The 72,089-nt window shown below is 37.5% G+C and overlaps 1 protein-coding gene across 1 annotated transcript; it reads right to left on the reverse strand.

The window, feature by feature from the left end:
- Positions 1-5,665: 5,665 nt before the first annotated feature.
- Positions 5,666-51,863, reverse strand: LOC122800120 (protein kinase C epsilon type-like). Its single transcript, XM_044069642.1, has 5 exons — positions 51,673-51,863; positions 34,057-34,195; positions 20,890-21,078; positions 20,610-20,756; positions 5,666-5,909 (listed from the first exon to the last, which is right to left on the reverse strand). Exons 2-5 carry the CDS (start codon positions 34,066-34,068, stop codon positions 5,823-5,825), a joined length of 435 nt encoding a protein of 144 aa, XP_043925577.1. The 5' UTR covers positions 34,069-34,195; positions 51,673-51,863; the 3' UTR covers positions 5,666-5,822.
- Between the last annotated feature and the right edge of the window lie 20,226 nt (positions 51,864-72,089).

Consider the following 72,089-nt stretch of genomic DNA (forward strand, 5'->3'; position numbering starts at 1 on the left):
GGTAGACAGTAGTTTGTCCTTTGATAGTCACATCACTACAGTAGTCAGGAAGTAATTCTAGGTGGCACACCTCATCATAAAAGGGTTCTCATCCAGGAAAAAAGAGGTCATTGTTCCCCTCTACTAGACACTCATTAGACCCATTATAGAGTACAATGGCCCTTTTGGAATGTACTTCACAAGACATCTGCAGCAACTGGAAAGGCCACAGAAGTACTTCACAAAGAGGATTACTGGCCTCAAACAGATGCCCTACACTGACCGTCTCAAAAAGCTCCAGCTTTTTTCCATAGCATATCGCCTACTCCGAGGTGATCTCTGCCTAACATATAAAGCTATGTCAAACCCAGAGCTGTTGAACATGCTACACCTAAAGAAATCCCAATCCCTCTGAGCTACATGGTCTAGGGACCTAAACCTTGTCACCACAATACACAGGACATGCTGGAGGGATAGATTCCTGTCCCAGAGACTTCCCATACTCTGGAACAGGCTACCCATCTATGTCAAGCAAAGTTCTTCATTAGCACTCTTCAAGAAAAATCTTGATGAGTGGATGGGAAATAGGAAATACACCCCGGGGATCACTTCTGTGTCTCTGCTTGACAGTGGCACAGGAAAATAACTTTCTTGGGTGGCATAAGCCAGGGAACCTTGTTGGCTAGGCTTACATAGGCCCTCAGGCCAATAGCCTAGTACCTACCTATGAACCTATGAACAGGCAAAAGTGAGGGGTAGCCATGGGCACCTCCTACGCGAATAGTTATTCATATCTAGTGCTAGCCCATTGGAAAGCAATTTATGTTCTGAATGATGATAGCAAGTGGAAAGATAGCATCCAGTATTATGGATGTTTTGTGGATGACATATTTATGGTGTGGCAAGGACCTAAAGAGTCCCTGTTGGAATTTCTATCTTATCTTACTACCACCACTACTTTCCTAAAATTTGAAACCCCATGTCCACTACTATGATTGAATTTCTAGATGTCAGATTAACCCTAGATGATAATAGAGGTATAACCACGTCTATATTTAGAAAAGAAACATGGAGGAATCACTTACTCCATAAGAGTAGTATGCATCCCAGACATTTTTTTCTAACATCATGGAAAATCAGCTGGTAAGGATTTCCAGACTGTGCACCGAAGAAGAAGTTTTTAATCATAAACATCATGCTTTAGAACAACAACTCAAGGATAGAGGTTACATGAAGAGAGGTCTTAACATGAACATGGAGAAGATACATGAAATAAGAAGTCAAAAAGGACCCCTGCTATACTCGGAATGTAAGATTAATAAAACATTTCAAAAGCAGCAAAGGACTTTTGATAATTTACGATGTATGCTAACTTACAGCAATGACACCTCACAGATCTGTCAAATAGTGAGAAAATATTGGTTGTTTTTAACTGTGGATGAAAATATAAAAATATTGTAGGTGAAACACCTAAATGTGTCTTTAAAATATGAAAAATCTGAAAAGATTATTGTGTAATAAAGATGGAATAAGCCAGAAGAAGATTAGCTCCAAAAAAAGGTAGCTATATATGTGGCCATTGCAAAGCATGCAGTTGTATCAACACAACAAACTGTTTTCTGCATCCAGTTACTGGAAGGTCTTATAATTTTAAGGGGTATGCTGACTGTAACACCAAGAATCTTACATACTTAGCAGCTTGCCAAAATTGTTCAGCTTTCTATATAGGTAAAACCAACAGAAAATTTAAAGAATGGATTTTACATCACATGAGTGATATAAAGAACTGTGTGAAAATCAAAGCTCTAGCAAATCATGTTATGGAGCATGTTGGCCATTCATTTAACTTTATGGTTTTTGAGACTCTTTAAGAAAATATAAGGGAAGGTGATATATACAATAAAACAGAGATCAATGAAGTTAAATGGATAGCGGACTTGCAGGCTGATCAAAAGCCTGGTCTGAATGCAGTACTTCCAATAAAACTTGTGCTAAAGTGGTGGTGCCCCTATTAAGAAGTACTGAATAGTCAGAAAGAAGGAGTTGTCCCATTCTAAAGCTTCTGATTGTTTGATTGTTGTACTTAAGCAATTTGCTGAAGCAGAACAAACTGAGGATCTGAAGAAGGCTATTAGGCTGAAAGCGCTTATCTATTTTCTCTGCTGAAGCTGCAACTTATTTTTCTTTAGTTTTTATGCTTTTCAAGTTGTTTTATTGAAATGATTTTAGCTCTGTGGTGGTCCATTGTGGATATATTGTTTTTCCTACGTTTCCTAAAGACCTTTAGCAATACGCAGAGGCTTATTCTTATTTTGAATTAATTGATATGGTTGCTAGATATATGAAAGGAAGATCTTGCATATCAAGTGTAAGAAAATAGAGAGAGACATCGAATATTTTTCACAAAGGACAGGTCTTTGCATGGCCCAAAAGTCAAAAAATTCATTAACACCGATACTTTAATATTAGTATCTAAGCGGTCTCTTAATAGTAATGATTCTACAGTTAGTCATGAGTTTAATCAACAGAAAGAATCCTAAGGAACAGTTGGAACTGAACATGCAATGAATGGAGACTGTATCAGTGCATTGGGACTTCAGGCTTTTGTTGATAAGACACCTGATATTAACATTGGTAATGTCATTAGCAGAGTCTCAGATGACCTACCTGTTGTAAGGCTTAAAAATTCATCACAAATTCCTTCTTCTTCTAAGTACCAGGTTTTTATAAAACTTCCCTTACCAATCAATCGAAGAGAAAGGACAAATCGAAGTCGGTCTACCAGTCGGGACAGAAGCAAGAGGAAGTATACAGCAGACAACAAACAATATTAAACAAGCAAAAAAATGTGGTAAATAACAAATGATCATTAATCTGGAATATTTCTAGTATAGATCTAACAGAGTCGGAAACATCATTATTGGAAAGAGTTTTATCATTTATTCCTACTCAAGTTTCATGTCTTACAGACACTATTATAGACTTGAAACTTTCTTTGAAATGTTATACTGAAGGTCAGTAATACTCATACACAAGATACTGTTAATAAATATAAAAAGATGAGTTTAATTAATCCTGGTTTACATCCATTGTTAGATGCTTTTAGCAAAATTTGTTTTAATGAATTATATAATTTGTATAATAAGTGAAGCTTTAAAAGTTATCATAATCTATCTTTTGATGAAAAACAAGGGTTGAACAAATTAAAAACAATTTAAGTACTACAATCAAACCAGTGGATAAAGGTGGTCCAACAGTTATTATGGACACTGATTAATACAATCATACTATGATGGCCATGCTTTCAGATACGAATACTTACCAGCAGGTAGCTAATTTAGATATATGTAAAATACAAACTAGAACTAGGCAATTGTTAGCTGAATTGGTTTGCTGGGGCTATTACTATGGATTTACATGATTATCTTGTAGTTGAATATCCTGTAGTACCTATCATTTAAGGCATTCCTAAAATTCACAAGACTCAGCCTCCTTTAAGACCTATAGTGGCAGGAGCCGAATGACTGACTGAGCCATTCTCTGTTTTCATTGAGAAGTATCTCCACCCAATATTAGACAATGATCCATATATTTTAAAGGACACACAACAGTTCTTACAGAACTTGTATACTTTTATGTCATCCAGAGATGTTATATTGGATACCTATTTAGTTATGTTAGATATAAGATCTTTATTTACTATTATACCAAACAGTGAAGGCATTAATGCTATGAAAACTTACTTGAGAAGAGTGATTATGATAGTCAACTTATCCATGTGTTAATTGAGTTTATAAACATAGTGTTGACTAACAATTTCTTTGCATTTAATAGGAAATATTATTTACAATAAGATGGCGTAGCTATGGGAACAGCATGTGCCAATAGCCATGCCAGTATGGTAATGGCAAATTATGAGTCACATTATGTTTTAGATAATGAGGTATACAGCCTGTTGATTTCATTTTACCATTGTTTTGTGGATGACATTTTTATGTTGTGAACAGGTACATTAGAAGAGTTTGATCAATTTATTGAATTCTTACATAAAACTACATCATATCTTAAGTTTGACATCAAGAGTTCCAACACTTATATTGATTTTTTAGATGTTTGAGTGATGATATCACCACAAGAAACATTTGATATTCAAATTCATCGTAAGCCATGTTATTGGAATAAGCTGTTGCATAGGAAATGTATGGACTCTGGTCACATTTTTTCCAATATAGTGAGAGGCCAGGGGATTAGAGCATCTAGACTTAATGTGGATGATAATAACTTTCATGAAGAAGTGCATCACCTTACAGACTATTTTGTAGATGGGGGCTACGATAGAGCTAATGTCAAACATACAATGAACGAAGTAGTTATGTTAAGACCAGATAGGGCTAAACCATATTTTTCAACACCATCCATGAACATCAAAATATGAATCATCTCCATAATGATCATAATAAAATTTCTATGTATTATAGTAGCAATATTAGAGGCATTACTAACATTATATGTAAACACTAGAATATATTGACAGTAGATGAGAAAATCAAGAAAATTGTGGGTGAACATCCCTCCTTTAGGTATAAAAATAAGAAATCAATTAAGAGAATATTATGCCAATATAAAGAGCAAAAACAAAGTTATCGTGATTGTAGAACCAAAACCACACAACGTTACAGTGAATGCAATTATTGTAAATTCTTAGATACCAGTGGCCAATTTCAACATCCAGTAATGGGTAGATTATTTACCTTTCAGATTGAAGCAGATTGTAATAGCATACACTTCATTTATTTAGCTCAGTGCTGTCTGTGTAAGTCATTTTATGTTGGAAAGACAAATAGATGTTTTAAAGACAGAATAAGAAAACACCTTTATAACATCAGGATAAGATCTAATACAAACGCCTTTGCCAAACATATTATGGACACTTCTGATCAGCATACGTTTAAATTCATGGCGATGGAAGCCATTTCGCAAAGTGAATGGTTAGGAGATATTAAAAATATTACTGAACTGCTAGATATGAAATGGATTACAAGATTACATGCATTTGGTAGCAAAGGGCTTAATAGTAGTGTCCCGTTTAAACCAGTTTTATAAAACAGGTGTCTTTTTAAATAGATCCATGTTTTTGTACACTTCTGGTTTTCACCACTAATTAGATACTCTGAGCCATTTGCTAGTCTTTAATATATATATCTAGTTTCTTTAATATCTTATTGTTCAAACTATAGGTAGATAGATAGCTAGCTAGACAGATAGATAGATAACTTTTAATAACCCGAGTGCTGTGTTTATATGATATATATACTAGTTTATTGAGTTGATTTATTGGTGAAAATAATCATGGTTCTTTTTCCTAATTTTTTTCCTTACACAGTAATTACATATGGTGTATTTTTAAGTAGTCATACCTTAGATTATGATTATATGTTTCATATGAGATGAATGTTTTATATTGCAAAATAGTTGTTAGGTTAGAACATCGGAACCGGAAGTCGAATGTGATCACATGTGTAGTTTTATCAGTTGTTTTTCACTTGGCTGTTAGATTTATTTGATCAGTAAGCATTTGGCTTGATACTAGTATTTTTACAATCTTCTATAATAATTGTTATATTTCGCAGTCTAGTAATGTTCCGACATGTATTAGAGAAGTGCATCTAAGTTGGTAACTTTAAATGGAATAAATAAGGTACAAATCAGTTACAATGTTACAGAAGATGTCTGAATTGATACTCTTTTTTTACTGGATGATAGAATCATACCAGTTTTTTTTGTTAACATGATTCATCATCAGTGGTGTCTTCTACTTACGACAACTTTTTTGACTCTCCATTTTAAAAAGAACATTTCTTCATCTCGCAATTCTCTATTGTTGGCAAACTTAGCGCCTTTGGTAGGATATGGACATTCCTTTCTTCTTCCTGAGCAGAATAAAGAAACAGATTACAGTTTGGTATTTTCTCCTTTTGTGAATGCATATAGCAACTTTTTCATTTCTCACATAGTAGATGTCATTAGTTAACAAATGTACTATATTTCTAATATGAAGGAGAGTTCAGACATAATAAGATTTGTCACAACTAGATTTCTGACTTCAGTCTAGTCATAATTGTAACAACTTTAGATAATCAATTTTCAAATAAGACATTCTTAACCACCTTGTCAGTTGTTCTGCACAATTTGACTCATCTGTATATAGATACACATGAAAGGCTGTGGAGTCCGGCATCATCAAACCAGCAAAGGAACACATTCCAGTACTAACACTGTAAGTGAGGTGCAGCTTTCCAGAGGATCCTGTACACTTGAACTTGACATTTATTTAGTTTCTGTCTATTTATTCTGACAATCAGATTTGAAAGAGTGGGAGAATCATATAAGGTGCCAGAGATTTGGACATCACAAGTCAGGGTGACACATAAAAGATGCTAGTGTCCTTACATACAGATGTCAGATGTAAGATATATTTTTCACAGCACCAAATGAATGCAGGCTAGGATTTTACATTATTGTTGTGCTTCTCTCTCATACCAGTAAGACAGTGCTGCAATGCATACAGAGAGGTACAAGAGATTTGGACATTTATCAGTAAGAAATTAAACTAAAGGACAGCTCTTATCATCAGTTTCTAATCAGTCATTATGAAGAACAGCGTGCCTACTTCTGAAGCTGCTGGGTGGGGAAGGACTTGTGTAGAGCAGTATAGATTCACTGGAACATATTAAAATATACCTAAAGCCAGTAAGGCAGTACAGTAAATCCAATAAATGTGTACAAATACTGAGGAATACCTTTGGTTTAAATGTTGGGGGGACCTCCTCAATCTGTGCCAGACTATGATGACAAGTATTACTATGTTTCACAGGCACACTTTCTCAACAGTAGGTATTTATTTCTCTTTGTTTCTTGAACCTTATTTACCATTTTAGAGTAAGTAGCAGTGAATACTGTTTTCAAACCCCACCCAGGAGCTTATACTCAAGAAAGAAGTCTCAAACCGATGCAAACTGTTACAATACATTAATATACAGGGATACCAATATAAGTAGAAATGTATACATTAACACATTCAAGTTGACTGTAGTATTATAGAAGTAACATGTTTGGTAATCCAATGTAGTTTGTAAAATGTGAAATATTTACATTGTAGTTAGGATACTGTTTACAAACTGGAAGCATTAGTACTCTACAGACAAAACCTGTTGGATATTTTGACCATGAGTGTGTATACACACATACCTGTGTGAGCATGTGTCATGTGTGTGTGTGTGTGTGTTTGTGTATATATATATATATATATATATATATATATATATATATTTTACTCACATATATATATATATATATATATATATATATAATGTACACACACACACACACACACACACACACACACACACACAACACACACACACACACACATGCACTCACGCACTCACACATATCTATATATAGATGGATGCTAAGTACAGCGTTTTACACTCATAAGGTTGACCAGTAAGTTTTTTAGCAGGAAACAGTGGATGCACAAAATACTGAGAAAGAACAGGGAACTTGTAGTGGTACATTGTAGTTGGGTGATTAGACGGATCTACTTCAGTAGATTGAAACACCGTAAGAACGAAATTTAAAAAGCCGAGATGAAAAGACCACATATAAACAACAACAAATCTTAACAAAACCGAAACACATAAACATCGGAACACTTAATGCGCATGCCCGGAAGCAACATGAACATCGATCTGAACTCATAAAAACAACCTAAACATTAAAACACATAACTTAAATAAAAAGACATACCTTTTTCACCATTTTTTCACCCCCCCCCCCTCCCTGCAAATTCTATATACCAACTCCGAGATCGCACTACAGAGGGGAAAAGGGTAAATTTCCTGATCCTCACTGTACCATGATCTCCATTCATTCCAGCTATATTTTTCTCTTACATATTATGTTTAAATGAAGAAGATGTCTTTCTAAGTACTGCACGATCTCCATTCAAAACCTCTATGTGGTCTTTTCATCTCAGCTTTTTAAATTGCGTTCTTATTGTATTTTGATCTACTGAAGTAGATTGATTAGAAGTATGTGATGGTGTATGTTAGGGTGAGTAGTGTGCATGCATTGCTGGAAACTACTACTGGTGCATTAGACTGGCAGTGATAGTTGGCTAGAGTTGGTATATTTATATTTGGGGGCAGTGGGTTACCCACCCTATGGAAGGTGTAGGGAGGCTTGCCCCCCTGCAAATAAAAAAAAAAATGTTTGTTTTTAGGTGTCAGAGGTATTTTTTATATTTTGGTGCTATGTGTCTTGTTATTTTATTTGTTCAAGGTTTTGTGCATTCTGTTCAATATGTTGTCCTTTGAACTTTTGTGTGTTCGACCTTACATGATATAATTGTACATAATATATGTGTGTATACATATATATACATGCAGTAGGTGGATTGGACACTCTGAACTGGCCATATGAGTGAATGTGTGTGTGAGTGCATAGTGTGGAAGAACTACAACAGCAGGGCTAGCCACCCAGCAGTGTAAACTTTGGCTCAAGATGATTGTCACTCACGCAGTGACACGCTGTCCCCATGTGCAAAAAATGGAGAAAAAAGGGATTGTGGATGGATGGATATAATATGTGTATAGTGAGTGCGTGTGTGCGTGTGTATGTATGTATGTATGTGTGTGTGTGTGTGTGTATGTATGTATATAAAAGTGTACTGCAATTGGCTGAACTGTGCCTTCCTTTGAAACAGGAATAGGGTGTAATATTACATTAAGCCTTGTTTCATCAAAACACTGGCTCTGTATGTGAGATCAAAGTCATCTAATACCAAAGTAAAGGAAATTCTTATGTAGCCCACTGTTGCATGACCTCAGTGCTAGTGTACCGAGAAATGGGGACATGTGGGGGATACTAAACCCTGCAAAAACACTGCTTTTTAGGATTGTTTAATTTTTTCAGTAGCTCAGGCTTTCATATCTTTTTGTAAAAGTGAGGTCACTGAATTTTGACAAAAGGAAATGTCTCTTTATCCCAGTGTTGTGCTATCTAATACTTAGTATATTTACAGATGTGATGTTGGAGAACCAGTGTTGTGCTAGCTAATGCTTAGTATATTTACAGATGTGGGGTTGGAGACCCAGTGTTGTGCTACCTAATACTTAGTATATTTACAGATGGGGGGTTGGAGATGCAGAAGGGTTCACCTCCCCTGCAAAAATGTTGTTTTTATGTTTCTTTACAATTATCATTGTATCAGCTGTTCAATATGATTTATTCATCAGAATGGATTTCAACAAATGTTTCTTTCTATGAGCAGACACAAAGGTGTGTGTGTGCGTGTGTGTGTATAGATATGTGTATGTATATATATATATATATATATATATATATAGATAGAGAGAGAGAGAGAGAGAGAGAGATAGGGAGAAATTTGGTTGAGTCTAGGTCCATTGACTTTTGGCTTTAATGTTAGAAAGTTACTGAGTTCTTCTATCATCAAAAAACATTTTTAGGTCTATTCAAAAGCATTATTGCAGGAATTTGGTGTATGTGAGGTAAGGGTTTGTCTTCTTTTATCACAGTGATGCAACCATGGAGCTAATGTATATATAAAGGAAAGGAGGGTGACACCTATCCCAACCTGGAAGGTGCAGGGTGACTTAATCCCTGCAAACGTATGATTTTTATTTTACTGTTTCAGACACCACCAGAGTATTATGGTGTTTGGGAAATCAAAAATTGTATTTATAGTTGCTTAGCTGTTTTTGAGGTGCACGTTATTTAAGTATAGCAACAAAGTCTCAGCAAGGTGAAAAAAACTTTTATGTAGGACATCAGGGTAGTGCTGTACTGTTCCAGGGCTGTTTAATGTTGCAGTGTAGATAGTACAGTTGTGTAAGATGAGCTTGCTATAATAGTAGATGTTTGAATGATCACTGCTGTAGTAGCCTTAGCTATATGGGTTTTATCCTGCCAAGAATATTAACAGCCAGCCACCTTCCAAAGCTTCAGTACACCCTCCATGCACCCAAACAGTCAAATAGTTTGAGCTGAGCTGATTAAAAGACAAGTTTGAGCATGAAACCCTTCAGAGCTTTCCTGCCAGCAGAGAGAGGGAGGCTGAGCCTTGAAATAGGAGCAACAGAAAATAAATGTCCACACCCTGGCATGAAAAGCACACCAAAAAAAAACAAGAAGAATGGAAAGAGGAAGTGGTTACTGCAGTAGAGATCATTTGAACATCTACTGTTATGGTAAGTTCAACTTACATAACTGTGCTATGTTCACCATTTTGATCACTGCTGCAATAGCCTTAGTTATATTGGCAGATTACTTTAGGTAACTGCATTTGGGAGGTGGAAGGTGAGGTATCCAGGTCCTACTAAGCTTTGGACCTAAAAATGGAATCAAGCTTATAGTACTTTGTGAAAATATGTATAGAGGGCCAAGTAACAGCTTCTAGAATACTTCTAAAATCCATGCCTTACCAAAAAGCCATAGATGCGGTCAAGGCCCTGATAGCGTGGGCCTTGTCCCTGCCTGGAATAGTTTTGTTATAGTGAGAATAACAAAAGGTAATAGCCTTAGACAACCATTTGGAAATGGTCTGTTTTGAAACAATTTGTCCTTTCTTCTTACCTTCACAAGAAATGAACAATTGATCAGAAGATCTGAAAGATTTAGTTCTGTCAAGATAGTACCTGAGTTGTCTGTGGACATCCAGGGTATGGAGTATCCTTTCTCCCTCATTTTTAGGTGAAGGAAAGAAAAGGGGGAGATGGATACTTTGGCTTAAAGTAACCTTAGATACCAATTTAGGCAGAAAAGAAAGATTAGTTTTCAAAGAAACCCCATCCCCATGTGTGAAGATATGTGAAGGCTGCCAGCCTAGCCAGATAGAATTTTGTAGATAATTGTGTTTTGTAAATATTAATATAAGCCACAGGCTTGTTCTCTTAAATGGAAGAAAATGGTGTTAAATGTTGAACTTCAAAAGTGTAACCACATTGCACTTTGCTGGAAGAAAGCTGATAAGTCAAGCATTGTATAATTGTTGATCTCAAAACTCGGAGCCGAGATGTCTGAATGAAGGAATTCTTATTGTTTTGAGACCAGAGTTAATTGCTAGAATTTGCATGTATAATGTCTTTTATTGCTGTAGCTTCCTGACTAGGTGCAAGATCAAAAAGGCTGCTAAACTCTGAGTTTCTGTTAGCCTGGGAACCAGAGAAAAAATGATGTAATCTGAAATGAGTCATTAGTACTGTGTTATCAATTTAAGGAGAGAAAGAGAGAAAGACTCGGGGCATTTTGCATTTGTCTTCAAAACATCCAACATCACCAGCACTGCCTGTGCTCGATATGTATGTTTATTTTTAGAACTGTGATTGCTCTTAGAAATAGCTAGGAAATAGGAAGATTAGACTAGTTGTTTACTGTATTGATGTCAGAACTTTTCTACTGTATTATTTTTATTATTTTAAGCATTTTTCTGTGATCTCCAAATTCTTGATTAGCACAGTGTAGTAAGAAGTATTGTCTTGTGTCCTTATTATTTATTATTAAATCTTTTTAAACCTTTCAACTGTGGCTGTTTTATGTAGAGATAATTTATTTTTAAAGTACATTGCATGTATATAGTGATACTGTCCAAGCCACCCCAAATAAGCTTTGTTGTTCATCACACTTACCATTTGGATAATAATATTGCACATTAATAATTGGACACCCTTTGATAAGGGCCTTATTAGAAGCTGATATTACTGGGTGATGGCAAGTGGTACTACCGTATAGTCTGGGCAGAAGGGGCATAGCTGGAGAACCTGTGCCAGCCTTCCCCAGGAGTGTCTGTGTGTTTGTATATATCTCATATCTCAAAGTGTGTGTGTGTGTGTGTGTGTGTGTGTGTGTGTGTGTGTGTGTGTGTGTGTGTGTGTGTGTGTGTGTGTGTGTGTGTGTGTGTGTGTGTGTGTGTGCGAGTGTGTGTGTCAGTTACTTGGGCAAAGACATGAAGAAATGGTTGGACAGAGAGGGTGCTGGAGGTTTTAGCTTGACCACTAGGCTGAGATCTGGACCCTATAGCTGTGCCATTGGGGAGTCTTATTGGGGATCTGAAGAGAAAGGAAGAAATCAGCCCCAGACTGACTGTGATCTCTGTGTGCTCTTAAGGGAAGTTATACTTTACTGTGTGTGTATTTGTTATCCTTACCAATGTGGACACCCCTCACTGGTGTTAGTGGTGAGGATTGAGGGTCCTTGATTACTGGGCCAGTGCACCGGTGTCTCACCATGGAAAATGAGTTATGGTTGACTTATCATAACAGATTGCAACTAAGATAGCCTTCTTGTGGAGGTCAAAACAATCAATAATACTGTTTTCCATGTAAAGAACCTAAAGTTAGCCACATTATCTAATTCAAATGAAGCAAGTGTTAGCTTCTCTAATGGAAAATTAAGATCCCAAGGAGGGGCCACCAGTTTTCTTGGAGGCCTCTTATGCCAAACCACTTTCAAGAATATTTTGACATGACACTGTATGAAAAGAGATGGATCCATGGGCAGACATGCTGAAATGGCAGACAAATGAACATTGCTAGATGAATAACAAAGGCTATAGGATAGTAACTCACACAAATACTGTAAAAACAGAGAAGAACTAGCTCTGAATCAGTGCTGGTTATGTTGTTGACACCAACTACAAAACCTTTTCTATTTGCTAATATATGATTTTCTAGTAGCAGGCTTTCTTGCCTCCATTAGCACCTGCTGTATGTCCTCAGCAAATAAGTGTCTAAAAGGAATTTAAGACCCTATCATCCAGGCAGTAAATTGAAGATGATTGAGGTCAGCGTGTATTAAACACCTCTGTTGTTGTGAGTGTAGATCCAGTCTGGGATGAAGCTTGTGGTAATTGTTCCTGGTCATTTCCAAAAGAAGGGAGAACCACAGTTGCCTGGATCAGAAAGGAGTCACCACAGTAATCTTCAGAAGTACCCTGGATATTAATGGAAATGGTGGAAAAACATACAGGAGCATTCCTGTCCAGGGAAAAGAAAAGGCATTTGTCTTCCAGGCCTTCTTGCGTAGAATCCTGGAACAGAATTTTGCCAGATGATTGTTCAGAGGAGAGATAAAGTGGCCTACTTGAGGAGCTTCCCAATGATAGATCAAATCTTGGAAGATCCCCTATCACATTTCCATTTATGAGGGTCTGCCCTGGTCTTCCCCAGCATGTCTGCCACACAGTTGTGCTCTGATGGAATGTAGGATGCCTGTACAGTGAAACTGTGCTTTGAAGCTATATCCCAACCTAACATATCTAGTCTGCAAAAGGGGTGTGAGCTGGTTCCCCCTTATTTGTTGATGTACCACATGACTATAGTATTGTCTGCAACCACCTAAAGAGGTCCCAGGGACCAAAGATGGTTCCACTAATTAAGTGCCTTGATCAGGATAAGCATTTCCTTGATATTTATGTGCTTGCATTTGACCTTGGTGTTCCACATTCCCTGTACTTTTATCCCTCCTGAAACTGCTCCCCAAGCAAAATCTAAAACATTCATGGTAACTGACTGCTTTGGAGCAGGAAGGGAGAAGGAGGGACCTGGATTTAGGGATATCTGTTGTCTCCACCAAAATTGTCTTTTGACAAACCCCAGCACTGTTATTTGAAAAGATAAAGGGGGCTGATGCTGGGACCAAAGAGATTTCAGATACAACTGTGTCTTTTTCTTGTAAAACCTTGCTAGGGGTGTCATGAGAATCATAGTGGCCATGAGACCCAAAATCCTGAGGCTTTCCATCAGCATGACAGAAGTCTGAGTGGAAAACCTTGGAAATAGGTGTAAATAAAGATCTATTTTTTCCTGTGGAAGAAAAGCTCTTGGAACTGAGGTGTCCAGCTGACATCCCAGGAACACAATCCTGTGTGAGGGAGTTAAGAACGACTTTTGAATGTTCTCCTGGAATCATAGCTTATATAAGAGATATCTTAGCCAGTAGAGAGATTCATGATGTTTTGAAAAGAAAGAAAAACAAGTTGTCGAAATATGGAAAAATGTGGATACCCTGTAGGCTGCAATGAGCTATAACTAGAGCTAGTCACTGTAAACATTCTTGGTGCAGTGGATAGTCCCAAACGTAAGGCAGAGAACTGATAATGTAATCCAGACACAAAATATTAAATAAGAAATACCTGAAGCCTGGATGACTAGGGATGTGATAAGCATCTCTTAAGTCTAGCATCACCAGGAAACTTGAAAAAAGAAGAAGAGGTAACAGGGTGTGAAGTGAGAACATTTTGAATTTGCACACTATCACAAAATAACCGGTCTCCTAGCATTTTCTTTCTTTGGCATTAGGAATGGTTCTATCGCTTTTTCGGAGACCATGTGATATAGAACAAGTGGAAACAATAGAGTCTCATATGGAGGATGAAGAATGATCCCCTGGAAAGGAGGAATTTCCTCCCACTGCCATCTGTAACCCTAATAAACGATTTTCAGAACCCATTTGTCTGAAACAATCTGTTGCCAAAAAAAAACATGGAGATTCAGACTTCCTGGGAGAAAAAAGGGCCTAGGTTGGTAGGGGGTCACGAGATCTCTTGAATTCAGACTTGTCAGACAGTCCCCGGTTTTGGAAGGTTCAAGACATGTTTTTGAAACCCTTTTGTCATTTCTTCTTAAACATCTATTTACCTGAGTTTTGTTGAAACTGTTTATTGCTTTTTTTTTTGTTTGTTTTTTTTTTTTTTGCCAAAACTGGATGAGGAGATAAAAAAATGGAAAAGGAGGGATGAAAAATCTTAGATTCCCTGGGTCAGCTTGCCCCTTTCATCACACTTTTTGATCACCTCTGCAGCAGAAGGGCTACACACTAAATCTCTATCCAAGGGATAATTTAAAATCTCATTTTTAACATCATCTGGGAGGTTCTGAAAATGCAGTCAGTATCAGTAGCCATAGTGCTGGAAGAAGTATCAACAGAGTTATAGACACACTGTAAACAATGAGTAGTGACCTGTGCAACAGAAACAACTAAGTTATTTAAAGCAGATTTTTCCTCACAAGAAGAAACTGCCAATAAAACATTCCTAATTTTTTTCACAATTTGTCAAAACAATCTTTCATGAGCCTGACAATTCAAAATTGTGAAAATCAAAGTTGCAAAAGTATATAATTTTTCCCATACCTATTAATAGTTTTCCCCATACTGTGCTTAGCAGCAGTGGGATCAACTAATGCTATAGCTTTTGGGTTAGGTTTGGGAATAGTGTATAAAATTTAAAATACTGAGGAACTTTATACATCCTATCTGCCTTTATAGGGGCAGCTGACCGATTATCATGAAAATTATAGACAGTAGCGCACACATCCTTTAAAACTGGCAGAACTGTAAATGTGTGTATGTTCTGGAAAATCCTTCTGTAACAATTCATAGTATTTTCTGAGGGACTGAGAAAACTTAGCATTCACCCACTGAAAACACTGGCAAATTTCAGCAATAGTCTCAGAGAAAGAGAAACCCATACAGGGAGAATCAGAAAATGAGCTCTCCTCTGAGTCTGGATCAAAAATCTAAGGAGAAAAATCTGTATCCACCACTGCATCTTCAGATTCAGAATCTTTAATTTCTTCAGGAAAAGAGGAATCCCTCTTTCTTCTACCAAAACTACTTTTTAAGAAGGATCAATAGCCTGAATTAAACTCTGAGCCAGGCACAGTAAACTACTCCTATCCAAAGAAATTTGAGGAGGAGTAGATACATGTTTGGTTTTATGTTTCATTTTGACAAGAACAATGGGGTCAATCATGTTACTACTGGGCCGATTCCCCAGGGCTGGGCACAGTACTCTGACATAACAGGGAAACCTTCCCTGTTCCTTTTCCCAGGACAGACAAGAGAGTGACTTTACCTTGCCCAAAGAGAGGACCCCCAACACCCACAGAGGACGTGGCTAACTCCAGGCCCATAGTGACTGTAGGTGCTACACCAGAAGGATCCAAGATAAAAGATGAGTGATCTGATGTACAACAGATAGCCACAGCAAAATCACCCACTTGCAGCTGAGGCAAATTGCTAGCTTGCTATGGTGACAAAGGCTGTTTGCTTATTTTTTTCTCTTTGTGGCTAGAAGAAGGACTAACCTTGGGACCAGTAGCCTGTTCCGTGATCAAGCCGAAAATGGTGTCTTTTTCCCGGGGAAAACAAGCAGCAATTGCCAGCAAATACTACCAGTACACAAAAGTTACTTTTTTGACAGAAAAAAAGAACAGTAAAAAGCTCTTTAAAACACTATGCCAGCTCCACTAAACAAAATAAGCACACTATATCCAGAGAAAAAAATGTTTTACACTACTTTTAAAATGACAGGAAAAAACAAGTGATCTGGAGCATTTCTCCCCGGGCCTCCATTGAAAACAGGCTCTGTGGAACCTAGTCGGACATTCCCGGTCAACAAATGTTAAATAAATAAATACAAAATTTAAAAATACGTTATATTCTCCAGACAGTCCATTAAAACAAAACACACCTAGCTTTAAAGTAATTTTTCTGAAAAAGAAAGTTATAAACATCAACAAAATTAGGAAAATAGAAGTTTTTCTCCCCAAACGGGAACTTATCTGCCCAGCAAAGGAAAGCACAAACTGACCGTCGATCCTCAAAAGCCTCAGAGGAGCATAGTGTTAGACACCATTTAAGCTCTGAAGGTGTTTCCACCCAAATTTGTCTTTTAATCAGCTCAGCTCAAGCTGCTTGACAGCTTAGGTGTGCATTAGGTGCCCTGAAGCTTTAAAAAGCTGGCTAGTTGTTATATCCTGGGTAGGATATAACCCATATAGCTAAGGCTACTGCAGCAGTGATCAATATGTTGAATATACATTGTTTTGATTTTTCTTTTTTCTTTTTTTTTTTGAGTAATGGATTGTGATTTGGCTGCTTAATGTTTCTGAGTAGAAACATGTATTTCCCATGTGAGACTGGAATGTATGGTAGTTGCATTACAAACTGGTAACATGCAAGTTTTTTGATTTAGATAGTATGAACTGGAGAAGATGGTACTTGTTTCCAGAATGCAAATATGCTGTTTTGGCAAAGTGTAGCACTGTAAGGTGGTAGGTCTTGGTAGTTTAGTGGTATGTTATTATCGAAGTGTATATGTGCACGTGGTTAAGCAGTGTGATGGTAGTATTGCCTGGTATATGTTTGATAAGTATTTGGAATTTGTACCTGTGCAATTTCAGTGTAATTTCAATTGCATGTGGCTTGATGGCTATTTTAAACACTGTATTGATATATCTCCTATACACATCTATCTGTGTGTGTGTGTGTGTGTGTGTGTGTGTGTGTGTGTGTGTGTGTGTGTGTGTGTGTGTGTGTGTGGGTATACATACACACACACACACATATATATATATATATATATATATATATATATATATATATATATACGTGTGTGTGTGTGTGTGTGGGTGGGTATACACACACACACACACACACACATATATATATATATATAAATGTGTATGTGTGTGTGTGTGTGTGTGTGTGTGTGTGTGTGTGTGTGTGTGTGTGTGTGTGAAAGCTATATTAATAAAGAGTGGCTATGTATTACAGTGACAGCACATTTGTGCAAGTTGAGGAATATTGACTCAATATGAGACAGACTGCAAGGAGACTTTATAAAACAAGGGAAAGGTGACTGGTTTCGATGGAAATACGGAGGAATCTATGAGGCACATAGTGAACCATTAACATTCTGTAATTTGTATGAAATCATGGTACAGTGGGGACTGGGAATATACCCTTTCACCTCTTGAGCAATGTCAGAGTTGTTGTGTGTGTATATGATTGTGTGTGTGTGTGTGTGTGTGTGTATATATATATATTTACTATTTTATATATATATATATATATATATATATATATATATATATATATATCTATATATATATATATATATAAAAATATAAATATATATATATATATACATATATATATGTATAAATATATACACACACAAACACACATACAGACACACACACACACACACACACACACACACACACACACACACACACACACACAAATACACACACACAGACACACACACACACAGACACACAAACACACACACAACACACTTACACACATGCACACACACACACACACACACACACACACACACACACACACACACACACACACACTTCATGTCACTGCACCACTCTACTCATATTGTTAACATTACCTTAATCCCAACCCTGCACATTAGGTTACTAAACACTCATTCCCCTAACAGTGCCCCTAAACAGCTTCACAGACACACCACAAACATACCAGTACTGAGGCACACAAAATATCTGTCCCATTCCCTAGCCCTTATTCTAAACCTAACCTGCAAACACTTGCACATACCCACTTAGCCCTGATGCCAAACCCAGGTTTTTGCATTACTACCCCCTTTCATTTACTGTGTTCACATTCTCTACTGCCAATAGTGACCACACAGAAAGCAACATTCGATGTTACAAGTTTTGTTTCATTTCTGCACTGGACTAGAAGTGCATTCAACAAAACCGCATTTAACACCCTATGCACACAATAAAATGTATGTGCGTTTTATATAGATATATAATGCCTACTCATATACAACTATGCAATGTAATAACACAGCACTGGTGGCATAGATATCATAAGATACAGCACACTAAAGTTCCTGAGAACACCAACACTTTAGAATTGTATTGATAATAAAAAAGACAGGATATACATTGCCAACAATATAACATTATTTTACACTGATGATCCCTATTTGGAGTCTCAGGAGCTCAGATGTCAGGGAGATCATTTTGTGTTCTAATTTATAACACTAGAGAAGAAATGAAGAATATTTTAAAATAATTCCAAAGATAATATTTGGCATTGTATAATTTTTCTGACTGGAACTGCGGAACTGCTCAATATTTTGTCAAAATGACCATTATTGAAAGCACAACACTATTCTGTGGTAAAAAGCCTTTATCTGAAATGCCCAAACTGTACATCTCTGACTGGAGCTATGGGATTGGGATGGTCATGAAATTTTACATTGCACTTTGTAGCAGTTTTTCATATTCCTGTGGCTAACAGATGTGCCCGCGGGTAAGAATGAATGATGACAAGCTTATACTGTCAATACGGTCTTTGTTGTTTTATATATTTTTTCTTCTTCTTTCCAATCTTGCCTTGTGGCCTGCATTTATGGTCTCTCCTTGATACATTCTCACTACAACAACTAGCAGCTCAAATCAGAATTTTAACCAGTGTTGTGGAAGAGGATAAATGGCATGTACTGTGAGGCTGGGAGTCATGTACACCATCTCTCTGCCGTTAATCCTCTGCCCAAGTATATACTTGCTACAGGCTGCATATAAGAAAGCATCACAGAGATGCATGCTGCTAAAAGTTACATATGGGCTGCAGACAAAAGACAAACAGAAGGATGTAAAAATATGGTTAAATTCAAGACACATGAGAAAGTTTATTGATCATTCAGAACTATGCTAAAGTGGAAGAGATTAATGAAAAGAGGCAGAAAGATGTGGAAAATGTGTTCAAATACATGCAGGTCTGCAGTTTTTTAATAGAAAATGGTACAAGAGAGAAAGAGTATGGTGGTCTTATCCAGGTGTATGCCTTCATGCATGCTGGAGAGAAAGACTAGAGGAGACCTATCCAGATATCCTGATTTGTGCTGCCATGCATGCTGGAAAAAAAGACTAGAAGGGTCTTATCCAGATTCATGCTGCCATGCATGCTGGAAAGAAAGACTAGAAGTGTCCTATCCCAGTATAGTGATTCACACCCAGCCCTTGGACAAAGTCCTATACCCTTGACCTCCATTTACAGGGATATGCCTTATGATGTACCATGGTGAACCACATCTCCAGCTAGCCACCAAGAAGGTTGAGCAGGCAGTGACTGATTCACTACCGTCCCCCCATTAGCTTTTCTAGCACCCAGGCCACTAATTAAGCTCTGATCCTGTAGGTCATAGAGTTTCATTCCTCTGTTACTGAGCCAACTCTTATTGAAACAAGTTAATTGCTTTTTTTTTCATTGTGATGTCTGTAATGTCTAATCAGAATTAGTTATATCATTGTTTTGACCTTTTGCTGACGGTCTGGTGGGAACAAATATTTTAAGCATGGGCTATGTTAAATTCTATTCACCTGCTTCTGAGCAGCTTCACAGAACATGGAAAAAGCACAATGTTTCTAAAGCTTTTATGTTCTGTAGCTAACTGTTTGCCAAGAAATGTTTGCTGGTTTAGCTCTAGAAAAATGAATAAATCCTCCATCTTCTACAATAACATTACACCAGTCATTACAGGAAGTCAGATTCCCACTACTAGAGCATCTTGAAAAGTTGGACTGAAATTATAAAATTCCTGCAGCCTTTTAAAAGAAGAGAAACCATAGCTGACTGTACAACCGCATGTTCTTTTATTTCATAAGTTATACTGTGGCACCTGAACAGATTGCAGATGACCTTGTTACCATGAACGTGCTTCATTTAAAATATCCTACAAGTTTTGCATGTATTTCTTATACTTTGGCAGTACTTACAATGTAAGGTGTGAAGGGAGGCTCAGTTTGTCTTTGCTCCAGTAGAACCCAATCAATATCCCTGAAAAATGTATGCTGTTTTATTGCATCTTCTCCATCCTGGTATATTACAGAGCCTAGACGCTTTATAGGGTCCTGTTTCAGGAACTATGAAAAAAGAAATAGAGATCACGTGGATGAGATACTGGTGCAAACTATAAGAATAAGCTGGAATTCATTTGAGAAGCTTTCAGGGTGTGACCTGAAGAAAAATGACAAGAGATTGGTGTATAAGACTTACTTGTTCTATTATACTGACGGCTTCAAAGCTAAACCAATCAGGGAATTTAATTTCCGTGTCCAAAATGCATACGAGCAGCTCGTCTGGCTTGTCTGCATCATAGGGGGTGTATCCAGCCATCATCTCATAGATAAGGATACCCATGGCCCACCAGTCTATGGTATGGTCATACTCTGCTTTCTCTAGGATCTGTGGTGTAGACAAAAATGAAGGTCAAAGTCGAAACAAGGAAAGAAGTGACTGTTACCACTCAGACTACCTGCCACTATAATTTCTGAGCTACATAATCAAACAACTTGTTTTATCCAACTTTTACCCTTCATATTCACATGTTAAAGAAGGACTTGATAAAACTGATTTAGGACTAATTTTAAAGTCAGTTTGCCGTTAAACCAGGTATGTGTGTGTGTGTGTGTGTGTGTGTGTGTGTGTGTGTGTGTGTGTGTGTGTGTGTGTGTGTGTGTGTGTGTGTGTCTGTATGTGTGTCTGTGTCTGTGTATGGCTTGATTGTTTTTAGGCCAAATATCAGGAAAATTGATGTTCTAAATGTCAGCAGCAAAACACTCACAAGCTTCTCTACATACTCCAAGGAGCAACTTTGGTGCCATAAAATAACAAACATTATTCTCACGTGGGTGCAGGCCCCCTCACACCCATGCTAATATATATATATATATATATATATATATATATATATATATATATATATATATATATACTAACTGAACTCTTTAATCTCACAATCCCCAGAGTAAGGGCATATTCCCCTGCCCTGGTTATTGTTGACCATCTGTTCTGTAGTGTTGGCCAAAGTGTGTTGACAAAACAGATATCAACAATGTCAATATTAGAAAATTTTGTTCAAAACTGCTATATATATATATATATATATATATATATATATATATATATATATATATATATCTACTTCAGATGACTAAAAAAAACAAAAGACTGAATCCCAAAAAGCTGAAAATTAAAAATACTGAATTATGGAATTTGCCCCTTCTCCACTGTTGTGCGATCTTGCAGTTGGTATGTATAGTTAGCCCCCAACATGAAGGGTGCAGGGGGGCTTGCCCCCTGCATTACAAATGTGCTATTTTTAATTTTTAGTCTTTTGGGATTCAGCCCTTTGGTTTGTCAATCTTATGAAATTAGACCCATCATACCTCTCAACCTCTTACACCAAGAAATCTGGGCAAAGCCATAAATAAAAATGGGACAAATGCCCAAAAATGGGGACAGTTTTTAAGCATTGCTCTTACAAACTTAGGAAGTTGATAGAATATCAGCTTTTACATTAGTGTGGATTTTCTAAATGGTATGAAGTCTGAAACTCAAATGTCTGTCATTATATTTTAACTTTGATCTTTAATGATTTCCCACTAATTTGTCAGAAAACCACAATTTAATGTGAAACGGACCAAAAATATGACAGAAAAAATCTGGATATTTTGTGAAAATCTGTACAGTTGAGAGGTATGAGACCCAACCTGTGTGTGTGTGTGTGTGTGTGTGTGTATATATATATATATATATATATATATATATATATATATATATATATACATGGATGGATAAATGTATATATGTATATATATATATATATATATATATATATATATATATATATATATATATATATATATATGTCTTGTTTCACTAATGTTTGGACTCACACACATTAAACTATGTACCAAATTTAAACATACTAAGCATATGTCACAAATACTGGGCAAAGTGTAATAAAATGCATGTACCTAGGGCACAGTGGTCTCCAAAAAAGGCTTACAGAGTTTTTTTTTGTAATAGCTTAGGGATAGCAACTACATCTTTCTCAATGTCTTGTTACAGTGTTCTGTATAATGTAAATGTCTGACATTTTTAATTATTATAACAATATAAAATATCCTGAGAAGTAATTACAAATATTTGGAAATGAATACCTCATAATTTTTGCAGAATAATATAGAAAATTATAGGCAGCACTTTTGGCATAGCGAAATAAAGCCCTGTCATCCAGGCTACTCAAGTTAATGTATTGTCTCGGGCTGTTAATGGTGATGGCAGGGTAATATGGGCATGCCCATTTTTCATGGGAGAGTGGGTAGTTGTCAATGATATAATGGATTCGTCCCCCTAGATCAGGAAATGTGATGCAAATATGCAGCCTGGGGATGGGAGCCAGGCTTACCAAGCCACCGATGGGTAATAGTCTTCATAGTGCATGTGTATTTGTGCACGCATGTGAAAGGCATTGTGGGCCTCCACTGTGATGTGGATCTCCTGTCTGCCCACCCAGCGGGGGGAGTTAGGACGTAACATACACCCTCATTGTCAAGATACTAATATTGGCATAAAGCACCTTCACAGCTGCCTGAATGACAACCACCCCAACACAGCTCTTGTCCCGATATCAAGTAAAATCCACAGGTAAAGTAACCAAATGAGCATGTATGATTAGGTGGGCTGATGGGCAGCAGATAAGGTGGCAAAAACTACACAGAAAAAAATGATATAGAATAGCAAAAATAAAGTTGAATGTAACTCAGTTCTGTAAATTAAAGAGAAATATAATTAAGGTGCCAGGCAGTTCATTTTTGCCCTATAACAGAATGCTTTTGTTAAGCTAGAGCCTTTGGTGTAGAAGAATAAAGTAGTGTCTGTGCCCCAAGCAACCCAAGTTCAACTAGCAGTTCAGCTACCTGATGGAACTGATGGGAGAGTATCAAGGATTGATGAGGCCTTTTCTGCTCAACTTTCTGTGAGGGTGTCAGGATGATGCATTGGTGATGAGTGGTCATTCTGGAAATCATGATGGAAACCCTAAGTTAGGCTTGCTGGTGGTTTTGGGAGGCACTACCACCTTAGTGTAGGGGGAATGCTCCTAGTCCACACCTAATAGTAGCCAGTGACCTAGATAGAAAGTACCACACAGGGAATAGGACCACCATTCCAATTAATAAGTCTATACCTCTGCATGCAGCTATGTTGGAGCTCACATCATCACCTCTAATATAACCTCATTCAGAATCTTTTAGCACGGTGAACTGGTGGCCCTAGTGGATGGAATTTAGCTGGTTAATATGCATTGACTGAGGTAGCTAATGGACTCCTGAGGGATGCCATATGGCAGCAGAAGAATCAAGTCCACCTCAGCCTTAGGTAGGTATGGGGCTGCAAATAAATAAATAAGTCAACAAACAAAATAATACTTTACTACTTATTTGGAATTAGCACTCCCATAACTGTAGAGTGCACATGAGAAAGTACTGCAGCCGAGCTTTCATTTACATTTTTAGATACCTCTCAACTGTCCAGAATTTCGCAGAATGTTCAGATTTTTCCTCATATTTTTGGTGTGTTCCTCATAAAATTTGTGGTTTTCTTGCATATCTTTGCGTACTGAAATCACTAAGTAATGACAGATCTTCGAGTTTCAGATGCCATATTCTTCAGAAAATGCATACTAATGCAAAAGCTCTTATTCTAGCAAAATTTTAAGCTTGTACAAGCAATATTTAAAATCTGTCTCTATTTTTTCTCCTCCCCCACCATTATTTTTGGCTTTATCCAGAAATCTTGAGTTAGGAGATTGAGAGGTATGTTCTGGACAGATATGTCATGCCATGATATACCACGAGATTAGTAAGGTCATTAGAAGAAAATGGGATATATATGGAATACTGCACTCTAAAAGACCATGGCTACTGTTCCTCTGAAACTTGGAAATGCAAATGTCTGTATTCCAGTTGATAGATTTCACTTCTAGTATTTCCTTACTTTACACAAGTACCTCAGGGGCCACTGAACCTTGGGAAAATTAGTTGCCTAATAACCCAGTGTTCTGGTGTTTCAGCCAAATGAAATTAGATTCTATTTTATTAATTTGTTTATCCACTAAGCACAAAATGGAATAAAACAGATGAACACAGTGAAGACAAAACCTAAATAAAACAAATGAGGTTATTCTCTGGGAACATGGCAAGCGTTATAAGAGCAGTATAAACAGTATCTGTGTTTTCTCACACAGCAGTTTTCCTACCTTCTACTCTCTAAAGTCTATTCACAACAAATAAAACAAATAAATGCAGCCAGCTAATAGTCACTTGAGAAAGATGCAGTTTGTCCCATTGATTCTTTCTTGGGACCTTCTTTCTCAGGTTTGTCTAGATTTGGTGAAGTTATCTCTTTTCCTTTAAAAAGGTGAAGTGAACCAATATGATGAACATCTTACATTACAAAAACAAAAACAAACAAAATAAATAAAGGGAACTAAAACAACTTAAGCTACAATCACTTTGCTATCATTGCAGGCCACTATACTGAAATGTTAATGCATTTCATTACTTTAAGAATAACTGTGATTAAAGAAATAAGCTTCATGCCATTTATGGAAAATACATTGTCAGATATTTAACTATTATTTGAAAAGACCTGAATCTATTCTGTATTCAAAAACTTGGCAAGGAATGCAATTCAGTGGTGGTCTGCTCTTCTGGATTCCATATAGGATATTGTAAATCAACACTGATTTGCCAGTTTAGCTTCAACTTAGATTTTATTGTAGGGGATACATAAAACTGAAGCAGTACAATTTCAGTGATTAAAAACAGCAAATAACAGAGAGCATGTAAGGTTATTTACAATGGAAAATGAGAAAAGAGCTCTGTAGCAAGTAAGCAAGTAAACTGCAGGACTCACTAAATAACACAGCAACAGAACATTAACAAACAGCCACTTCTAAAATACACGTTTCACTATTAAAGCCAACAATGTCCCAGGTTGCAATGCAAAGGTCTCACATAGTAACCCAAGAATTTCCCATCAGTTCAACCACAAAGGCAAGATGTAAAAAATGTTCCAATCCAAAGGCCCAAAACATGCTCCTCCAGAATGCCCATGTGTACATCTAACTGCATCGTGATGACTTTCATTATCATCTGACCCCAAAACATGCCAAAAGTCGATGCTCTCTCACTTAGTAAGTTCAGTTACCAGTGACTGAGTACATTGCCTGGATGCCAGAAAGAAGAAACAAAGAGAGCCTGAAAGATAATCAACTAGTAAATGTAAAGAGAAAGCACTGACTGGAAAGAATCATGTAGCTGTTCAGCAAAAAGCAGTTCAAGCTCCAGCTTTGGTGCAAGACAAAGCTTCTGGTAATCTAAAGGAAAAGTAAGTAAAATGTGCTCAGAGCTGATTAAAATAAACAAAACCCTGAAAAAGTATAGCAATCAAATAAGAAAAAAGCAGGAAAAAATAGAATACGTTTTAAACAGATATTCAGATGAGATGATAAAACTGCAAAGGTCAGAGATCAAAATGAAGAAAATGCTGCCTGAGTATGAGTCTGTTTAAGAAGAGATGTTTAAAAACTGGCATAATTAGAGGACAGTGCACATAAGGAAAATCTGAGATTTTCTGCTGTATCAAAGAAACTAGAAGGAACAGATTGTATTAATTTTATGAAGGGACAAATAAGCAACTGAACTGGTATTCTACAGCGTAAACTCTTAATTTAAAGGGTAAACTGTGTGTATGCTCCAACCTGGCCATGAGGAGGTAGCCAAGACCTGTATTAGCAAAGATGCAAACCAACCAGCAGAAAGAGATGATCATGCCAAAACTGTGGCAAAAGGGCAAAGTATTAAAAGCTGCAGACAGTAAAAGTGTTTGTGGAAAATGATTATTCAATGTACACCAGGCAGAAGAGAAACAAATGTGTTCCAGCAATCAGGGAATGTCGAGAGGCAGGTGTGAGATTCAAGCTGCTGTATCCAGCTGTGTACAGAATATTTTTTCCTAGAGGATCAAAGTCATGTTTTGATGCAGAACAGGCTTAGGAGGAAATACAAAAGTTTGTCCAACAAAAAGTGAGCCATCAAGCAAAAGGTGACTCTGATCCTCATTCTTCTAATAGTAAGGCACACAGAGATACTTTGCTAGAGAAACCATTTTGATTGTTCCAAAGGAAAATGCTTGAGAGATACAGAAAAGCACAGAAGTTGAGCAGAAGAATCAGGAATAAGTTGGAATTTTACTATATTCTGGAGTTTGGAGATGGAGATAAACAGGAAGAAGACCACCAACAAGGAAAGTAGTCAACAGATGTGACACAGTAAATCATCAATCGCACTTGTGAAATAAGAAAAAGTTGAAAGAGTAGACTTTTGTTGACTTTGTTAAACTTGTGGGGAACTGAAAGGCATTTGCCTCACTTCATGTCATTAATGTTTAGAAGGACAGTTCATAATAGTGTTTCTATGAAACTTTTCATGATATAAATTGAATGTCTTATAGTAAACCATTTTAGTTGTTTTTGTATGTATTAAAGATGCTAAAGGAAACAGATGCCCCTTTCCCCTCTTTCTTTTTAGTATTGAGAAATTTAGGCATTACAATGCATTAAGAGAGAAAAGGCTAGACAAAAAGCATGTTTAAGTTAGGAGGCAGTGATCTTGGTTGTTGAGGTGGGGGTGGGGTGCAAAAGTACACAGATCGTAATATACAAAGAGCTGATATGTTTTCTCTTACTTTTGCATAAATTAATGTATGGATGAAGACCCTTAGCTTAATCTAATAACACGTTTTAAGTAGAAACAAGTAAATAAGAGAACACTGAATATATTGAAACATTTTCTGTTGGCAATAAATCTTTCTTATTGTCTTTAGAATCTTGCAGGTGAGGACTATCTTTTTTATCTGATGTTTCCATTGATGCAAGCCAATTATAGGGCAATAAAAAAGTCAAAACATTGTTTCTTAAAGATTAAAAGTTAATGTTTTCTGAAAACATGAAAGTTGTTTTTCACATCTGGGATGGGAATAAAGATAAAAAAGAACAGAATAGCATGTATCATAGCATGGATAACTTCAACTTTAGTTTAACTAAGGCATGCATTTGCTGCTGTTTATTTCAAGCAATTGTTCCTATCAGAAGTGTTGTTTCATTATTTGAAGATGTACATAGTTTTGTGTGTTTGTATTAAGCTAACAGGTTCTGGGGCTGTTCTGGGGGGTGTTCATTTTTTTGAGTTTTCATTAAAACAATTAGCCTTGAAAATGTGGCATAGGTTCCAATGTTGATGATAAGAAAAAAACTGTATAAAAGATCAACCTGCCAAACATTGGTGGGTACATGTATCACAAAAGATGGAAAAATACTTCTCATTGTAATAGTGACACTTTCTATATAGGTTCATGGGTTCATAGATTAGTACTAGGCTAACTACCCTTGCAAGCCATTTTAAGCCTAGCTAAGTATCCCATGTGAGAATTGAACCCTGCACCTTGTGCTCCTAAGGCAAACATCTTAACGATTAGGCCACCTATCTTAGAATTTGAATGGCCTCATAGGTACAGACAAAAAGGAAAAGAAAACTATATTAAGAAATTAGGGACAAAGGAAAAGATGAGTACTAATATTGCTAGAGGAGCTCCAATAGTGAGAGAGGAGGAAAAAAGATAATAATGGCAGATTTCTGGTAGTAAGGGGATACTGACAAAGGATGATGATTACACTGGTGTGTGTTTATATTCCACCTAAAACTGCTATTATGGAGCTTAAAATTTTGGGAGGAATAATCAGCTTTCAGCAGTGAATATTACTTATAGACTGAGACTGGAATTTGATTTGCAACAATAAGGAAGTATCTGGTGAAACTAGAATGGAAAATATAACAAAAGAAGAAATTTATGAAAATACTTGATATGAAAGACATGAAATCAGCAGTATGAACTCTTACATATCATTTCCTAAGGTACAATAACTGGGCTAGACTAAACAGAAAGTCTATTTCACAGGAACATGTGCATTTAGTTGAGAACTTTGACACACATCCAATAACTATTTCAGATTCATGTGCTAATAATTGTAAAGATAAAAATGCAGGATAAACAAGTAAAGATGAAACATTGGCACTTTCCCACCTACTTGTTAAAAAGAGAGGAATTAAAGAATAGGTAATGGAAATTATTTGTTTGTTATTCGCGATAAGGATCTGCAGGTGAGTCTCCACAAATAGATGGTATTCCTGTAGAAGTTTGGAAGTTTTTAAAGGGAGGGAAAGCACCAACATCCTACAAAAAAGGCTGTGATGGTTGCAATACCTAAAGACAGTAAAGACACATCAGATCCAGCCTCATACAGGCCCATTTCAATTTTAAACCATGATTATAAAGTGTTTATGTCTATAATGGCTAAAAGAATGGCACAGGTGTTACCAAAACTCATAGATATGGATCAATGTGGTTTTGTGGAAGGGAGGCAAACATTTGACAATATTAATAGAACAATGATGATCCAGAGTGAAGCAGAATGTAAGAAAATGCCACAGTTGTTAGTGAGCCTTGCTATACAGAAAGCATTCTACAGATTACAAGAATAATTAGGAAGATATGTGAGTGATCATAGGCATAAATCAAAGTGGGAGAGTTCATCTCTGATAAATTGAATGTAAACAGAGGAACTAGGCAGGGATGCCCTCTTTCCCCTTTATTTTTGCATTATATTTAGAGCTGTTGACAATGAAAATAAGGGACTCATGAATTCAAGGATATAATTGGTACAGTATTCAGGAAAAGTTTTCTTTATTTGCAGATGATATTATTTTATAACTGATAAAACCAGAGAAAGCACATCTCAGTGTTATAGAACATTCTGAGAGAATTCTGTTTTGTTGTTTTCGGGGAGGGGTATAAAATTAATGAAGATAAAACAAATGCTATAGCTGTAAACTATGTACCCCCAAATAAATCACTTCAGCAATACCCATATTTATAGGGACATGATAGAATGAGTCATTTAGGAGTATGAGTTAAAAAGGATGATATTATGGCAGTTAAAGGTATGTGGGGAGAGACTAAATAAAAGATAATGCAAAAACTAAGAAACTGGAGGTTCTTGCCTATGGATATGGATAGCAAGAATCAAGCAGAAAAATGTTTTAGTTACTTTAGTTCTATACACAGGTCAGGCTTATTTTTATCATCCTGAGGAGATGTTGTGGATAATAATTAATAAAGGGTTGACCAATTTTATCTATGAGTGGAAGAGGACAAGAGTCAAGTGGGATAAGCTGATCCTTCCAATAGAACAAGGTGGCTTATGATTTCCTGATTTGAAGGGATATTTTAGAGCTACACAGTTAAGGCTCTTATATATAACAAGAGCAGAAAGCTACAATTCAACAATTCAAAGCGGAAAGCAATGATGAAGCAGGGGGAAAATGCAAGAAAAATGGAAAGAGTGGGATTTTGGATGTTGATCCTTAAGGAGACTTAATACAGACTATTATATTCTTAAAGTAGAAGAAAGTATACTAAGAACTAAGCCAACACAGGAATGGAGGGAGGAGATTCTGCTGATCTGGATTATTGCAATTAGAGGTACAGAGAGTGCGCAAGAGGGGGCTGGAATCTACTGGAGGAAGCTGGCAAAACAACCAAGGTATTGGGAACAAATAATTAGAGAGAGAAAGGTAATGGAATGGGAAGAGGCCAATAAGACATTTTGACTGCAGATTAGAGATTGCCTTCCCTATCAGGGATTGATATAAGAGTATAGGAAAAGAAAAAGGGACAGGAGAATCCTAAGTGAAAGACCTGCACTGATTGAGTTTTTAGTTGAGTCTAGAATAGAAACTGCTGTTTAAAAAGGGATAACTAGTAAGACATATAAAATATTGCACGATAACAATATAAATTAGTCAGAGGAGGTCAGAAAAGATTGGGAAGAGATATTAGATAAGCAATTTACAAAGAAAAATGTGAGGACATCTGTATGGCTCCCAAATATGCAACAAGGTCTAAAAGATTTAGGATGTTTTGTCTGGAAGTGATTACATGGGTATATTTATACCCCAAACAGACTGCAAAGAATTTTTCCTCAGGTAGACGGCAAATGTTGGAGGTGTATTGGGGAAGAAAGTTGTACCCTGGAGAATATGCTTAAGAAATGTAATAAGTTGATAGACTTTAAAACTTCCCTGCAAAGTACTTTGTCAGGAATACTGGATGAGGAAATGAATGTAACTAAGGAAATTATTTTTTTTTAGCTGGGATACAGGATCTCAACTGCCTAGATACAGTAAGGCCTTGTTAAGGTTAATTCTGGTGGCTGCTAAAAAAGCAATTACTAGAAAATGGAACTCAAAGTCTAAACCAACAGTGCTTGAAGTAGTGAATATTGTAAAAGAGATAAAAGAAGAAGAAGCATGATCTTTAGACAAGGATAGGAGTAAATTACATAGAAAAAATGGAAATTGTGGGACCAATCGAATGCGTCTTGGTCGAACTTAAAACAACGAAAAGGCAAAATAGCAAAGCAGCTTTTAAGCGAATTCTTTCCCAGGGAAAGAATTTGCTTGGCAGCTTCCATTACTTTGCGTTTTCGGCACTGTAGTGCGATCTCGGAGTTGGTATATTTATGTACGGGGTGTTGGGGGGGGTAAAGTCCCCCACTTTATGCATTCTTTCAATTTTTTTTTTTTTTTTTTTTTTTTGGAACAGCGATTTTTTTTCCTTGGGAAAAAAAAAATCACTGTTCCGAGCATTCGAGATTGTAAGCTTTCGTTTACATGGGGTCGATTATTCATTATTCGCTTTTTTAAGTGTTAGATGATATAATATAGACTCAAATATCAGACTGCTATTGTAAGTCATTTCCTCTCTCCTAGTCAAGCTGATTTGCCATATATGTACTTTCAGTATGTTGGATACAATGTGTAATCTACTACAGACTCTTCTGTCCACTTATTACCATTTTGTGCTCTGAAGTGAACAGTTTCATGCTCGTAGTAAAGCAAAATGATGGCTTCAGCTCTTGTTTTCAATTTTTCGTTCTCAAATTTCTGCTTTATCTTGTTTAGGGTCACAAGGAAACTGGAGCCTTTGTTGCCACTGACTAGGTACACAGCAGAAGAAGTAATCCTCAACTAGGCACCAGTCCATTCCATAATATGCACACACTCATGTACATCCATGGAAATGTTAAAACACTGCCACCTCACCTCTGCCATGCCTTTGGGAATCTGGGAGAAAACTGCAGCATCTAGCTAAAATCCATGTGGATACAGGGAAGACATGCCAACTTTGCACAGAAGGTATGGCACTCCAGCCAGGAGACAACCTGGAGAACTGAGTGTTATGAGACAGCAACATGAACCACTGTGCCACCAAGTGTTATGAGACAGCAACATGAACCACAGTGCCACCGAGAGTTATGTGACAGCAACATGAAGCACTGTGCCACCGAGTGTTATGAGACGGCAACATGAACCACAGTGCCACCGAGTGTTATGAGACAAGAACTTGAACCACTGTGCCACCGAGTGTTGGAGACAGCAACATGAACCACTGTGCCACCGAGTGTTACGAGACAAGAACTTGAACCACTGTGCCACCGAGTGTTGGAGACAGCAACATGAACCACAGTGCCACCGAGTGTTACGAGACAAGAACTTGAACCACTGTGCCACCGAGTGTTGGAGACAGCAACATGAACCACTGTGCCACTGAGTGTTATGAGACAGCAACATGAACCACTGTGCCACTGAGTGCTATGAGACAGCAACATGAACCACAGTGCCACCGAGTGTTGGAGACAGCAACATGAACCACAGTGCCACCGAGTGTTACGAAACAAGAACTTGAACCACTGTGCCACCGAGTGTTGGAGACAGCAACATGAACCACTGTGCCACTGAATGTTATGAGACAGCAACATGAACCACTGTGCCACTGAGTGCTATGAGTCAGCAACATGAACCACAGTGCCACCGAGTGTTATGAGACCGCCACATGAACCACAGTGCCACCAAGTGCTAAGAGATAGCAACATGAACCACAGTGCCACCGAATGCTACAGTGCCACCCTGCTTCATTTCTTCACATGCAGAAATAGTTCCCCTAATTCTGTTATTATTTTGGGACTGAAAGGAATAGGAATATTTGTATCAGAGCATTTATCCAGTTAATAAATAAATAACTCTGAGCTAATCTGTATGCCAGTGGTTGTTTATCTGTTGCACTTTTGTACAGCCAATATTTTAATGTTGTGATTACAAAAATACAGTGAATTATGAACAGCTACTTTCAGATAACAGGTTAGAATTCAGTATTGTATATGGGAGGTTACATTCCCATCTTGAATAAATGCAGTCAAGGATTTGAACTTTAAAATAACTGTACTAGTATGGCAATGTGCTTTTATTTTCAGAACTTCAAAGCAAGGAACCAGATATCAAAGTAACAGAATACATGACCAACCAACCAACAAGCAAAAAAAGAGCCGAACTCCAAAGATAGTTTTTAGTGCTTTCGTTCGCTTTAATCAAACACGAACTTCATCAGAAAACATAAAACACACCTTAGAACCACCCATAAAATACGAAAATCAAAAATACACATGACATATATCCTTCAATAGCACATAAAGAAAAATAAATCATCACAAAAATCACAATTTCCTTAAAGACATATACACATATATTAGAAATATAAATGTATATGTATCTAAAATCTTTGTAATTTTAAAAAACATTTAATGCTTTTGGTCTCGTTGAGTAAGAGAAAGGCATATGACAGCACATATAGGTTAGCGGTATATATCTCACTTCTTAGTACAGAATTCAAAGTGCAAATGTCTATCATTATTTAATGACTGCAGTCCTCAATGATTTGTCATAAAACCACAAATTTTATGAGAGGCAGATGGAAAATGTTATGCAAAACTCTGGACAGTCTTTGAAATTCTAGACAGATGAGAGGTATGGTTACAGGACACTGATGCTAATGATGCTTACATTACATTATATTGCATTTAGCTGAATGAGACAGTAACCCTATCTAGTTTGCCTTTTTAATTTCATTTAACATTCTACCTTCCCTTCATAAAATACAACACTTCAAGTGTGCCATAATTGCATTTAACATTCTACCTTCCCTTCATAAAATACAACACTTCAAGTGTGCCACACTAAGATTTTGGTACAGAAATGACTGTCTTTATTAAATGACTAGAAAATCATGCTTTTATCAAGGTGATTGAGTTTCTGATGTCTGAATTTACATTCCATCTTTATAACAGCATGAGAGTAGTGACTGGGCTCAGCTACAATTGATAGTTCACTGTACTGGCACACACAGATTTAAAATGCTTACCTCAGGAGCCATATAACTTGGTGTGCCGCAGTATGACTTAGTCTTTTCTCCTTTTTTTATTCCTTGTTTGCATATTCCAAAATCAGCTAACTTGCAGTGACCTTCAGCATCAAGTAAGATGTTTTCTGGCTTCACGTCTCTGTAGGTAAATGTCAGTGTGCAAATGCGTTACAAGATGTTTAGACAAAAATATTGTCCTCTTTACTATGCATCACTGGAAAATGCAACAGCCTACTGGTATGAGAGTTATTTTTACAAAACCTTAACATGCATTGGGGTAGAGCAAAATGACAGGGTGGATGCAGCTTAACTTTAGTGCTCCAATTTCCGGAGGAGCAACCAGTACTCATTTTACCTTCAAGTCCATTAATTCAGTTTCCATTCATTCTTGTCTTGTTTCGGCCATAGGCTGTAAGTAGTTCAGTTTTGGAATACATTGTGAAGTGGTGTGAGTTATGGAACATGCATCTTGTAATCTGGCCTTAGATATAAATGAAAAGCTTATTAAGCCGGCAGTACTTATAAACCAAATGTTAGCTGATACTACTGAAATAAAGGCCACATCACCAAAAAAGTAGATGACAGCATTTCCTATTTTGCTGCAAAAGTCTATTCCTGAATCTACCTTTTCCCCAGCAGTAGTGTCAGTGCAAGACCTCTAATGGAAAGTACAAGAGCACCAGATAATTACTGAATGACTGCAGGCATGACTGTTAGATCTTGAAGACCACCACCATAGGAATACTTTACTGGTGGGCTTGAAGAAAGGGACAGAAGTGGATGACTCCTGCAAATTTTTGGAGTGTAACCTTTCAGTGGCAATGCAAATGCTGGGATGTTTATTGATAGTAAGTCAAAACTTAAGGAAAGACAACATCCCAAGTACCTGATCATTCAGCTGCTGAGCTTCACAGATGAGTTTTTATTTATGAGAAGAGAACCCATTTAAATTTATGGGTCAGTCAGTTAAACTGTTCTGGGACTTTTCCAGAGAGACTATACTGAAAAGGAACACATTTTCTGAGATAAGATTGTGTTATAGTAATGTTATCCCTACATTTTTTACAGACCCTACAACTTTTATAATTAAAGTGGAAGTAGAGTTTAGAGGGGGTTGCAAATATACAATCTGCCCTCCAGGCTTTACAGCCTAAATTTTCTGGTAATGATTTGCTTGGTGTCTCACTGCTTAAAGACAGTTCTAAAAGGTCTGGAAGATGTCTGGGTCTTTGGCAAACTATTAAGATGAAGAATAAGTTTGGTGAAAGGTGCAGGGTAAAGGACCCTACTGGACATTGGAAGTTTGGAGCTCTGATTTTATTTAAACACCTTTATTGAATTATCACTTGTGACATAGGCAAATTTACATTTATATAAAAGTAATCAAGCTGTAATAACAAGCTGATGTTTACAAACATTACAATTCACATATATTGCTATGTATCATATAACCTAAGCAACATTACATAAATTATTCAATTCCTGCCCTTTATTTTAAACAAGAAACCTCTTCATTAAACCATCACTTACGACATAGGCAATCATGTTTATATAAATGAAAACAAACCACACCGACACAGTCCTAGTTGGAAGCATTTTACATCACAAACCATACTGATACACTACTATTTGCAAACATTATACATCACTTATAATCCACCCAATCATTTTAAGTCAAATGTTATACAGCTCATTTAAGTCCTGTCTTTTTTTTTAACCTCATTACTCCCCTGTATGTATTGTTCCCACAATTCCCATTTTTCCCTATGTAGTTTGCTCCTACCCTTTTCTAAAGATCTCAGTTCCATTTGTTTTATCTCTGTTACTATATTCGCTATTTCTAGTATAGTTGGTTTAGATTTGATTTCCATTTTCTAGTAACTGCTTTTTTGGCAGCCACCATAATTAGACACAGCAAGGCCTTACCATGTCTAGGCAATTCCGATTCTGTATCATAGCTCAGAAAAATCATATCCCTCTTCACATCAATCTGCCCACCTGGCGTCTCCAACAGTGCATCTCACAGGGAATCCTTAAAGTCTGCCAACTCACCACACTCCCAGAAAATATCTTCCCAATTACCTCTTTCACACCACTAGCATTTGCTGTCTACCTGAGGAAAACTTCTCTGAAGTCTACCTGGGGTATGAAAATATCCATGTAACCATTTCCAAGCAAAAATCTAAAATCTTTATTTTGTTTCATATTTGGGAGACATGCACATATTCTCCCATTGTTTCTTTGTGAATTGCTTATCCAATCTCTCTTCCAATCCTTTATAACCTCCTCTGATTGATTCTTATAGCTATTGTGCAATATTTTATATGCTCTACTAATTATTCCTTTTTTAATGGCAGCTTCTGTTCTAGATTCTACTAAAAAGTCTACCAATGCTGGTCTTTTATTTAGGACCCCCCCCCCATTTATTTCTCTTTACCTCTGATATAAATCCTTGACAAGGAAGAAAATTTCTAACCTGCAGTCCAAATAAATTCTTGGCATCTTCCGATTCTATCATCTTTCCCTCTATAGTTATTTGCTCCCAATACCTTGGTTCCTTTGCCAGTTGTCTGAAATAAATTCCAGCACCCTCTTGCTATTGTCTGTATCCCTAATTGTAGTCACCTCTATCGGCAGAATCTCCTTTCTCCATTCCTGTACTGGCTTTGTTCTTAGAACACTTTCTGCTACTTTATAGATATAATATTCTGTATGATTATTGTCATTCTCCTTAAAGACCTGCATCCAAAATTCCAGTCTCTCCTCGTTTGTTCAGCTTCCCCCCTGTTTCATCATCATCCCTTTCCACTTTGAATTATAGTTTTTTTTCCTGTGCTATGTATAGGAGCCTTACCTGTGTAGCTCTGAAATACTCCTTCAAATCGGGTAATCCCAATCCACCCTGTTGTACTGGAAGAATTAGCTTATCCCACTTGCTCTTGCTGTTTTTCCTTCCCAGATAAAGTTCTTCAGCTCTTTATTAATTGCTATCCACAACTTCTCCTCTGGTTGAAAAAAATATGCCTGACCTGCGTATAAGACTAATGGGACTAAAAACATTTTGACTGCTTGTATCTTACTATCCATATCCATACAACAAAGCTTCTATTTTCTCAGTTTTTGAATTATCTTTTCTTTAGTCTCTTCCTACATATTCTTACTGTCACAACAGAATCGGTTTTAATCCATACTCCTAAATACTTCATTTTATCATGTCCCCATAAATATGGATATTGCTGAACCAATTTATATGTGGGTACGTAATTTACTGCTATTGCCTTTGCTTTAGCTTCATTAATTTTGTATCCCAAAAAGATTTGAAACTGTCTCAAAATGTTCCACAACATGAGGTATAAAATAATATCATCTGCAAATAGAGCCAGCCTTTCTTGACTATCATACCAATTGTATCCTTGAATTTCTGAGTCCCATATTTTCTTTGCCAATGGTTCTAAATATAATGCAAATAACAAAGGGGAAAGATGACATCCCTGCCTGGTTCCTCTGCTCAAGCAGAAATTATCAGAGAGGATCCCACCCACTTTAATTTTCACCTCTGATACCTCATATATCATCCTAATCAACCTTATAATTTTTTCAGGAAATGCAAATGCTTCCATTGCCCTGCTCCTGAAGTCCCAGCTTACTCTGTCAAATGCTTTTTCGGCATTAAGATCCAACAACAGTGGTATTTTCTTGCATTCTGCTTTTCTCTGGATCATCAATGTTCTGTTAATGTTGTCAAATGTTTGCCTACCCCCCACAAAACCACATTGATCCATATATCAATTTTGGAATTACTTTTGCCATTTTATTAGCCATTATAGACATGAAATCTTTATAATCATGGTTTAGTATTGAAATGAGCCTGTATGAAGCTGGATCTGATGGACCTTTACCCTCTTTAGGTATTAAGGCTACCACTGTTTTCTTCCAGGGTGTTGGCACTTCTCCTCTCTTAAAATACTGTTAAACAAAACCTTCCAGATCTGTATCAGTTTTCCCTCCTAGTTTCCAAACTTCCACAGTAATACCATCTATTCCTGGGGACTTTCCTGTAGATGGGTTATGCATCACAATTTTTATCTCATCTCCTCCTATCCTAACCATTAGTAATTGAGCCTTATCTCCCTCTAACTATGGCATATTTAATTCTTCCATAAACATTTACATTTGTATCTTTTCTTCATTTCTGTATTTCTCTGCTTTATACAGACTTTCACAGAATTTCCTAAATATGTCTAATGCCTCCACAGGATCTCTTTTTACCGTCCTTGTTATAGCCTCCCTAAGCTTGGTAACAGCCCTTTCTACTTTCTCTTGCCTGAGTCGTTGTGCTAAAAGTTTTTGTGCTCTAGTGTTATTATCAGTAAACAGTTACTTAATAGCAATCTTTCTAAACTCATGTATATTATAGAGGTACTCCCTTACTTTCTGCTTAGCATTCTGCTGTTGATCCTCTTCTTGTTCTGTGAGATTTCCCATTTTTGGCAATACTTCAAAATTTGTCAGTCCCAATAAATGATTCTTATAACTTCCTAATCATATATTCCTTTATTTCCACCATATTTTAAACTCCACCTTAATTTTATCCCATTCCCTAGTTATATTTTCAGAAGTAATTTATATCCCCTCAAATAGCTCCTGAATAATCTTCACTACCCATTCCTTAAATTTCTTTCTTTTCAACATATAAGTGGGAAACACCAGTGTCTCATTTTTATTTCATTATTCTATATTTTTATTTTAGTTATTTTTGGCGCATGATCTAAAATAGTTATTGAGTGTGTATCAAGACCTTCAATTAAATGTATGTGTTCCTATGAAATGTAAATTCTGTCTAGCCTTGCTCAGTTTTTATATCTTTGGGAATAATATGTAAATTTACCCTGAACTCCTATTACTGAATTCACATCTTCCTTGCCAAATATTTTCATACATTTCTTCAAAAATCTACCCTCCTTTGTTATACTTTGCCTTCTGGGCCCCCAGGCCCATCTTCACTGTTGAAAATCAAATTCCAGTCCCCACCTATAAATAATATTCCTTGCTGAAAACTGATTATTTCTCCCAGAATGTTCTTAAGCTCCATTATAGAAGTTTTAGGTGGAATATAAATACATTCCAGTGTAATCCTCTTCCCTTGCCAGTAGCCCCTTAGCACTACAAATCTGCCATTATTATCTTTTTTTATCCTCTTCTCTCACTGTTGGAGCTCCTCTTACAATGAATATAAGTACTCCTCTTTTCCTTTGTCCTAGATATTCCACTGAATAACCATTCTAAAAACCTTTTGTTTATCAAATACACACGTTCGGTTCTTTCCAAGTGTGTCTCCTGTAACATAGCTATTTGCACTCTACATTGTTTAATATAGTTCACTAGTCTTTCTTTTTTGTATTTAGCTGTGAGACCAATGACATTTAAAGACATTACAGAAAGGAGCATTGTATTAAAAGTTATTATTCCCATCTTTTATGTATAACACCTTTTTTTGTTAGATGTCTAGTTCCATCTTTTGTGTTACATGCATACACTGTCTGGCATGTTAAACCTTTATATAGGTATTTCTTGTCATATTTATTTGAGCCTATATCACATATTACAATTTTTTTGTTTTATTGAAAGCCCTCAAACAAAAAAACAAACAACCCCTAATACCCCCAAAACCTATTAATGTAATACTGATACACAAAAATATGTACATCTTCAAATACTGAAGTTTTATCCTCCTAATAGGAACAAATGCCCCAAACTGGCAACCACACTCACAACCTTGAGTTAACCTAAAAGAAAGGTTATCCATGCTAAGATGCATGGTGCAGCATGTGCTTCTACTAAGTGCTAACTGGTTTTAAGTTATCTTTATAGCTCTCCCAGCTGGGAAAACCCATGAATGCTTTCAGAGAATATTATTTCCTAGCCAGTTTCTTTTCTCTTTTTTTCCCCCAGCAAATCACTTTCCACCAATCTGTAACCAATTTCTCTTTATCAGATTGAATCCATGGAGAAATGAGAAGCAGACAGCTGATTTATCATTATCACATTGTCTCCAGTCAATTTCTCTTTATCAGATTGTTTCCATGGAGACATGAGGGCCAGATACAGAAGTGTTACTAAGCATATATTCATTTGCTAGAAAAAAGCCTAATAATAATAATCAATATTATTTTTCATTTGCATGCTTTTTCTAAAAACTTGTTACTAAATCAATCTAAGGTCCTTAATCCAGTCATTCCCACAGGCAAGAATGAGAAAAAGCACATTATTATTTATTTTTGTCATGCTCTATTAACCAGGCTTTTTTTACATTGCAGTACCTACATTTCTTAAAATTGAACAAGAAAAATAAAGAGAGGAAAGGAGAAAGAAAGGGGGGGACAGCAGTACCTATTTACAATCCCCATTACACTTAAAAATAACTGAGAAAACTTTACTTTATAGCATGCAAAAGAAAACCATACACCACAAAAATAGTACTATTAAGAAAAAAAGTTTTCTTTACTTATAGTTAACTTTCTCCCCTCTCTTCCCCTCCCAAAGCATTTTTATGAACATTAATGAAATGAAGTAGGGCATAAACTTTAGAGTCCCCTACAAGTCCAACGAATTCTGAAAAAAATCCAATATTTCCAGATTTTCTTGTTCTGTCATATTTAACAAATATAATTATTTCACTGTAATCCCACATTAAGTTACTGTTTTTATTACTGTTCATCTCCATCTCCCAAATCCTGTCTCTGCTTCATTTCCAACATACTCTCAAATCTTCTAGTCAACTCTCATGATCCCTTACTTCTCTCCAACATTTTCAGTTGAAAAAGGTTTCACAGGTACAGTCTCTCTGTGGTCTTTATTACCAGAAGAACAGGAAGCAGAATTTCCTTCTGTTTCACAGCTCACTTTTTGTTGGAAAACGTGTGTATTTCTACCTTAGCATGTACTTCATCAAAAAATTATTTTGTCCCTCCAGGGAAGAATGCCTTGAAGACAGCTGGTACAGTAGTCTGAATCTCACACCTGTCCATTGACAGTCCCTGAATAGTGGAATGAATTTGCTCATCTTCTGCCTGGTGTACAATGAGTATTCATTCTCCACAATCACTCTGCTGTCTCCCACTTTTAGTATTTTTCTCCTTCTGCCACAGTTTTGTCAGAATCAACTCCTTCTGCTGCTAGGATTGCATCTTTACTATTAAAGGTCTAGGTTGCTTTCTCATAGCCAGTTTGGAGCATGAATACAATGTGCCTTTTCAACTAACAACTCCTTCTGTAGAATACCAGTCCAGTTGCTTATTTGTGCTTTCATAAAATTAATGCAGTCTGTTCCTCCCAGCTTCTCTGGTATAGCTATGTGTTCTGTCCTCTAATTCTATTATTTTTTTTAAACATCTCTTCCTGAGCACTCATATTCAGCCAACCTTTTCTTCATTTCAGCCTCTGATTTTCGCAGCTTATCACCTCATCTGAATATCTGTTTAAAGCTTTTCTTCCATTTTTTCCAGCCTTTTGTTGTTTGTATTGATATATTCCATCAGTGTTTTGTTTATTTTAACCAGATCTATGTGCAGTTATCTTATATGTTCCTGTAGGTTACTAAAAGTCATGTCTGGAGGTTCAATTGCTTTTTGCTGAACAGCTGCAGAGCTTTCCCCAGTCAGTGTTTCTTTCTCACTTTTTGTATCTGATTTTTTCCAGGTGCTCCGTATTTCTTTTTTCATAGCATCCAGGCAGTACACTTACTATCGAGTTGCTGAAATTTACCCATAAACTCAAAAGTCTACTGGCCTTCTCTGTTAAGTTTCTGTTTTCACACCTGGAGAGCTAGAGTTAAGCTGTTACTCAATGTACAGCCATCTTGGAAGTCCCTTTTGGAGCCCTGATTATAACCAAATCTGCCAATCCTCCACCTAGTTCCAGTATAGTGCATATACTTCCTAAAGAGGTTAGTATCCCAAATTCAATTCCTCATAATGGCCCACAGCAATGGTTGTTTGTAGTGTATATGCCTAATGAAGTCAACATCTTGATGAAGATGAAGGATACAAGACTGGGCACTGCAAACAAGAAGGATGCAGAAGTCAATGTGAAATCATCCAAAGAGCCTATATCTAGGCAAAAGCATGTTCAGTTCTTTTTCAACCCAATGAAGAGGGATATTATGAGATCCCAACTGGTGAGTAAACCTAAAAGTAAGTCTGTAAGGAGAATGCATGACTGAATGTTGTGGTCTACTTTTTCATTCAAACCAGTTCATTGGGGGACTAAGGCCCTGGCACCAAGCAAACAGTAAGTAGTAGTTTAAGGGGTCAGCACTGAATGCAATTAGGCAGCAGGTCTACCTGTAATTGACTTTGATAACCGTATTTAGTGCTTTTACACTATTAACCTGGGATGGAGATGTATGAGGTAATTTATCACTGGGTAACCATTTGAAATGTCAGTACCTGCTAGAGTGAGTCCCAAAACACAGAGACTGAATGTCTGAAAAAACAGCCATACATATACTAAGTCTGAGATGACCATTTTATTTATTATTTATTTGACATTTGTTAACCGAGTTAGTCCAACTGGGCCTTTTTCAGCAGAGACCCAAGAAGAAAAGCTCCACAGATAAATACAAAAACAAAACATCATACAATATGAACATACAAGTGTCTATGCACAGGAGAAACAGAATACAACTTATAACGGAACATGTTAGAATATAAGAGTAATACTGAGGATTTAAACAGCCATGGTACATATTAAGTATATACAATATAATATAAAAAGTTAGATTCTATCTAACAATTATCATCAGAGAGAAATTCAAGTTTGGTGGAATATCGTAAAGACCTTAAATGAGTAGTTGTGATAAAGTGTGAGAGCTGAGAGGGGAAGTGGATGAGGAGAGGGAGTGGTATAGGTGGGAGTGGGACAAGGACAGGTCCAGGAATTAGTAAATAAGTCCTTTGGAAGTTTTTTGAAGTTAAGGAAGTTGCTGTTTGTTCTTAGAGAAAGGGGAAGTCTGTTCCAGGCATTGGCAATGGAGTGGCTTATAAAAGTTTGCCAGTATTTTTATTGGGTTTGTAGATGTCTAAGAGGTGTAGGTCTGTGCTGCATAGGTTGCACTTAGGAGAGTAGGGAGTGATGAGGTCCGTGAGGGCAGGGCAATGAGAGGATTGATTTAAGATAGTGTGTGTGAGGTGGAGTTGGGGAAGAAGGAGTTGGTTATGGAGCTCAAGCCATTGTAGATTTTTTAAAGCTATGCATTTCTCAGAGTATTATCTTTTCTCCAAGGTATGGTAATCGTGGAATTAGTATATATATATATATATATGTATGTGTGTGTATATATATATATATATATATATATATATATATATATATATATATATATATATATATATATATATAATTTCAGGGGGTATAGAGGGCTTCTCCTATAGTTTCGATTTTTTTTTTGAGTATCTGCACTCGGCATTTGGAGTATTAATATTTCTTTAGGGAGCCTCATTGTTGTCTGTTACTAGGCTTAATATTATTTTTATTTTTAGTAATAATTAATCTAACAGTAGTTTCAATATGATTTTGTTAAAGACTTTGTCTTTAAATATTAGAGGGTTAAGTTTTAGGTTTAAGCACAATACAATGCATAATTTTTATATAAGCAGAAATGTGATATAACTCTCTTACTGTAATTCAAGGTGGCATAAAATCACAGTAGATGCCTAAAGATTCTTCTTGGAGGTCCCATGCCTACAAGTGTGACATTTTCTAGAATACTGGTAGCAGTTTTTATTAATCAGCTCCTGCATGGAAGGTGTTAGAGAGACAGAAAGAATCAGAGGATAGATGGACTTTAGTAAAAGATTTACCTTAGAAGGAAGTTTACATTTAGACTCCATTTATGACCCCAGTCAGGATGCACCAGGATTCTTTGTCACGTTTTTCACAGAAATGAGTGAAGTTAATATGGAGATACATCAGTAATTGTTGGCAGGGTCTTTAATCTAATGTTAAATCCAGAAACTGATAGATTTAATGCTCTAACCCTTTAATGGAGAAACATGTAAAGGCACATAAGGTTATATAACAAAACATGTTTTTACAAGACTGATCATACTCTTGGAAGTGCTAAATCAAGACTGTCCTGGATTTATTTTTCATTCTCCCTCATCTGGGGCAAGTAGTAGACTGGACTATTTGTTGATTTTCAAATGTTTTTTAGGTAATTTTCATGAATAAGACTATCAGGCTTGCCATTTCAATGATCATGAAGGCATTTTGTTTTTAAGGGGAAGAAGGGGGCTTAAGGCAACCAAACTGTAGAGACTAGATCTGTTGGTTTTGCAGAATATTCAGACTATGAATTTTATTATACAAAAGGTGAATAATTATATAAATGGGAACCCTGTAAATTCCATTTCCATTTTTGTGTAGTGGGAATTGTTCAAATTCGTTATGCAGGATATTTGTTCTGTGGGTAAAGTCCACCTACTGAGAATCTCAGATCGTTCAATACAAGATTTGATGCCACAGTTCAAAGAATCAGTGGCAAGGGCCCAAAGAACAGAGTTATAATACAGGAAATTACATTTGTTGTAGTGGGATAAAATAGCAGCTGTTAAGATGATGGTCTATCCATATTTATGCTATGTATAGTCATAGGATCAGAGGAAGTTACTAGGCTAATGGCCCTACCCTTACAAGCCTAGCCAAGTTCTACCCTTATTTCCATGATCAGCACCTATTGCCCCTGTCCAAGCGGGACACAGGTGGAACCCCCAGGTGAATTTACGGTTACCCATCTAATCACCCAGATTGCATTTGAAGAGGGCCAATGAGGTGTTCTGTTTGGCATGAAGTGGGAGTCTCTTCCAAAGGTGTGGTAACCTCTGGGAGACAAATCTCTCCCTCCAGCAAGTTCTGTTAATGTCACATACTAGGTTAAGGTCTTTAGAGTGAGCAACCCATGTACCATTTGACTTGCGGATATGCAGCATTTCCAATAAAGTAGGGTCAGAGATTGCCTTATATGCAAGGCAGAAATCAGCTCTGAGTAATCTGTATGAAACAGTACAAGGTGATAATGATTTCAGATGATCTACATAGGACAGATACTGAAGACCTTGAATTTTCCTTGTGAGGAACCTTTGTGGTCTCTCCAATTGCTGCAGGTGCTTGGAAAGGTACATACCAAAAGGGGCATTATACTCAGTTATTGGCCTGATGAGGGAAAAGTACACGGAGGTTATAACTTCTTTTTTCTGGAGGTAATGCCCTTACTTATGAGATGAGCAATGTAGAATGTCCTTCTTACCACTGTGGAACCATGGTGATCAAAGGTAAGGTTGCTGTGAACCTGTGTGCCAAGGCCACTCGCTAATGAGTGTGTACTTAGGGTGTTGCTCTTGATATGGTAGTTAGCAAGAACATAGCTCTTACTGAAAGGGATGATAATACATTTTTTTGCATTGAGTTTAAGGCCATGACTTTGGCACCAATCATTTGTTTGTGTAAGACCCTCTTGCAGGATGTTGACATCATTTGGAGATCATCAGCAAACTTTGTCAGCCAGAAACCTTTAGTTTTTGCTTGTACTTCAGAGAAATAGATTCCAAACAGTAGAGGTCCCAGGACTGATCTCTGGTTATAGGTCTGCTGTTGAAGGTGGATTCCAATCGGTGAGTCGTTAGTGACCCATCTAACGATATAAGGATCCGATACCTAGCTGGGTGAGTTTGTCAATAATGCCTGAGTGGGGATAGCATCAAAAGCCTTGGCTAAGTTTAAGTAGGCTGTATGCACAGATTTCCCCTCATCCAGGGCCTTGGCGACTGTCTCAAAGAAGTTCACCAGGTTTGAGGCATGATCTCCCTTTGACAAATCCAAACAGAGTGAGGTCAAGTGTTTGGAGATTACCTATATCTTTGTTGATAGGGTCCATGATGATTCACTCACTTGCAGATGCTAGTCAGGCTAATAGATCTGTAGTTGCTGGGGTCATTGGAATCTCCACCTTTGTGCAATGAAACAACAGTGGCCATTTTCCATTCAGTTGGGACAAAGCTGGTGCTAAAACTATGACTGAAAAGAGTACCCAATGGTGTTGCTAATTCTTGTTGGAGCCCATGTAGGATGCAGCCTAGGATGTTATCATGTCCCATATATGCTGTGTTTTTTGCCTTAGAGAGGGTGTTTATGACCTGCTCTTTAGAGATACAAAGTAGGGGACAGGGGGTAGGGATGTCATGGGGTACATGTGGCAGGGACAGGGGAGTAAAGTTTTCACAGAACCTGTTGGCCAACAGGTTAGCTCAGTATATGTGGCATCATTAACTACCAGTTCTGCACAAATCTGGACCTTTCCTTTTGTTACGTATGTAACGAAACAACGCCTTATGCTTGTCCTTAGTTGAGGAAGCTAATTTGGATTCATAGTTTTCTTTGGAGGACTTCACAAGTAGTTTTACTTGCTTGTTTAAGCTGAGGAGGGAGTGTTTCCAGTTTAGGGCTTGCTTCCTCTTACTCTTAGACAACAATTTCTTCCTCTTATTGTAACACCTGTTAATGGCAGTTGTCCACCAGGCAGGTTTGCTCTTGAGGAGATTGTTTTGGTCCTATCAGATACAGTGGAGTCAATGCAGTTATACAGGTGTTTGAATAAAGCATTAGTGTAGAACTCTGCATAGTTTCCAGTTCCATCTGAGGGGGGAGGTGCAGTGAAGCTATTTATACCATCCAATAAGACGCCATAATTTTCTTTGGAGAAGTTTTTTAGTTTAGCTGTTGCTGGGGGGGGGGGGGGGGGGGCAGTTGTGATAGTTGCTTCAAATGAGACTAATATGTGGTCATATCTCTCCAGAGAAAACCACACAGTGAGGAGTGCTACAGTGGTTCCCCATATTGGTAAGCACCAGATCCAGGATATTGGTAACCCTAGTGGGGGTGTCAACCAGCTGGTCCGGGGCATTGAAGTTAACAAAGTCGAGGAACCTTTGGGTAAGTGAGTATTTAGAGATGTTATGATACCCCTAATAACAAGTGGTTAGTAAAGATTAAGGAAATCAAAAGGATTTTTTACAGGGTGGGGGGATTCCAAAATGTTCTTTGTTTATTCCTAACAAACATGGAGAAGCAAGCCTTGCTGATTTAAGTATAAAGGTCATGATCTTCACTCTGTATTAGTATGTTGTATTACCTCTTGATTTTAACAAAGTATGGGCTATTTAGAAGTGGGGATCTTGGCAGCATGGAATGGTTCAAAAAACACTCCTGAAGAATATAAAAGGATGATTGTTAGTGTCACAAGGCTAAGAAACATGTTTTAGTTGCATTCTAGACATTGTATTTGAAGTCTGGAGTGTTATTTTTGGAGACACCCTGAGCTAAAAGTAGGGAATGACAAGCTTTAGTGAGCAGTCCCTGAATGTAGTATATCAGAAGAGGTAAATCATTTAAGGAGCGGTGATGCTGAGGCTGTACAAATGATAGTTTGTATAAGGAACTACTGTAGCATGATACTATTGTTAAGTCTTTGCTACAGTTTAACAAGTGTTTTAAGAGGGTTTCAAACAACTATTAATAAAATAACATCACTCTGCTAAACCTGAGATGATCTGTTGCCCAAGAAAGAGGTATTATAGCACATATATCCATTATTAATTTTGTGGTGGGTGCTAAATGGGTGGCATTGGCCAAGGTCCCAAATAACTTTGCTATAGCGCTGGTTAGCAGGGATGTTTGAACATACTATAAAACATGTACAGCAAGTTTAGAATTTACTGTTTTAGAGGTGGAATTCAATTTTACTTTCTGTTGTTTTGAGGCTAGTTGTTTCAGGTCTCAGATTTGTGACAGAGAACCTTGTAAATAACTATACACACATTTTTCTGTTTGCTAAGGTCATTTGGGCTGAACCATCTATACAAACATGAAACTGTTTAAGATCTCATCTAACGGCATCACAATAAATAACTGATTAAGCCTCCTAACAACACAGATATCTGTCAACATACCCTGCATATGATCATGATAGCACCAAGGATTACTAAAACACATAAGTATTGACTATTGGAAGGTGTATTATTCAGTAAGAGTGGGAAGCATAAAGATCTTTTTTTTTAATAGGTAACCCCCCACTAGTATACTGGAATCATCTCGGACAAATAAACAAGATTTTTAGTCTGCAGTAGATAAAGCACATCCCTGATGATGGGAAAATAAAGAGAACAATGGCTCAGGCAGGCCAACAGGCAGCTATCATGGGCACACGTTTTTGTAGGGGACAGAACCAGTACCTCAGAAGAGTTGCCAGTCAGATGCAAGTGCCGTAATAATGGCAATTATTTATGCAGCCATGGCCAAGGGTAGTTGCTAAGCAATTGAAAAGACTTGGACTCAGACCAGCCCAAATCGCTGACTGTTTGGACTCAGACCAGCCCAAATCGCTGACTGTTATTTTTTAAATGAAAACTTAACTTACCTGTGCAGGATACCATGACTGTGAAGGAATATTATTGCTGAGGCCACTTCTGCAGAATAAAAGCAAGTCCGGGCTTCATCAAAATTATTTGACTGTGAAAGATGAAACCACAGAGTTTCTCCTTTTATGTATTCCATAACAAAAATTACATTTTTCTGTGGTTAGTGGGTAGAAAAAAGAAAAATGTGTTTATTTGATTTCTTTCACAGTTAACAAAATACTGTTTTGCTTAGGCTTTCATTAGAAATGTACAAGGAAGCATTGTGAATAGCAAAGGTGTATACACAAAAACAGACTTTTAAATTAAAAATAACCCCCCCCCCTCAATTCAGATAAAAAAAATTAGTAATTTTAATTCGGTTGACTTTATATGCAAATGGCATACTACTTCCTAAATCTGGTAACAGCAAGCAATGTATCCAAAGAGGAACTCTGCAGTCTTTGTAACTGCCTGCAGGGAATTAAACTAATACTAAACACTAATAGAACAGCATCCCTTGTTTTTTTATGCATCCCTTTTACCTCTCTGCTTGCTGAACATCAATCCTCCTCCCATGTTTCTCCAGCCCTTTCATTCTCTTTTATTGGGTATCCCCAGCACAGGGGTGAGAGCAGACCAGAGACGCATTTATTCAAGCAGTCAAGTAGATGGTTCCTGCCTTCACAGCCTCCTGGCAATGATAGCTTTCCTATTAAGGCTTTAACCCCACCCCTGGTGGTTGACATAAGCAATTGCATCATCGTGGAGCATCTTATATTCTTCCCATATGCTATGAGCGTCACCTACTTGTAAGTATAAAACCACATCATGGCCCTTGTCATTTTGATGCAACGCATACCTCAATTAGTCAGCTGAAACCACCACTTCCTCACACACAGGATGGATGAGCTGACATCTTCTACTCACTCTAATCCCCCCTCCATCTGGCTCTTCTGCTACTAAAGCTGCTACTCAAACCCACATCATCTGGGTTGTAGTCAGTGTTTTTCTGCTCCATGCCACAGAGCTTGGGAAGGATCATGGTTTTCATTATGCATCATAGACTGAAATGCAGCACTGGATTGCAAGTATTCAACCTCTACTATATTTCCATAGCCCACATCCAGATGCATAAATACCTTGGGAGGTTGGTTACAGGCACCAATATACTCAAACAGCTTAGACTGTGTTATAAACTTATGTCGTGCTGATGATGTCGTAACAAGACTGAAACATACACATCCACAGCTAGTGGGGTTTGGCTTTATTGGACTGAATTTATCTATGAATCGACTTAAAAAGAAATAAGTCATGGGCATTCAGAACTGCCATGCAGCTGAAATACCTGGCGTTCTTAAGGGGTCATTTGCATATATCTCATATTCCCCTTTTACAGGACGTTTCAAGGAATCATACAGTGCAATCTCTAGCTTGGCTAGATTTTCTTGTTGTTTTTTTCCAGTTGGATTGGCTGTGTGTCCTGTTTACTCTTTTATATTGTGACACCTGTAAAGGAGAAGACCAAAGGCCAAAGCCCAACAGCACTTCACTTAGGTTCATAGGTAGGTACTAGGCTATTGGCCCTGGGGCCTATATAAGCCTAGCCAAAAAGGTTCCCTGACTTTCACCACCCAAGAAACTTATCATAAGGTTACTTGTAACTAGGAGGGATTGCTTTAGGCTCTCTGTGATGGTTTAAAGAACTTCACAATGATGCCTAATCCATGTCATAAAGTATAAAAAATGTGACCGTCCCATCACACTATATTCCTTTACAGTCCCACATCATTCTGGCATAATACTATCAGACTATTGTATTTCCAAAGTCCTTTCAGCCTAATTTTTATCAGATATGCTCCACTGGAAGAAGTAGCTATGCAGCTCAGCATATTTTGCCAAATCTCCTCTTCCTGCTACTCCTGCCAACACCTCATCTCACGCCACACTAGTCCTCTCAAAGATAACCACTCCTTTCACTGCTGAACTTGTTTCCTCCACCTTGTTCCCAGAATAAGCTTGCAAAATATAAGCAACCATCTCTGTCAATATATGGACTCCCTCCTGTGTAGCAGATGCCATGTATCCAATAATTATCCTCATCCAGTGTTCTACCAGTATTCGTACATACCTCTACTTTGGAAATAGCCATAGTTGTCCTCCTTGATAAAGGCGGCTAGCTTTAATGTCCTGCCTAATTTCTACCCTATCACACTTCCTTCACTTTTGAAAATAAGCTTTATGGAAAGTGCATGCATTGAAGCCTCTACAGCACCTTACATCCATTAGTATTTTTTCCATTTCCCAATAAGGTTTCCAACCTGAGGTTCGAACAGGGCTAACACTCCTAAACCTTGTGAAGTACCTAAGAGAAAAATTAAACCAGTGTGAATCTCTTTGTATAGTTATTCTTGATCAGTATAAACCATATATCTTTCTGTAATGATTTTCCATATATGACCTCTCCCAGTTGTCTCCCAGTTGGGTCTCTGTTTATTTTGATGGCAGATCACGTGTTTCTTACTGGAATGATACCATCTTACCATGGAAGTGAGCTGGGCAAATCAGACAGTAATGCAAGGGAAAAAGCAACATTTCTCAACTTGTTTTCAAGACTGCCAAGATATAAGTAAAGTATTATAGAACATTTACTATGCACCCTGTGTCAAAAATGGTGCCTTTGGTTACTATATGACTCCAAGTGAGACACTTATCCATGCTGCGCTCCCAGGTCCCCCCTGAAAAAAATCACTTATGTTTAGTGAGCATATGTAGTTAGCAAATAATTTACATAACTGATATCTATCTATCGATCTATCGATCTATCTTTCTTTCTTTCTACCCATCCGTTATTTATTCTATCTGACTATCTACCCAGCTATCTCTCCATCCATCTATCTGACATTAGACTTAGTGGGATACGTGATATACTGGCATTTTTGAATAAGATGCGGCACTATATGAGACTGGAAGAAGAAAACATATATGGGGAGTGGCTGAGGTGGAAGTAAAACGTATGCACAGAATTTCTAGTAGCCATTTCTGTAAAAAAAATCAAAATACTGATGCAAAAATAAGATGAGGTTCATACCCTTTCACAGAATTACAATTAAACCAAGTAATCAATTCATTTAAAAAAGACAAAAATTAAATAATTCTGTGAGCATACCTGTGTTATAAAAGAGCAAATAAGTTGAGCAAGGAATGGGTGTTTCCTTCCTAACTTTAAGACTTTCCTCTCAGTCAATATATAGCTTCCATAATCTTCTTTTACAATAAATTCTTTACTTATGAATTTAACAGCATACTGTTCTTTTGAGGATTCCAGTTCAGCAAGTAAAACCTAAAATGCAAACACAGAAAAATCTGTTAGCATGGTGTGGTACACCATGTCGCAGTATTAAACCGTATGTCTCTGTAGTTACCTCTGCAGTGCATTATAAGGCCTCATGGGGCATCATTATGTGTACTGCTATTTAAATTTCAAAATTCTTTGAGCCTTCAATACAGTCATCAGTTGAAGGTCACTACTGATTTCCACTGTCAGTCATATCTTGACATTTCCCTGTATGTAAAAGGCTTTTAAAAATAGTAAATACTTATACCGTTTTTAAAAGTCACTGCTGTTGCTCTTTTTGACAAATGCTACATTATAACTCAGCATGATTTTTATTGTTTAGAGGTAGGGGAGTGGCTGAGTAGTACAGTCAGAAAAGAATTGTAGTATAAACAAGATCATGGACATGGTGCCCCATGAGATGCATGGCTAGGCTTAAAAAGGCCCCCTGGGGTTGTTAACCTAGTATTTACCCATAAACCTAGTAACAAAGGATATCTAGTTAGATAGGCAAGAAGAATGAGTGAGACATCCACATAATGTGGCCTCTTACAGATATCTGTTGTTCAGCTGTTCTTGTATCGTTGCCTGCACTGAAGCAAACTGAACAAAATTCGGCTATACCTTATTTATGACATTAATTAAACAAGACCAAATGTGCTGCTCTACTCTTCATAGAACTTGCAGATGGGGTAGGGTAATGGATGCTCTAATACTACAAAAAAGCAGTTTTATTACAACAGATATTACATATCTTGGTAATATCTGCTTTTGAAAATAATTTCAGGGCATCTCACTTGTAGCAGTTACACAAAGATAGTACTGTGGTTAATGTGTACAATACCAAGGGGACATAAGGAAAGCCAAAATGTACCATGCTAATAATGGACATGGAATATCCTGGTAAAATCCAGTCTTCGAGAAAATTGCAGCATATTTTAATTTTGCAAACTCATGCAGTCATGATAGTGTACCTACAGATGGACATTGCAATACTGAAATGATATTATTATATACTGACATAACATACATCTGATTGCATCCTCTTATTAAATATTAAAAGAATACCCTGCCCACAAATCTGTACTTTGTAGTAGTGGAGGGACCTTTGTGAACGAGTGAAATATTGGCTTTTGTTATCTGGAACCCTCTGATGCTTGTTGGGACATCCATTGGTGAACTGTTGTGGAAATAAAGGCCAGAAGACAGTGGGGTTGAGTGCCAGCTGAATGGTCTTTGACTTAGTATCTTTTTTTTAGTTAATGAATGAAAATTAAATAATATAAATAAATTCTTGTGTGTGCTAGATATAGCTAAGTTAAATAATATAACTAAATTATATGGGATAGCTATGGCCTAAATTAAATAATATGATTAAATTTCATGGGATGTTTATGAACTAAATTAAGCATTATGGTTAAATGTTATGTGATACTTAAATGTTGGATGTTGCTTATTCACTTTAATTAGTTTGACAATCTATTTAATTTGCATGAGTTTTCTGATTATGTACTGAGCCAGAAATAATAATGTTAATAAACAATTCCTGCAAACATACTCCATTATTTTTTATTTGTATGTTTGTAATAGTAATGTCTTTCGGCTTTTCCTGGTTAGGGGTCACCACAGCAGAACTCCGGTCTGCTAATGATTGGCAGTGGATTTTTACGGTGCCGAGTTACCAGCTCAACGTATACTATGTATATTTAATCTGCTTTGTGTCTAGGGTGTGCCTGAAAAAATTCCATAACTGTATTTGCACACTTTAGGACATCTTTGCCTGTGTAGGCCATCTTTTATGTGGTTCTGTCTTCTGCAAGAGATAGTACAAACTAATGAAACCTTCTTGCTTTTTTTTTTCTTTTATGACCCAAGTTCCTGTCTTAAGAGAACAAATGCTCACAGAATGTGAACCATGGAACACAAGAAGTCAAAATTCTGCTGTAGTCACTGTTAGAATGCAGTTCTGCCTACATTCTAATAACAAACTATTTTTCACATCTTGGAATTCAGAAATTTAAGTCCTTGGGTAGAAAGAAAGGAATAATAAGGAAAAGGTAAATGAAGGATTTAAACCACCCATCAAAAAACTACTGTATTAAAAATGCATGTAAAACTAGATGTTTCTGATTAATGTGTATAGAAAAAAATTAGGCATCTGGACAAAAGGGCAATGGCTAAAGTACTCAGATATCTGCACATTACCAAAATGTTTTCACCTTTGATGTCTCAGTAACGCAGTTTTGCTCAAACCATTGGCTTCTATTTGCACCACCTTTTCAATCTGTTAAATGGCATCAGTGACACAAGACAAACAACTTGTCTGTCAGTGGAAGAGACTATTCAGTAGTTGTGGGATCCTCCTCCTGTACTAGATGACTCAGGAATATTCTTAACCGTGGGGTTTTGTCATCAAGAATGGGAAGGTGGCTAATGCACCTGCATGGCACACACAGACTTTTTTGGCTTTGTCCATCTTATGACAAAAAAAGTGGTTCTAAAGTCGCTGCCAACCTATTATTTAGAATCGTTACACTTAACCTGAATGCAAATGCAAAAACAGAACCATAGTCATTCACAAGCACAACACTCACATGAATCCTGCAGGCTGCCACAGTGGTACTATAAATGTTATATGGTCTTTATTATTTATATGTTAATGAGGAAGAGCTGAGCTTATGATGATTCACCTAACCAGGTGTGCTATTTGTTAGATAAGCCCAGTGGCCTTGGTCATGGTAACCTATGTAAGTTTATCAGTGAGGTAAATAAGTCACACTACTACTGTGTTAATCCATAGTCATACATGAGAAGAACATAAGGAAGTACTGTGTTAAGAATTACATACTCTCCCATAGTTGCCTTTTCCTAATTCTGCAATAAATCTCAAGTCTTCCTGGGCAATTTTCTTTCTCTGGAGTTTTTCAGCTTTTTTACTTTCATAGTTGTTTTCCCTTTCTTCTTCAGATTTCTGCTGCTGATATGGCAATAATGTTCTATTTCTGTGGACCTCTTCAGGTTCACAGCTTTCACTGGTATCACTATTTTTAACACATTGGTGGGATAAAACTGTTCTGTTTATCAGAAACTCTTTTGCTTCATCTTTTGCTTCATCTTTTAGGCTTTTATGAGCATCATTGTTAACACGTTCACGTGATGAGTTTTTTCTCTCTGTCAGGAGTTCATCCTTTTCTTTTTTCAGACTTGGTTGTTTAGTACGCTGATGTGGTGAGACTGCTACTGAAGACTCTTTGCCTTTAAACTCTTTCCTGTTTTTGTGTTCTTTTGCTTCTGTAGGGAAAACACAAATATAAAACATGGAAGCACCTTAGGGAATTTACTTGCACTAACCATCTACTTTATTTAATGATGATAAGACTATAATCAATTACTACTGATTTATATCCAGTTATTTTACTAAACAGAAGTTCATTGATAAAAGGATAATTCATCTGAGTAGCGTATACTGACAAAGTATGGGCCGTGTGATGGCAAGTTACATATTAATACATTTCAAGCAAAATTGGGATTGTTTATGAAATAGTGCTACAAGGCTTGTTTTAAGAGGAATACCTAAAGTCTTAAGATATTGTCACAACACCTAAGCATCTAAATTTTGCAGCTGAACACAGCAGTAATAAAAGTTTGGCCAAACTGTTAGTTATATAAAGCTGATTCTCAGCATTGCAGTATCATTACTGAAGACATCAATCATTTCGGTATAGAATGGAACTACAGTTTACAACAAAAGTCCAATGGCACAGAAAACCTGGGTTTGGCACATTGCAGGTGGTAGCTCCTTCAGCCACTGAAAACATAACTAAATACACAAACCAGTAATACAATGCTGCTTACTTCAGTCCAGCAGTATACATATAACAGCAAAAATCAAGCCATAAAATTAAATTACTGACACCTGAAGAATGAAGAGTTCCTGAGTTATGAGTTTCATTTAAGTTCATTGTATAATAAAAGCCAGTAACCGATGTTATTTTTTATGCAAGCAGTGGCAATCTTGAGAAGCTGATTTGATTTTAGAGTCACTGCTAGAATTATAGAAAGCGATCCTTTCCTAATTGCTTAAAAATTAAAATAAAATCTGAAAAATATGCATGGGTAAAGACAGGAAATGGAAGCAGTGCATTATCTGTCCTCTACATGTTCCTTAGAAAGTGGCATACTGTCTGGATTTTCATAGAATGCACAGATTTTTGCTTCATATCTTTGGTTTGTTTCTCATAAAATGTGTGTGTTTTTTTTCTGGCAAATCATTGAGTATTGACGTCACTAAATAATGCCACTTATTTTAGTTTCAGTCTTCATTTCCTTCAGAAAATGCATGTTGATGCAAAACCCATTATTCTAGCCACTTTAAGTTTATATGGGTAATATTTTTGGCTTTGTCCAGATTTCTTGTGCATTGAGGTTGAGAGATGTGATAAGTGGAAAGCTAGAGTTCCTGCAGTTTGAGGGTACACATTCCTAGACGTCTCCCGTTTGTGCTCCTAGTTTTTAATTTCACTAAGCTAGCCAGTACAGGATTTGTTCCATCCAAGTACACGTAAAAGCATTAAAGATTTTAACACTATTTTGTTTGGTAGAAAACTATTCCTGTACTTCTATACTCTTTCAAAGAAAAAAAAAACATTTTCTAATGTCCCTGTTTAACCTCTCTGCTAGCCATTTTGGTAATCATTTAAAATGCTGGGACCTGCTAGACAGAGTCCCAAAACAAGGAAACTAAATGGCCGAAAGATTGGACTTAAATATACTAAGTCTGAAATGCCACTTCTCAGAATAGTCCTTGGTATGGAGCTCTCAGAGTTGGTATATGTAACTTCAGGTGGTGTGGGAGGTTGCGGGGGAGCAAAAAGAATTTTTAAGAAGAAGAGCGATTTTTGAGATTAGCTCTTCTCCTGTTTCCAGTCTTTTTTTTATGACTTGTCAGCATGGGAGCCATTAATTTTTACTCATGAAAATATAACCACAATCTAGCACTTAAAACAGTTCCACGCACATTGTAGACTGTAGATGAAGCAAGTTTATGCATGTCTGCTTTGTTCTTCATATTGTCATCTTAGCATCAATGTTTTTTTTATTTTGTGCTATGACATATTCAGACTATGGCTATCCTGTCTGAAGTGAAAACATTATTATTAATAGACACATACTTTCACTTGTGACCTTACTGTATATCTGATTATAACCTACAGAGAAAGAACTTAAGAAATTATTCCTGTCACAGGCTTTATGCTGTGTATTGTGGTATCCTTTTCATGTAGCTATATGCTATGATAGACACACCTAATTTGTTTGTGAAAATTAAGGAGGATAATATAAGGGTCTCACTTTCAGCAAAAACAATATATAAAACAGTTGCCTTCTATTGTTAAGTTACCTTAGCTTACACGTTCGATATAATTAGTGACACTTTTAAAGAACTTGTGGAATAATGAAGTAAAAGAAGTAAAATAATTACTTAAAATCATCCCTTAAAAATGCCCTCCAAACTCAGAAATGTAATGAATAAACCTGTAGCTGTCTTGTACAATGTGCCAAAAGAGCATAATTACATCATTGTTGGCACAAGAGCTAATTAGGGACAATGAGAACATCTGAAGAATTGTATATCTATTTGGTAACTACCAACCTGTTAAATTAACAGTCTGGCAAAAAAGAAATGTAGGTTTATCACAAATCTTATTGTAGATCCATATGTATGTATACCTTTAAAAACTACAATCCACTCTGCTACAGGCCCCATGAGGAGCTCAGTGTCTCTCCAACCTAACACCACTCTTAGGTTCATAGGTTCATACTAGGCTATCTGCCCTAGGGCATTTATAAGCCTAGCCAGAGTGTGTTTGGCTTTCGCCACCCATTTTAAATTAATTTTGCTATGCCCTTTTTCGAGGTTAGTATACTGTGCCTCTGTCTAACAGTGACACAGAAGTGATACCCGGGGTAAACCTACGATCTCCCATCCACTCATCAAGATTCCTCTTGAAGAGAGTCAATGAGGGACTCTGCCTAACCTGGACTGGGATTTTATTCCAGAGTAAAAGGAGCCTCTGGGTTATGAATCTGTCCCTCCAGCATGTCCTATTTATTTCAGTGCTAAGGTTCAAGTCTCTCGAGCACGTAGCTTGATGGGATTTGGATTTTTTGAGGTGCAGCATGTCCATTAATTCTGGGTTGGACATGGCTTTATATGTCAGGCACAGATTGCCTCTGAGCAGGCGGTATGCCACTGAGTAGAGCTGGAGGTTCTTTAACCGGGCAGCATATGGCATCTGTTTGAGCCCTTTGATCCTCTTGGTGAGGTACTTTTGGGGTTTTTCCAGTTGCTACAGGTGTCTGGTAAGGTACATCCCAAAAGGGGCATTGTACTCAATTATGGGCCTGGTGAGGGATGAGTAAAGAGGCACAATGACCTCCCCTGATCTAGATGTGAATCCCTTCATGATTAGGTGAGCTATATAAAATGTTTTTCTAACCACTTTGGCCACGTGGATGTCAAATGAGAGATTGCTATCAACTTGGGTCCCCAGGTCCCTAATTACTTCTTCTGTACTTAATGGATTACCACCTATGTGGTAATTTGTGGGCACTTTGTTTTTGCCAAAGGGGATGACTATACACTTTTTGGCGTTTAGCTTGAGGCCATGGCTTTGGCACCAGTTGTCTGTTTCTATGAGGCCATTTTGGAGGATGCTTGTGTTGGCTGGAGAGTCGATTATGGCACCCAGTTTACAGTCATCTGCGAACTTGGTCAGCCACAGTTCTTCCGTGTTGGCCTGTACCTCCGAGAAATATATACCGAACAAGAGAGGTCCCAGGACTGAGCCTTGTGGGACACCACTTGTAAATGGTTTGGAGTCTGACAAGGCTCCAGCAATTCTAACCATGTGGGTTCTGTCTTTGAGCCAGTTTGCAACCCATCTAGTGACATAGGGGTTTATATTTAAGCTGATGAGCTTATCTATAATGCCCGAGTGGGGTATTGTATCGAAGGCTTTTGCGAGGTCCAGGTAGGCTGTGTGGACCACCTTCCCCTCGTCAATGGTCTTGGTGACTGTTTCAAAGAAATCGACCAGGTTTAAGAGGCAGGATCTGCCCTTAACAAAGCCGAACTGGGTAGGATCCAGTGTCTGCAGGTCCCCAATATCTTTATTTATGAGGTCCATGATGATCCTTTCCATAGCTTTGCAGACCAAGCTAGTCAGGCTTATGGGGCGGTAGTTTCCAGGATCTGTTGAGGCACCACCTTTGTGGAGAGGGACCACTGTTGCTGTACGCCACTCTTTGGGTACTTATCCTGTAGTAAGGCTGAGACTGAACAGTAGTTTTATGTTTGGGTTTAGCTCTTCTTGGAGTTCATGTAGGATGCAGCCCGGGACACCGTCTGTTCCCATTGATGCTGTGTTTTTTGCTTTGGAGAGGCCGGCTCTTACCTGAGCATCTGAGATGTCAGGGGGGCAGCACACTGCTGGGATAGATATTTGCCCTTTTGGTGGGGGTGGGGGTTTGCGCTGAACCTGTCAGCTCAGATGTTGGCAATGTCTGTGGGTTCGGTGTATTTTTTGTCATTTTGGACTAATTCTGAGCATATCTGGGAATTCCCACCCAGGTTTCTGACATAACTAAAGAAAGCCTTGTGATTATCCTTAGTGTCCTGTGCAATTTTTCTCTCAAAGCTGGCCTTGACGATTTTATGAGTACCCATAGTTTTTTGCTAATACTGATCAGAGATGCCTTCCCTTTTGGGGATTTTGCTCTATCATGTAGTAGCTTCCTCCTTCTATTGTATAGTTTGTTTATGGCTGGGGTCCACCAGACAGGACATCTGCCTTTGGAGGACTGGGTCTTGGTTTTATTTGGGATTGCATTATCCATGCATTCCTGAAGGTGTTCAAAGAATGCGTTTATAAGGGATTCTGTGGTCTGGGCCGTATTTTCCACAGGCCCGGGGGCTTTGAAGGATTCCACCTCGGTTTTGAGGAGTGTGAAATTTGCTTTAAAGAAGTTTTTCACTGTGGTTTTCTGGGTAGGGGGTGGGGTCGGGATGTGAATATCCAGTGAGATTAGTTTATGGTCTGATCTTACCAGTGAGGGATACACTTCTGGTCTGGAGCATAGAGTCCCCATGTTGGTGATGATCAGGTCCAGTATGTTTTCCCCTCTTGTGGGAGTGGTAACAAGTTGTTCCATAGCATTTGAGTTTATAAATTCTAGGAACCTTTGGGTTAGGGTGTTGGAGCTAGAGTAATGCTCCCAGTCTATGTTTGGGTAGTTGAAGTCGCCCAATATAATGGTGTTTGGAGAGACCTTCATATTTTCCAGTGTTCTCAGGAAGGCCGAGTGGGGTTCTTGGGTTTGGGAGGGTGGTCTGTAGCAGGCTATAAACTGGAAGGCAGTTGTACCCACTGTTAGTTGCACATGGATAGGCCCCGATGCTTTGTGCTGTGCCACCAACCTGGAAGTGTGGGTATCTTTGACGAATATTGATACTCCCCCTCCTTTTGTGGTTCGGTCCACGTTTTGGGGTCGAAAAGCATGGTATGAGGTATAACTTGATAGTGCTGGGGTGCTCTCGGGAGCCTTGAACCAGGTTTCTGTTACTGCACAGATATCGATGTTCTCCATGCTAAGGAGAGTTTCGAGTGCGTGCATCTTGAGGTTTAGACTTCTGGCGTTGAGTAGCATTACTCTTAGTTTCTTATCCCTTGTGATACATATGGAGGTGGGTTTGTCTTTTGAGCCTTGCCTAAAAAAAGGCACTATGGGGGTGGCAAGAGCCTTTGCCAATATCCGAAAGCTCAGGGGTGACAGGTGCAAGCCGTCCCTAGCAAAGCATCGTGGCTTGTCGTGCATGTCATCCCAGGCTGACAGACATTGGATCCCCTTTGAATAACACCAATACTTAAGCCAATTGTTGAAATTGATCATCTTGTCTTCATATTGTGTGCATCATTCTTGGTGAGGGTAAGATGCTACTCAAGGTCAGGGTCATACCGGCCTGGGCTACATGCTCAGAGAGCTCCTCTATGTCTCTTTTCATGTAGTCCAGGGAGGTACATCTCAGGTCATTCACACCAGCATAGACAATGACTGAGTCATATTTGTACTTGCCTTGGAGTGACCTGAGTGCTTGTGTTATGTGACGGAACCTAGCGCCCGACAGGCAGCTCACCGTGACCTTCTCCTTGTTCTTAAGTATTCAACTGCAGTACCACCTTTATCATTCTTGTAAGGAAAGCACAGTCCGGGTCTGAACTGTCTGCAAACAGCTAAAGTTAACTTTGAACCTAACACCACTCTTAAGTATTCAACTGCGGTACCACCTTTATCATTCTTGTAAGAAAAGCGCAGTCCGGGTCTGAACTGTCTGCAAACAGCTAAAGTTAACTTTGAGTATGTGTCTACCTGTTTGAGCCAATATTCATTTTCCCCTGGAGAACACTCTGCTTTGGCCTGTAAGCAGCCCCCCCACCACACACACACACACACGCACACGCACACGCACACGCACACGCACACACACACACACACACACACACACACACACACACACACACACACACACACACACACACACACACACACACACACACACACACACATGCACACACACACATACATATCTTCCACTTTCTCTCTTATTCCCTTCTGTTAGCAAACAGTATCCATAACTGATCAATACTGTGTGTTTGTTAATTTAAACTGAGACCACAGTAGCCTACTGATACAAGGTTATCCTGTTTTTCCACCTGTGAAATGGTTAAGAAATGACTTACAGTTTCAGAGCAGTCCTTGGTCAATTGTAATTGTTTCTTAAACACAAACTTGTCTTTACTTTGGCTCATCAGCAGCAGTACAAAGAACTGCCTGCTCACACCCTTGTTCTCCCCTCCCCCTTCCCTGTTTATTACCTTAAGACAATCCCAAAGTTAATAAACATTACCTGTGGCAGGCACCATTTTTAAAACTATAACCACCCTTGTCACGATCATATGTTCATTTATCAGTTAACTCTGTTAACTGATTGTTTCCAACCCCCTCATACGAGCAACTAACAGGGTCTCTACCCGCTTCGCTCCCCACCCTGCCCCTTATTCCCTCCCACCCCCAGTGGTCCCAACTTTATTGCACTCACAAACCCCTCCCATCTTTCCAATAGAACCACAGCGCTAACCCAACACTACCTCCTCCATCTTCCCACTACTATCACACCTCCTCAACTAACATGTACAAGCATACCTTCTCACCCTCACTCAACTCCACTCCCGCCAGCTCAAGAACCATCCCTATGCACTCCCCACATATTTTACCAACTATATTACTCAAACATAAAGCATCCCTACAACTTAACATAGTAACCCTCCCACCATACCTATTACCCACAGAGCACAATCATAAAGTTTCCCTTATAAACAAACGCATTCAAAAACTGAGAAAACTAATAACCTCATGCATATCAAAACTAGCCCTAAGTGGAGACATCCACCCCAACCCTGGCCCTACCATCTCCAACCCCAATCCTCATAATCAGACTAGAAACCACAACTTCTCCCATATTACAGCCAATAGAAAGCCAAGTGACTTCCTTCTACTAAGCCTAAATATTAGAAGTATATCCAACAAAGTCCATGAACTCCATGCCACCATAGACTTGTACTCCCCAGATATAGTCATCCTGACAGAAACCTGGCTAAAACCTCACATTACCAGTGAGCAAATACTCCCTACAGGTTACGGCATACTAAAAGTAGACCGGCTAAACAAGAAAGGAGGTGGTGTAGCTATAGTATTTAAACAGCATCTAAACATCCAGATCTTAAAATCATCAGCTCCACAAGTAGGCAATGAAGAAATATATACCAACCTCAAATAAACCAAAACAAAACCATCAACATAATTGGATGCTACTTCCCACCTGGCCAAAGCATCCCTCCACTAGAAAACCTCCTCAGCTGGTCTACCCACCATCTCCCCCAATAAACTATCATTTTAGGTGATTTCAATATTAACTGGCAATCCTGTTCTGGCAACCATCCAACCCATCATGTAAACCTTCATGGCTTCACCCAACTAGTCCAGTCGCCAACCAGGATAAATAAAAACTCCATCAAGCACACTACCCTGGATTGGATACTAGTCAGTAAGAGCCCCCAGTCATATATAATAGGCTGCTTATCAGATAGCCTCAGTGATCACTCCCCAACATTTCTACTCAGAAAATACCTATACCAAGCTAAACCTGTCATCTACTGTCAAATACGTAAAAAACTAAACTTTAACCCACTCACATTCATCTCATCCCTCAAAGAATGTAACTGGCATCCTCTAAAGTACCTCAGTCTAGATGACGCAGTTGAATTTTTTAATACTACCTTCCTGAACATCCTTAATTACCATGCCCCCATAAGATTTTCCAGAACCAAAGCACAACCCTCCCCATGGCTACAGAAAACCACTAAGTCAGAAATGAAAAACAGGGATAAAGCCTGGGAGCATTGGCACAAAACCAAAACCCCCTCAACTAGACAGAAATTCCTAGAACTACGCAATAGAGTCAAAAAGCTAATAAAACAGGACAAATTCCAATACTACTAGTCTGCCCTAGACTCCTCACAACACAGCCCCAAACAATTCTGGTCCTCCATAAACTCCATCCTCCACCCAGGTAAAGTCAATGCCCCTCCTAATATCCCTCACTTCTCAGAAAATATTGCTACCTCATTCAACACACACTTCACCCAAACCTTACTATCACTAGCTAAACAACACAACCCCCCTCCCCTCCAACCCACACCTTCAACTAGTAATCCCCCCACTGCCTTCTCTTTTTCTCCTGTACCTACCTCCAACATAAAAAAACTATTAACTAAACTTAAACCCACCAAATTAGCAGCTGACAACCTCCCAAGTGAATACCTACAAATCGCAGCTGATGCTCTGGCCTACCCAGTATCCATCTTGATTAACTAATCTCTGTCAGAAAGTTACATTCCCACACTGTGGAAAATATCACATATAATTCCCCTCCACAAAGGCGGACCCTCCACAGAACTAACCAATTACCGCCCCACAGCTATTCTCTCTCCACTCTCCAAAATACTAGAGAGATGCATACACTCTCAGGTCTCAGACTACCTCCTTACTAACAACCTCCTTTCCAGTACTCAGCATGGTTTCCGACCAAACCATAGCACCACCACTGCCTTACTCTCCTTTACTAACACTATCCTTCAGCATAAAAACAATGGCTATCTCTCCTCTGCTACTTTCCTAGACCTATCTAAAGCATTTGACATGGTCCCACACAAACAACTTATCTCTGTCCTCAATAACCTATCCTTCTCACAATCAGTCACCAACTGGTTTCTGAGTTACCTGTCTGACCGTCAACAATCCATTGTATGGCAGAATGACATATCTCCCCAACTACATAGGGGTTCACCAAGGATCCATCCTTGGACCCCTACTCTTCTCTTATCTAGCCTCTGCCACCAAACATGGCACACTCATACAATACGCAGATGACTCAACCATCATCTGCTCAGCCCAGTCCCTACCAAAACTGCAAAAAGTCACACAGGAAGCCTTTTCCTCTGTTGAAACTTGGTTCTCCGATGCCCAATTAATACTCAACCCAAACAAAACTAAACTACTCCTCTTCCAACCCACCAAACATACTCAAAACAACTCTCACTTTAACATCACAGCAAAAGACAACACCACTATATACCCAACTGAACACACCAAATTGCTAGGAGTGGAAATAGACAATAAACTAAAATTTGACATTCACATATCCATGACCATAAAAAAGTCCACAAAAAACTAGGAGCGTTATACAGAAATAAGCAATTTCTCACCAAAGCAGCATAGATTTCAATAGCAAATTCCCACCTTATCTACACCCTACTTTATGCCTCTCCAATATATACCAACCTAAGACAATGCGATCTAAACAAGCTAGAGACCTGCTACAACAAAATCACCAAATTCGCCACAGGGGCATCCTACCATAGTCACCACTGTCTCTCACTTGCTGAACTGGGCTGGCTTGATCTCCCTCACCTCCTTCAGTGGTATCAACTCTCACTCACCCACAAACTAGTAAACCATCCACTAAATGTCCCATCCCTCCAGAATCTACTCCAACCCTATCGCACCACTAGACCACTAAGATCCAGCAACAAAAATCACTTATAGATAACTAAAGCCAATAACTCTGCTGGTGAAGCACTATTCTCTTGCACCATAGCCAAATTATGGAACTCCTTTCCACCCACAATTACCTCCATACCATCATGCACCCACTTCAAACCTTTACTAAAAGCGCACCTAAAAACATGCTGGCTATGCCCTTGCAACTCCCACTCTAATATCACCCACCCCATCCAACCACTACCTTTCTTTCCACTCCACTAACTACCTTGAATATAGCAAGCTCAGACGCTCATAAGCCTAGTACTTATTATACAGCAGGAACTTCTCATTGTAACATTTGTTAATGTCTGTTATGTACTTCACAGATAAAGATTCTAGTTGTCTACTGATGTACTATGTTCTTCATCTGTAAATATGTTGTAAGTAATTGCTATGTTAAATTGTTAATCACTATGTAATCCAATGTAACTACTATCTGTTTATTTTAATTGTGGAGCTTTTCTCCCTGGGCCTCCACTGAAAATGGACCTACGTCCAGTCGGACACTCACGGTCAACAAATTTAAATAAATAAATAAAAATAAATAAAAAAATAAATTTAAGAAGCTTTCCATGTGCTTGCATATGTGTATAAATACTGAGCACGTGTGAGCCTGACTGACATTTTGTAGTAAGCTGTTGAGGTGTAAGCATGCATATCTATGTAGTCTGTCAGTTAATCAGTTTGTTCATATTTTATATTGCTGCTATCCATTCTGATGTGTTTCTATGCAATAAAGCATAAAAATGAATTACCCTGCCTGTTTGTCTTCAATTATAAACCAAGATGAGCAACATGGTGTCAGAATGGGACACGAACAAGACCAAACCGAAAATTACTAAAGGCAACCAGCAAAGTCAAAGGTTTTAAACAATTTATTCACCAAATTAAGCACTTTCATCAGTTTGTAACTCAGACTTCATCAGAATCCATCTTAACACCACAAACCTCAGTGCTTAAATAGTACATCCAAATATAGCATGATTACATAATAATAAGAATAAAAAAAACAGCTACCACCAAAAGCAGGTCTCCAGGTCCAAAAAGCCAAAATAGTCCAGAAGAATACAAACCAAAGAAGGACCAGGAGTAGGCTGTAGATTCCAGTACAAAGATTATTTATTGTAGAACAGACCACAGAATAAAAAACATAAGCGCTTTCATAGATGTGTACCCCACTTCATCAGATGTAAATATGTTGCATCTTAACCTTCATTTTATACTCTGAAAGCACTAGTCACATGCTATTAGATAATCACATGACCCAGATATTTAAAGCCATACATTACATATATACCTTATATATAATTGTAATCACTCTCTTATAAAAAATAGCAGCAATATATTCAGAATAATTTCATACAAAAATACATATATAAAACTTCATATAAAGAACACATATATAAAAAATACATATATAAAAAACTCACTTTTCCAATAAGAATGAATGCAAGAAATATACACATAAAATTCATCTAAAGAGGGGTGTTTTCTTTAATATAGGCTTCAGGGGTACAAAGTCATTCAGGCCATGTCCCCTATCTGCCTTAAGCCTTACAATCCATTTAGCTTTCAGAGCCTCTGTCTTGTTGCAGACATCGCCGCCCCTGATACATTCATACACCCTTCATATTACAAGAAATTTCAAAATATGCTCATCGTCAGTCTCACTAACATGTTTAGATAGTGCACTTACTCTGTCCTTTCTATTAATGTGGTACACATGTTCCTTAATCCGATCTTTAAATGCTGTCAGTTTTACCAACATAAAATTTCAAACATTTCAAACAATGGGCAAGATACACTACATGTTTGGTGTTGCATAAAGCAGAAACATTAAAATTATACTGTCTTTTTTCATCTGGATGCATAAATTTGGTACTAATGTCCAAATAACTACAAAAATTACAATCCCTACACATAGTCAAACCTACATTTTCTAAGGCATTAGCCTTACTCCTTGGGAAACATAGCTCATTACGTAAGGGTCTCAGATTCTTCTCTATATATATGGAGATGGACTCCATAGACCACCTTCTCCCAGAGACTGTCGGTCTCATTGGTGGACAGATTTTATCTTTGTAAATCTTAGGTAACCCCTGTATACAGGGGATACCAGGATGTTCTATAAGGAAGTAATCATATAATTCCTTAGTTATGGAGCCCTCACTCAATAATACATCCAATTTCATGATGTTAGTTTCTATACGAAGATTACTCATACAAAGATTGATAAAATGGTGCATCAGATTAAATTGAAATTGGATGTATTATTGAGTGAGGGGTCCATAACTAAGGAATTATATGATTACTTCCTTATAGAACATCCTGTTATCCCCTGTATCCCCTGTATACAGGGGTTACCTAAGATTCACAAAGATAAAATCTGTCCACCAATGAGACCGATAGCCTCTGGGAGAGGGTGGTCTACGGAGTCCATCTCCATATATATATATATATATATAGAGAGAGAGAGAGAGAAGAATCTGAGACCCTTACTTAATGAGGTACCACAGGTACTAAGAGATACTGAACATTTTTAACTGACTTTTTTGAACATATGCAAGTATTGACAGGGATAGTTACATCTTGGTCACCATGGATGTAGTAGCACTATTTACTGTAATTCCGAATGATCTGGGTATAGATAGTATAGAGAGGTTTCTTGGGACATACTCTAGTTTTGAAGCCAGACAGATCAAACTCATCAAGGATTTGCTTGAGATAGTGTTATGTTGTAATGTATTTTTATTTGGGGATGTGTTTTATTGGCAGAACTATGGCGTAGCTATGGGGACTTCGTGTGCCAATAGCGACGCCAATGCTGTTATGGTGGTCTGGGAATCTGAATATATGTTAAGAGGTCCTTTCAGAAAATACATCTCTTTTTTCAGAAGGTTTGTAGATGACCTTTTTATTGTGTGGAGTGGAACAACGCAACAGTTAACTGAATTTATCAAGTATGTTAATGAAAGCACTGCATTTTTAAGGTTCACATTTACATACTCTGACAAGGTCATACATTTTTTGGATGTGGCGGTTTTGGTAGATGAGAATAATAGACTGTACATGAAACAATACAGGAAACCATGTCATGTCAATAGTTTACTATCATATGACAGTATGCAGCCCCCATATATTAACAGTGTGGTAAGGAACCAGGCTTTTAGAGCCTCTAGACTCAATGGGAGGGAGTCTGATTTCTTGAGGTGTACTGAAGGTATTACCAAGGAATTGATGGAGGAGGGCTATGATGGCCAGATGGTGAAGAATAATGTAGAGGAGGTAACCAGACTCAGAGATTCAGTGGCACAACCATATTTCTCTAAGAGGCAGGTCACTAGGAAAGCTAGAAACACTAGTAACAAAGGAATGCTCAGGATGCCCTTATATTATTCGTCTGATGTACAGACCTACATGGGTATAGTTAGGAAAAATTAGGGAATTCTGATGTCTGAAAAGTGTTTCAGTAACATTATAGAACAACAACCTCGATTTTTGTTCAGGAATGAGCTCTCCCTTAAAAGAAAGTTATGTTTCCCAAGGAGTAAGGCTAATGCCGTAGAAAATGGAGGTTTGACTATGTGTAGGCATTGTAATTTTTGTAGTTATTTGGACATTAGTACCAAATTTATGCATACAGATGAAAAAAGACAGTATAATTTTAATGTTTCTGCTTCATGCAACAACAAACATGTAGTGTATCTTGCCCATTTGTTTGAAATTTTATGTTGGTAAAACTAACAGAGCATTTAAAGATCAGATTAAGGAACATGTGTACCACATTAATAGAAAGGACAGAGTAAGTGCACTATCTAAACATGTTAGTGAGACTGACGATGAACATATTTTGAAATTTCTTGTAATAAGGAGGGTGTATGAAAGTATCAGGGGAGGCGATGTCTGCAACAAGGCAGAGGCTCTAGAAGCCAAATGGATTGTAAGGCTTAAGGCAGATAGTGGACATGACCAGAATGACTATGTACCCCTGAAGCCTATATAAAAGAAAAGACCCCTCTTTAGATGAACTTTATGTGTGTATTTCTTGCATTCATTCTCATTGGAAAAGTGAGTTTTTTATATATGTATTTTTTATATATGTGTTCTTTATATGAAGTTTTATATATGTATTTTTGTATGAAATTATTCTGAATTTATTGCTGCTATTTTTTATGAGAGTGATTACAATTTATATATAAGGTATATATGTATGCATGGCTTTAAATATTTGGGTCATGTGATTATCTAATAGCATGTGACTAGTGCTTTCAGAGTATAAAATGAAGGTTAAGATGCAACATATTTACATCTGATGAAGTGGGGTACACACCTACAAAAGTGCTTATTTTTTTTATTCTGTTGTCTGTTCTACAATAAATAATCTTTATACTGGAATCTACAGCCTACTCCTGGTCCTTCTTTGGTTTGTATGATTACATAATAGTTAATTAATTAATCAATCAAAAAAAACTTTCAAAAAACTTTAACCCTTCACTAATCTCTAAAAAACAAGTGCACATAAATATATACATAAAAACCTGAAATTAAGGACTATATTTTGTATGATTTTAAACATAATACACTACTTATAGAAATACATTCATTCAGACCAGGGAAGACACTAGCTTTTAATTTAATTTGCCATATCATCTCTCTGTGTTCAATTAGGTCTTCCCATGGCCCCCCTCTCATATTTTGAGGGACATAATCTATCCCAAAAAACAAAAAAGAATGATCGGGGTGAAGCTGGATGTACTTTAATAGGGAATTCTTTTCATTTTTATTCTTAATATCCAAATTATGCCCATATATTCATTCTTTGAATCTTCGCTTGGTCTTCCCTACATAAAAACAAAAACATTTCACACATTTTGCCACGCAGATTAGTCCTTTAGAATTGCAAGTACAATAAAAAGGGGTAAATACTCTAAAAGATCCAATATTAATTAAATTACTTACTAAAATAAATTTACATTGGTTACATAAACTGCACCTATATGTGCCCCATTTTTGTTGGAAGTAAACCCTAGGCTTTCACCTCCTTCTGTCCATTGTTTAAGGGCTCTCCCAGTCCTATAAACAATACATGTTTTTTCACCCAGGAATTCTAACCCTTTACCATAACAGGAGAAAATCTTCCAGTTTTTTTCACAGTATGTTACAAATGTTTTCACTATCCACAGTATATGTGGTAATGAATGCATGCTTGCAGATTTTATCGCTTTCTCTCAAACTACTATCAGGGGTAACATCTCAGCCTATATTTAAATTACTATTGAATAAGGGTATAATACTTCCCTAGCTTCTCTTTAAATAGACTTCCTTTTTTATATTACCTACTAAACGTATAGGGTAACCTCTCTCAAGGAACATATTTGCTAACTTTGAAGCTTCTATCATGATCATGTCATCTTCAGATATCATTTTTGCCAAACGAACAAACTGTCCTTTCACTACACCCTTTTTCACATGCCAAGGATGACAACTAATATAGTGTAAAAGTGAAGGCAAAGCAAAGATTCAAAGAATGAATATATAAGCATAATTTGGATATTAAGAATAAAAATGAAAAAAATCCCTTTTTAAGCACATTCAGCTTCATCCCGATTATTCTTTTTTTGTTTTTTGGGATATATTATGTCCCCCAAAATATGAGAGGGGGGCCATGGGAAGACCTAACTGAACATAGAGAGATGATATGGCAAATTAAATTAAATGCTCGTGTCTTCCCTGGTCTGAATGAATGTATTTCTAAAAGTAGTATATTACATTTAAAATCATACAAAGTATAGTCTTTAATTTCAGGTTTTTATGTATATATTTATGTGCACTTGTTGTTTAGAGATTAATCAAGGGTTACAGTTTTTTGAAAGTTTTTTTTTGATTGATTAATTAACTATTATGTAATCATGTGATATTTGGATGTACTATTTAAGCACTGGGGTTTGTGGTGTTAGGATGGATTCTGATGAAGTCTGAGTTAAAAACCGATGAAAGCCCTTAATCTGGTGAATAAATTGTTTAAAACTTTTGGCTTTGTTTGTTGCCTTTAGTAATTTTTGACTTGGTCTTGTTTGTGTTTGGTTCCTGGTCTTGTGGTTTTGCCCATGGTGTCAGAAGGGGATCCAGAATCAAAACCGAGAGGCACTCAGTTGTTACTGGAGGAATATATAGGAATGGATCATTCTACTGCACGTATAACTCATAAAGAAAGGTCAGAAATTAATTTCAGGTATTAAAACTTGATTAAATTATTTTTTATTCAGAAAATATAAAACAAAGCATTCAGAACACTCAAAATGAATTTCTAATTAAACAAAATAGACAAAACTATGACATACTGATGAAAATATTCAAAACAGATACAAAAATTTTGAAACAAAGTCTGAATAACATAAAATGTATAAAATAAGGAAAACTGCATTTTTTTGTTATGTGCTACTTTTTTGCATTAATTAAAGCTGTTCAAGATATCCAAGCTATATGAAGTGTTTGCAAGTTTGTGCAGTATTACATTACAGTTATTTCACAAAATACAGCCATTTCAAAGCATATTTTGCAAAGTACAGCATTTCAAAGAGTTTATTGTGCATTTGAATGTTATTACAAGTACTGGCTGTGTATGCATGTTTGTACATAATTACAAGGGTCATATTTTCAGTGTGTTTGGGCATAATTTGTTGGCATGGCAGATGAATTTCAAATACCTGGTCCACTTGTCTTTGATAATAATATTGCAGAGAATTGGAGACTGAGGAAGAGTATGATATATTCATAAAAGCTTCATTTTCTGATAAAGATGATGTACAAAGGCATTTATTCTGCTTAATTTAGCTGGCTCAGAAGCCATAGAAAGAGAGCGTTCATTTGTGTATGCACTTGCTGTATTTGCAGGAGAGGAGGAAAACCACCATATAGTGGTAACATCTAAATCAAGGGAAGACCCTGAGTGCTTAAAATGTAAATTTAGAGAAATGTGTAACCCCAAAACAAATATTACAATGGAAAGGCACTTATTTTACACAAGAGAT

This window comes from Protopterus annectens, chromosome 4.part0 (genome assembly GCF_019279795.1).
Source record: "Protopterus annectens isolate FY-2018-M chromosome 4.part0, PAN1.0, whole genome shotgun sequence".
NCBI classification, from domain to species: Eukaryota; Metazoa; Chordata; order Ceratodontiformes; family Protopteridae; genus Protopterus; species Protopterus annectens.

What these genes read in the sequence shown, in the direction of transcription:
- LOC122800120 (XM_044069642.1), bottom strand. An exon ending in CCGTCAGTATAATAGAACAA is followed by an intron (nt 20,757 to 20,889) that starts GTAAGTCTTATA and finishes CTTTTTTCATAG; the next exon opens with TTCCTGAAACAGGACCCTAT. An exon ending in CTCCCTTCACACCTTACATT is followed by an intron (nt 5,910 to 20,609) that starts GTAAGTACTGCC and finishes TATTCTGCTCAG; the next exon opens with GAAGAAGAAAGGAATGTCCA.